The 65,105-nt window shown below is 56.3% G+C and overlaps 3 protein-coding genes across 4 annotated transcripts; all 3 read right to left on the reverse strand.

Annotated features, from left to right (window-relative positions):
• Nucleotides 1–2,547: 2,547 nt before the first annotated feature.
• On the reverse strand, nucleotides 2,548–6,481 carry OSM (oncostatin M). The gene is made up of 3 exons (NM_175713.5): nucleotides 6,448–6,481; nucleotides 4,721–4,854; nucleotides 2,548–4,146 (listed from the first exon to the last, which is right to left on the reverse strand). Exons 1-3 carry the CDS (start codon nucleotides 6,479–6,481, stop codon nucleotides 3,601–3,603), a joined length of 714 nt encoding a protein of 237 aa, NP_783644.4. The 3' UTR covers nucleotides 2,548–3,600.
• Nucleotides 6,482–21,090: 14,609 nt separating this feature from the next.
• On the reverse strand, nucleotides 21,091–25,617 carry CASTOR1 (cytosolic arginine sensor for mTORC1 subunit 1). Of its 2 annotated transcripts, none has more exons than XM_005218047.5 (9): nucleotides 25,369–25,617; nucleotides 24,729–24,799; nucleotides 23,329–23,516; nucleotides 23,089–23,221; nucleotides 22,688–22,814; nucleotides 22,131–22,244; nucleotides 21,883–21,965; nucleotides 21,684–21,778; nucleotides 21,091–21,595 (listed from the first exon to the last, which is right to left on the reverse strand). In XM_005218047.5, exons 1-9 carry the CDS (start codon nucleotides 25,479–25,481, stop codon nucleotides 21,527–21,529), a joined length of 993 nt encoding a protein of 330 aa, XP_005218104.1. In that variant the 5' UTR covers nucleotides 25,482–25,617; the 3' UTR covers nucleotides 21,091–21,526. The 2 variants fall into 2 exon arrangements, with proteins under 2 accessions (XP_005218104.1, NP_001074983.1); NM_001081514.1 differs by having other exon boundaries at nucleotides 21,092–21,595; nucleotides 22,688–22,811; nucleotides 25,369–25,608.
• A 2,291-nt stretch (nucleotides 25,618–27,908) lies between these two features.
• On the reverse strand, nucleotides 27,909–56,677 carry TBC1D10A (TBC1 domain family member 10A). The gene is made up of 9 exons (NM_001104974.1): nucleotides 56,406–56,677; nucleotides 38,582–38,681; nucleotides 34,477–34,584; nucleotides 31,079–31,185; nucleotides 30,367–30,481; nucleotides 30,218–30,283; nucleotides 29,465–29,654; nucleotides 29,188–29,342; nucleotides 27,909–28,743 (listed from the first exon to the last, which is right to left on the reverse strand). The coding sequence occupies exons 1-9, from the start codon at nucleotides 56,612–56,614 to the stop codon at nucleotides 28,273–28,275; spliced, it is 1,521 nt and encodes a 506-aa protein (NP_001098444.1). The 5' UTR covers nucleotides 56,615–56,677; the 3' UTR covers nucleotides 27,909–28,272.
• Nucleotides 56,678–65,105: the final 8,428 nt, after the last annotated feature.

Raw genomic sequence — 65,105 nt, forward strand, 5'->3', positions numbered from 1 at the left:
GCATCATGCAGGTGACACGTCCTCACTGACAGACCCCCGAGGCCCCCACCCCAGCATCTGGGGGCTGCCTGATCTGCTTCCTGCCGGGTGGGTGCCAGGCAGGGCGGAGAGCCACCACCCTGGGCTTGCCAGCTCCCTTGCCAGCTCTTCCTCGCCCAGAACCTCTTTGGCCCTCTCCACAGGCAGCTACAGAGCCGGATCCCCTTCCGCTCAGGGAAACTGTAGGTGCCTGGCTCTCCGGATCTGCCCACCTTCCACCCACAGCTTCCCAGCAGCCTGGTCCGAGGAAAGACCACCCCCAGCAGCACCACCACGCTTGAACAGGGCCACAAAGAGCGAGGCCAGCCGTCTGCCGTCGAGGGCACCTGGGGAGCACCAGTCTAGGCTGGGCTCCCCGCCCGGCTCCTCACTGGGCTCCTGCTGCGTGCTGGGACCGGGCAGAGAAGACAGAGGTGAACTCTGTCCTCGGAGGCTCTAGGCTAGCAGGGGAGGCGGACAGGCAGTGCAAATGCCACATGAGCTGAGGCCCCCGCCGCCCCGTTGGACACTTTTGAGAAAAGTTACCACGTTGCTGGACCCAGCCAAGGATGAGCTGACCAGAAGGAGCACAGCACTGCAGACAGAAGAGCACCGGCAGGGGCCTTGTGGGGCGAGGTCCACTGGGATCCAAAAGTGGCTGGTATGGCAGGAAGCCCAAGAGCAAGAGGGAGCCCCACTGGGGCTGGTGGGCAGGGGGAGGGGGGCAGGTAACGGAGAGCCTTTACTAAGTACTTTGTAAACAGCCTGGAATACAGAGGGTACGCCCTGGCTGCGAGTAAGAGACCTGGAGCTCTAGCCCCAGCCCTGCACTAACTTGTTCTGTGACCTTGAGCAAGAGGCTGTCCCCCTCTGGGCCCTTTTGATGAATCAGCAATACCCTCACTCACTGCACCAATTCTTGAATGCTCAGACCATTTTTTTGCCCTGGCCCTTTCCGCCACCTAGAGGCTCCACCCCTCCTGTGCGTCGTTCAGGCTGCAGAGTGGACGTCACCTCTTCCAGGTGCACCGCTGACCACTCGCGTCTCCAGACTCTCACTCTCTGTTTCATCACCGCTTTGTTTTTGCCAAGCTCAAGCTCGCACTGCAACCTCAGGTGCTCCTGTCCGTTCTTTTGCTTGTCTGCCGTCTGTCTGACCCCTCTTCTGGGAGCTCTGTGCCCCGGGGGACTTGTGAATTTGTCAGCAGAGTTACAGAGGTTGAAAGGTAATGGGAGGATGCTCCCGCCCTGATGTCCAATGGACCGGAATTCAAAATGTGCCCGCCCCCAGGAAATTGGCTCTGAGGACCTGGGCAGGTCACTCAAATTCTCTGAGCCTCAGTCTTCTCATCAGCGAAGTGGGTCATAGTGGGTGGAGTTCTCTTCCACCCCATGTTAAGTCTTGTTCCCACCAGAAATGGGGGTGGCCAGGGACTGATCTAGGTCAAGTTCATCTAATTCTGTGAGCCCTTCCTTTGTAGCTGCCGCTTCGCATGTCACTGATGTATAGATGACCTTCCGGGGGTGAGGCCCTGAGCATTGGGAGCAGCCAGGTGGAATCCCTACCGGACCTGGGGCCCTTCAGGAAACAGTTTCAAGGCACCTACCAGGTTGCAGGCCATATCTGAGACAAGATCTATTATTATCTTGTCTGTTTCACGAAACATACCAGGGGCTTCCCTGGTGGCTCAGATGATAAAGAAACTGCCTGCAATGCAGGAGACCTGGATTCTATCCCTGGGTCCGGAAGATCCTCTGGAGAAGGAAATGGCTACCCACTCCAGTATTCCTGCTTGGGAAATCCGATGGACAGAGGAGCCTGGCGGGCTACAGTTCATGGGGTCGCAAGAGCTGGACATGACTTAGTGACTCCCTGGTAGCTCAGTTGGTAAAGAATCCGCCTGCAATGCAGGAGACCCCGGGTTGATTCCTGGGTCAGGAAGATCCGCTGGAAAAGGGATAAGCTACCCACTCCAGCGTTGGGCTTCCCTTGTGGCTCAATTGGTAAAGAATCTGCCTACAACGCGGGAGACCTGGGTTTAAACCCTGGGTTGGGAAGATCCCCTGGAGAAGGGAAAGGCTACCCACTCCAGTATTCTGGCCTGGAGAATTCCATGGACTGTATAGTCCATGGGGGTTGCAAAGAGTCGGACACAAATGAGTGACTTTCACTTCACTTCGCTGTTTCACACAACACCCACAGGACACATACCCCCAGCCACTCACCCACGAAGACCGAGAGCAACCCACAGACTCCATCTTTCCCCTGTCCCCTCTGGTTCCCAAACCTCTGGTCCCCAGCTTCTCAAGGGAGACCCACTCTGAGAAAATGGGCACTTTGAGATGCCCCCTGAGTCAGAGCCCACAGCTGACAGGGGTGTGCGGCTTCCCTTCCCGGATAGAGCAAGGACCCCCAGCCCAGCCCTCCATTGGTGGACGCTTATGGCCTTGCCACCTAGGGACCCTCCCATCTCCAAGAGGCTTCCCCAACTACCCCCCGCAACCAATGCAACAGAGACACACAGGGGCTTTAGAAACCATGCAAATTTTAAATATATGTTTGCACAATATTAACATTAAATACACATCATAAATAAGCCTTATAAATAGAAAACAGATTTTTAAAAAACTGATTTTAAAAAAATCTATAAATTAGTCCTGTCCCTCCAAGGAATTGGCCCAGAAGCTTCTGGGACCCCCCCTCCAGGAGGGCGGTGATTTCAGCACGAAAAAATACCATGATGCACCATCAGGGGGCGCAGCCGGCTGCCGAGACCCAAGACCAGGCGCTTCCAGGCACTAGGTCTCCTCCAGAGAGCGGAGCCTGTGCCCAGGGGCCGTCTGCACCGTGTGTCCCTATGAATGGAGAGAATCTGATATCCACCCTGTGTCACAGAGTCCCAGCAACTGACAAGCAGAGAGGGCTGCACGTGGTCCCCAAGCCCTTCGAATCACAAAGAGAAAACTGAGGTCCTAAGAAGCAAGGTGGCCTTGATGAGGTCACACGGCGAGTTAGAGGCCAACCTTGGACCGACCCCCCACCCCCATCAGTGCTCCTTCCAGCGCCCTCTGCTCCATCACAGCTGCCTAAAGTGAGGCCTCCCAGGTATCCAGGGATCTGGCCCCAGACGCGATGAGGCATAGTCGGCCAACTCAGGCCCTGACCCCCACCGCCTTGGAGCCAGGCCACTAGGGTAAGGAGGAAGTATGGGGGCAAGAGCCATGCAAGTCATGAGAAGGACAGTCCGGCCGGTCTCCGGGGAGCAGAGCGGGGGTGGGGGGGGGGGCCAGTCTGGCCGTGAGTCAGCCTGTGTCATCCGACCCCTGAATCAATGGAAAGTTGGCCCTGTATGGACCTGGCCCGGCCACCCCCCGAGGGCCGAGGAACCCAGGGCTGGGAGCACTCCACAGCCTGACCATACCCCTGCAGCCCAGCCTTGGGGGAGCTAGAGGGGGCTGCCCGGCTCACACCCATTAAAGTGCGCTTCGGAGATGTGGGGAGCAGAGAGGAGATGGGTGGCAGCGGCCTGCCGTCCTGCATGCCACCTGCTGACCTTTCACCTGGCAGGGGCACCCCAAAGGCTACCGGGGCGGCTGGCCCCTGGGCGCGAGTCTCCTGATCTCCGGGAAGGGCCGTGTCCTGCGGGCCCCCCTCTTCAGGGCCCGGCAGGGGCTGTGTCTGCGGCTGCGGCCCTGTCTCTCCCCCCAGCCCCGGAGGACCTGCCCGGCTGTGCGCATGAAGCGGTGGTAGCCTCGCAGGAACCCACAGTTCCTGAGCTTGCGCTGGAAGGTACTGGAAGGCGGCGTGGGTGGCAGCGGGGTGGGCCCTGGGCCCGGCTGGGTGGGCTCAGCAGCCTTTGGGTCCGAGGAGCCACGCAGCAGCTGGGCCATGCAGTGGATGTTGTTCCCGAACCCGCGGACATTCATCTCCGCCTGTTGGTGGGCTGCTTCCGGGAGGTCCTGCTGCAGGGCACTCAGCATGCGAAGGATGAGGCCCAGTGTGGTGTTGAGGGTCTGCAGGAAGTCCTGCCTGCTGAGCCTCCACAGGGCATCCTCGCTGGGAAAGTCCCCCGGGCGCTCCCTGCAGTGTTCCTGCAGTACGGGACTGTGTAGGCCTTGGAGGTGGATCTGGGGAGAGCGAAAAGGACAGTACAGAGGTGAGCCCTGGAGCCCCAACCACACACACACACACCTGCTCAGCCTTGAGCTGCTGGGCCACATGCACCCCTCCCCCATCCAACCCTCCCATTGTTCAGATCAAGAAACTGAGGCCCAAGAAGGGAGAGGACTCCCAGGTCATTGCAGGCAGGGCTGGCGGGGGTGACCACACAAGTGGTGACGGTGGTGTGAGGTGTGTCATTGTGGAAGAGATGGGAGATGACCTGAGCTTAGGAGGGTGGACTGTTCCCTGCGACGACCCGGTGCCTAGAACAAGGCCCGTGGTAGATGTGCAATGAGCACGCTGGGCAAACAGACGAATGAGGTGATGGAGTCGGGGTTCACGCTCCAGGCCCACCCACTGTTTCCTTGACGTCTCAGGGTTAGACCCGCGACAGTCTCACTGTGGCCCTGGAATAACGTGGAGCCTCGGTTCCACCACCAGCCCCAGGCTGAGCAGGTCCTCTCTGGGGATCGCTCCAGCCCCAGCTCCACCCACAGTTCTCTGAGACTCAGGTGCCCCCCGGGGGGGCTGGGCACTCACATAGGGATCCAGGAGCGTGCTGGGGTCCTGCATGAGGTCCGCCTGGCGCTGGAGCTGCAGAAGAAGCTCGTGGTACTTGCCCGAGCACTTGCCCGTGGCCACTGTGCACAGGAGCAGAAGTCTGAGGACCAGACCTGGGGCAGAGGGAAGACGAGGGACCGGCTTCAGTCTCTGCCGGTGGGCACCCTGCAGAGGGGAGGGTGCTCACGCGGGCCTCAGAGGAGGGCACAGCCCACCCCTCATCCGCGTGGAGGCGGGGGCTGGGCTCTGCGCGTGCCCAGGGACACCCGCGGCGGCCAGCACCACCGTCCAGAGAGCCGCTGCACTGCACCTGACACTGGCTGCGGCTTGCCAAGCAAGCCTTTTGAGAAGACGTGGTGGGGCAGTGGAGTCCAGCCTGCCAACCTCGGGAGCTGACCTGCGGGGGCCCAGGTGGGGCCCACGAGACCTCTGGGCTAAGGATCCGCCATTGCTGCAGGCCCCAATACCCCCAACCCTACAGGGGGCCTCCAGAGGGGTTTGTAGCCCCGGCCCTGAGCTCCATCTGCAGAACCAGGAGGGGCTGCCTTTCCACCTGGAGAGGATGCATGAGATAAGCTCATCCACGCCCCCATCTGACCCACAGGAGAACCAAGGCGCCAAAGCAGAAGGACTTGTTCAGGTCACCCAAGGCCACCCTCTGCCCCCATCTCTCGGGCCTCCCTCCTCTCTCCGGAAACGGCCACTTCTTTCAGGCGCCCCCCGCCAGAGATGTGGTGAGCCAGAGCGCCCCGCGGTGGGCGGGCACCGTCACGGCTCCCCCCCTCCACCACCTCCCCCCACCCACCCACCGGCACCGCCAGCCACGTGGTCGGAAGGGCCTGTGGTGCAATGGCCCGGAAGGCAGTGACACCACTTTCCCTTCCTAGGAACCGTGGCCCCTTGGGGAAGACGCCGCAGCCGGGGCCCAGGGGGCTGGGCGCCAGGGGAACGCAGCCACAGGGCACCCCCTGCCGCCCCCCCAGGTACCTGCTGCTGGGCTCAGCCGGCGGGGGCTGGGGTGAGCCCCGAGCACGTGGGGCCAGGGAGCCTGTGTGGGCGTGTGTCTGGGTCTGCGCAAGGCCCAAGGGAACGGCCGCCACACACAGCCAGCCGTTGTGACCCATCGGCCGCAGGGGCCCCGGGCTGCGTGCAGGGCTTCCCAGATGGCTGAGACCAAGGGCACCGTATGACGTCACGCGGCTCTGTGTGCCTGTCACCCTGTGGGTGTGGCTATGGGTGCTGTGTGATTGTGTGGGTTCCCGGGCCCCCAGACCCGGCTGAGAGTGCCCATCCATCCTAGGGCCTGCGAATCCGGGCCAAAAAAAGGAGGCACCCCACCGCCTTTCCAGACATCACACCGCGATCCCGCTCAGCTTCCCCGGCCTCCTCCTCTGCCCCAGCACATCTCCCGCCTCACTCCTGCTTCCCTGGCTTCTTCCTGCAGTGGTGATCTCCTTCCCTCACTCCCTTGCTCCCAGAGTCCACGAGTCTGCATCACCTCCACCTGGAAGCCCTCCGGGGATACCCTTCTCCTGCTGTGAAGATGCTGTGTTCTCAGTAGATCCCTCTCTTTGCCTGCCCTCTGGCTCTCTCCCCTTCTCAGCATCCTTCTGCCCAGTTCCCAGAGGGCAAAGGGTGGCCCTGCTCCCCGCTGGTGCCCGTGAGCCCGGCAGGCAGTTGCCGGCGGGGAGGAAGGAAGTACTCACTGAGCAGTGTTCTCTGCATACGCTGTGCCCGCATGCTGGGTGACCGAGCTCCGGCCTGTGCCCGCTGGGGGTGACACCTCCCTGCCTGGAGCCCTGAGGGCTGGCAGCCACTTTATGCCCGTCGGGGTGATTGGCCAACACCTCGTGAGGTGGGTGGGGAGGGGGTGGGGGAGGGGAGGCCTTCTGGGAACATGACCCTAAAAAAAACCAAAGTTTCTGCAGGCGGCCAATGGGCGCCCAGTGCGGTGGCATGCCCGCGCCTCCTCCTGTTTTCTTCGAATTCATTCTTCGAGGTCAGCCCCCCACGCCCAAGGATGATGCAAACCACAGGCTCAGCCTTCCTGGGGTGAGCGGGGAAGCAAGGGGGTCTATGCTCGCTGCAGGGGGGCCGCGTCTGGGATAGATGGGAGGGTTTGCCAGCCGGGCCCCTGGAGGGCCCATATCCGGGTCCCTGGCTGGGGGCCATCGGGCTTCAGGCCACTGTGGTTTGGGGGTGAGGGGAGCGAGACATCTTCCTTCTCGGGTGCCCTTCCCGCCCTCCCGCGGGGCTGTTGGGACATCTGTGAGCGGAAACCACGGGGCTCTGGGCACAGAGCCAGACCCAGGCTGGCAGCCCCGAGATTGTGATTCTGGCCCCAAGACCTGCATCCTTTGGTGGGGCTCCCCGCCCTCTCCTCTCCCCGGCGAGGCACCCCTCATATAACCAGTGTTCCCCATCCCAGGCCCATCGAACCAGGCACTTGGGGCAAGGAAAAAGGGAGATCAGAGCTCAAGCCCACTGACATGCTGTGTGACCCAAGGCAAGTTGCTTCGCATCTCTGGGCCGTGGAGGCCCCCACCACCTATAAAATGAGGATTTGAAAAGTATCTCTCAGCTACCTCACTGGGCTGCTGCCATCATGGACATAAAAGGCAAAGGCCCTTGGAAGGAAAAAGGAGCGATGAAGCAGTCTGCTTCCAAGTATTGGCTGTCGGGGAGGCGGGGTAGGGGGGCGGAGGAGATGGGGAAGCTGTGAGCTCAGAGGGGAAGCTGGAGGGGGAGTCGCTGGTGACGGGTGGGGGCCAGGTTTCACTTTCTCTGAAAGATAGTGATCTTGAGTAGGTCCTCTGCTTCTCAAAGAAACGAGAGGAGAGGCCCCGGAGACAGCGCCTCCTGAGTCAACCTGCTGCTTCCCCACAGGATGAGAGAGCAGACGGAGGCTGCGCTGGCCCGAACGCCATGCCTGGCCACCTGAGCACCTCCAACAGACTGGCTGGGGGTCCTTGGCCTGCACCCTGAGGAGTGCCGTGGGGAGGAGGGTGTCAAAGGCTGAGGAGCGGGGTGGGGCCCCTAGCGGGGCCGTGGGACCAAAGAAGCCTGAGCTGCTTGGGCCCCGTGGAGCCCGGATCAGGAATGCCAAGGTGGCCGGGTGGAGGAAGGCCGGGCACCCACTCCAGCACCCATCAATACCCCCAAGGCCATTCCCACCAGCCCGCCCCCTGGAGACACGCCCATCTCGCTCATTTACGCAGTCATTACGTTTATTTGGCCCGCTCTTTTCCAAGTGCGGAGGAACTAGCAATGGGCAGCACCAGGGGCACCCCGCCACCCTAAGCCCCGGAGGCTTCTCCTCACCCGCCCCTGCCTACTCCCTGGTCCCCATCACATCCCCGCCACCCGCAAGGCCCAGTTCTGGAGTCTCCTCCTGAGAACGTCACTTCTGCTCGATTCCGCATCCCGGCGCCCACTCCCACAAGGCGGCTTCCTGGGCCCAGGCCAGGCCTGGATCCTTGTTCATTTCACATCTCTGATCTCATCTCGCTGCAGCCCTGGGAGGGATACCGGCCGGGCAGGCGTGCCTCAGCTCCCTTTTTTTAATAGTCGTTTGCTTTTAAAAAAAAAAAAGTACTTATTTGGCCGCGTTGGGTTTTAGTTGCAGAACGCGGGATGTTTTGTTGTGGTGAGTGGGTTTCGAGTGTGGTGCCTGAGCCTAGTAGCCCTGTGGCTTGTGGGATCTTAGTTCCCCAACCAGGGATCAAGCCTGCATCCCCTGCCTTGGAAGGTGTTTTCTTAACCATTGGACCACCAGGGAAGGTCCCTGGCTCCTGGTAATGAGAGAAAAACCGAAGCTTGGAGAAGCTCAGGGCTGGGCTCCAGGTGGGAGAGCCAGGTCTGGCCAGAGAGCCTCATGCCCCTCTCATGGGCTCCTTGCTGAGCAGCCTCCATGCTCAGGGGACAGCCCAGTGTTTTCACCCCTTGGTCCGGAAGCAGTAGGGTCTCCCTGGTTTGAAGAGGCCTCCAAGACCCAGAGAGGTTGCGATCGCTCCACCTGCGGTGTGCCTTTTATAAAACATCTGTATGTGAAGAAGGGTGCCTTCACATCTGAAAGAGCTGGCCCTGAGCACGGAGCTTTAAACACGCATATGAGTTTGCTGGAGCTGCCATAACCAGGTACCACAGACAGAAATGATCCAAAGGCGTTTTCTCACAGTCCCAGAGCTGAAAGTCCGAGCTCAAGGTGCTGGCTTCATCCTGAGGCCGCCCTCCTTGGCTTGCAGACGGCCTGCTTCTCACCATCTCCTCCCACAGCTGCCCTGCCGTGTCTGTCTGTGCCCAGATGTCTTCTCCTTTTATGAAAAATTATTTGGGGCCGTGTTGGGTCTTCATTGCCGCATGGGCTTTTCTCTAGTTGCGATCCACGGGCTTCTCTCACTGCGGTGGCTTCTCTTGTTGCAGAGGACCTAGGCTCGTGGGCTTCCGTAGCTGTGGCTTGCGGGCTTTTGAGCACAGGCTCAGTAGCTGTGGTGCACGGGCTTCGCTGCTCCCCGGCACGTGGGGTTCTCCTGGACCAGGGATCAAACTCACGTCCCCTGCACTGGCAGGTGGCTTCGTTACCACTGAGCCACACCAGGGAGGCCCCGATCTCCTCTTCTACGGCGCCTGTCACATTGCAGTGGGGCTCACCCAATGGCCCCACTTTACCCCGATTGCCGCTCTGCGGGCCCTGGCTCTGTGCACACTCACATTCTGAGGTGCTGGGGGTCGTGACCTCGGTGCATACACTTGAGGGACACAAGTCAATGGCTTCAAGTAGAGGGTGTGGCTGGGGGGCTGCAGGGAGCGGGGACACTGGGGAGAAGCCTGGAGCTGGGCGGGAGGAGGCCGAGGTGAGGCGGCCCCACAGCCCATCCAAGCGAAGTGTAAGGGGAAGGTGCGTCAGCGTTTCTGGTGAGGTCAGCGCCTGGTGACGTCTCTCCTGCCAGCAGGAAAGGCTTGCGACACGGCCCCCGCCAGTATAAATAGGCTCCACGACCACAGGGCCCGGGCTGTGCCCGCTTCCCGGGCCACGTCAGCCAGGTCCGCGTGATCCGGAGGGGAAGAGACGGCCCGCTTGGTTCCTCAGAACTGCTGTTTCCTCGCCTTTCCGATCCACCCTCCAGCTGGGGCGCTCCCCCCCCACGCCCCCCCCCCTACCTTTAGACCCAAGGACAGGATTTGGTGTGACCTGAGGGGCAGGTCAACGTGAACGCAGGACGTGCAGAGGCCTGGGAGCAGAGGCCTGCAGGCTATGGGCGGAGACCAACCCAGGTTCCGGTCTCCATCTGTTTGTGGGCCCAGAATTCTTGGCCCAGTCACACCCCCCTTTTCTGAACCTCAGTTTCCCCTCTTGCAACCACAGCGCCACAGTTTAACATCAGAGAAGACAAACAACCCCATTTTTTTAATTGAAACAAAATTTTTTTTGATGTGGGCCGTTTTTAAGTCTCTATTGAATTTGTTACAATATAGCTTCTGTTTTGTTTCCGTTTTTTGGCTGTGAGGCATGTGGGGTCTTTACCGCCCGACAGGGTTTGAACGCACACCCTCTGCACTGGAAGGCGAAGTCTTAACCACTGGACCATCAGGGAAGTGCCTACAACCCAATTTTTAAACGGGCAAGGGATTTAAAAAGACTTTTCTCCAAACCAGACACAAATGGCCAATAAGTACGTGAAAAGAAGTCAGTATCATTAGCCATGAGGAAAATGCATGTCCAAACTACACCGAGATGCCACTGCACCTCCACTAGGGCATCTGCAACCACACACAGACAATAACACGTGTAGGAGAAGACGTGGAGACATCGGAGCCCGTGTGCACTGCTGGTGGCAATGGAAGAGGGTACATTCAGCCACTTTAGGAAAAAGAATGTCTCTTCCTCGAATGGTGAACGTAGAAATCTCAGACAACCAGCAATGCCACTCCTGGGCATGTACGCAAGAGAACTGAAATCATATAATCACATAAAAACTTGCACACAGATATTCACAGAAGCATTCATTCACAATAGCCCAAATGTAGAAGTAACGCAATAGTCCATCAACAGAAAATGGATTTTAAAATGTGGTCTGTCCATACGATAGAATATTATCCAGCCAGAAAGAGAGATGAAGTACTAACGCGTGCTACAACATGGACGAACCTCAAAATCATTATGCTCCATGCAAGTCAGTCAGAAAAGGCCACGTATGATCCCTTTATATGAAATGTCCAGAAATGGTGAATCCATAGAGACAGAGAGTGGATTAGTGGTTGCCAGGGGCTGGGGGATCTGGGGACAGACAAGAAGTGATAGCTTATGGATAGGGTTTCTTAGGGGGGACGAAAATATTTTTTTAACTATCAAACAGATGATTTCACCCTCTTATAAATATACTTAAACCACTGGATTATGTTTTTTATTATATTTACTTTTTATTTATTTATTATTTTTGGCTGGGCTAGCTCTTCACGGCTGCATGCAGGCTTTTCTCCGGCTGTGGCCAGCAGGGGCTACTCTTCATTTGCGGAGAACAGGTTTCGCACTGTGGTGGCCTATCTTGTTGCAGAGCACGGGCTCTAAGGCACGCGGGCTCCAGCAGTTGGATATAAGTCCATGCATTATATACACTTTAAATGCACTTGATGGGGACTTCCCTAGTGGCACGGTGGATAGGAATCGGCCTGCCAACGAGGGGAACGCAGGTTTGGTCTCTGGCTCGGGGAGCATTCCACATGCCTCGGAGCAACTAAGCCCATGTGCCACAATTACGGAAGCCCTCATGCCGAGAGCCTGTGCTCCGCAACAAGAGAAGCCACCTTGATGAGAAGCCCACGCACTGCACGAAGAGTGCAGTTCCCGGCTCACAGGGACTGAAGACAGCTTGCACAAAGCAACGAAGACCCACGGCAGCCAAAGATAAATAAATAAAGTAAATTTAAATGCACTTGATGACATGTGAATTGCATCTCGATTGTGAAAGTGCAGGGCCAAATGCTGCCTACTAACTACATGGCCGGTGCCGTAATTCCGTGGACGGGGCGCGCCAATGCCCGGCCCACAGCGGGTGTCCAGTGAGCACTTACCCACCAGCCACTGGGGCAGACGACGGCACACATCTGTTTAGGTCACAGGGTGACTCTGAGGGCAGTTGGGAAACTCACGTTACATAAACGCCGGGTGAGCAAGGATCTTCCAGGGCCCCTGTGAGGTCAGCGAGGTCACCCTTGGCCTGGGGGTCATCTGACTCAAGACCTGCCAGGGTTCTCCTGGGACCTGGTGTGTCTGTGGGGACAGGACTGCATGCCCTCCCCTGCACCCCGTGGTTCCCCCAAATTGGGTGACTGACCCCCGTTTCCAAGAGCCTGAACACCTATTAAGGGAAGTGCAGAGAGAGAGAAGTGGGACTCGCTTCTCTGCACCAACCTCACATTAGCCGTCAGCCGTCAGCTCCCAGACCAGGCCCTGCCACGGGGAACACCCCCACCCAGGCCAAGGCCAAGGCTACTGGGGGCTGCTTCATCTACTCTGAGGTGCGACGAACAGGAGCCGAGCGTGCAGATGACCCCCACCCCCGGGCCACCCTCTTTGAGCCCAGGGTCTCCTCTGTGAGGTGCTGGGACAGGAGAGATGACCACAGAGGGTCCACAACCCTATAAAGCACCATGGGGTCCCGTGGAGGCTCCAAACACTGAGACGTCGCCGTAAATAAAAGCAGTCCTAAACATGCAGCCTCCCGCCAATGCAGGAGACATAAGAGACTTGGGTTCAATCCCTGGGTCGGGAAGATCCCCTGTAGGAGGCCATGGCAACCCACTCCAGCATTTTTGCCTGGGAAATCCCATGGACAGAGGAGCCTGGCAGGCTATAGTCCACGACCTGGCAAACACTCAGCAGGATCAAGGAGTCCAGCGAACGGAGCCCTGGCTTTTCTCATGATGACAACACACGAGACCTATTTTGAAACATCACATTCTTGCCAAAACTGTTTTGGTGCCCCAGGCACGTGCTGTGTGCCCAGTGGTGACAATCGGGCTCATTTCTGCAGCTCTTCTTGGGACCGGGACCAGGACTCCCTCATGGGTCAGCTCCCTGCATCCTCAAAACCCCCTAATGAGGCAGAGCCCATGGTCCCTGCCTTGCAGGTGGGGAAACTGAGGCCTGAGAGGTGGGAGCTTGCGGAAAGGTGCACAGAGGGGAGGAGGCAGAGATGCCACAGAAACAAACGCCAGCGGCTCCCAGAGTGCCCTCACAGGGTTGGCTGCCTGGGGAGGTTGGGGACGGAGGTGGGTATTTCCGCGGGTCTGCACAGACATCGCTGAAATTGTGAATTACACAGTGAAACCTGTGAAATTCCAGGTTTCATTGGCAGAAAGGCAGAACAGAAACGCTACAAATTCCGGGTCAAGAGAATTGCAAGGGCAAACAGGACCTCATGGAACAGTTTACAGAACGAAGGGTGTGGCTGGAAGTTGAATGGGAAGGTTGGGGTGTGGAGGAACTACCCTGGAGATCCAGGGGTTAAGAATCCCTCTTGCAGTGATGCTTGCAATGCAGGGGACCCAGGTTCGATCTCTGGTCATTGAGGAACTAAGATCCCACCTGCAGCAGGCAACTAAGCCCACAATGAAGATCTTGTGTGCTGCAACCAAGACCCAACACAGCCAAATAAAACATTTTTTTAGAAAAGGGCGGGGGACACCAAGCCACCCTCCGGAGGGGATTGTACAACACAGCCTGGTCTGATCCTCTTGCTCAAAACACTCCCTGGTTTCCTGTTGCCTCTTGGATAAGGCCAAAGTCATCGCCATGGCCCCCAGTCCCTGCCCACTTCCCCAGCCTCCCCCAACACCTCTCCAGCTTGCCCGCCGCTCTCTCTGACCTTCTTCAGCCCCCAGAGGAGTGAGCTCTTATCCCAGGGCCTTGGCACATGCTGTACCCACTACTGAACTGCCATCGGACACCGAGTTTCAGCTCTTCAAGTGGCCTTCCTCTACCCCAGGCTAGTTTACACCCCCGCCCCCGCCCCAGAGTACCACATACCCCTCTCTGTAGCATTCTTCAGAACCACAAACTTTTAAAACTGTGGGGTTGTGTCCCCAGCCAGACTGTAAATTCCAACAGGGTGTGAAATGGTGGTGGTGGTTCCCCATCGCCTGTCTCCAAAGCATAGCAGAGGCCTTGGAAGGTAGAGGTGAAAGTGAAAGTGTTACTCGCTCTGTCGTGTCCAACTCTGCAATGCCATGGACTGTGGCCCACCAGGCTCCTCTGTCCATGGGGATTCTCCAGGCAAGAGTACTGGAGTGGGGTGCCATTTCCTTCTCCAGGGGATCTTCCCAACCCAGGGATCGAACCCAGGTCTTCCTCATTGGCAGGTAGATTCTTCACCATCTAAGCCCCAGCGAAGCCCTGGAATGCAGTAGGCGCTCAATAAATCCTTGATGACTGGATGGATGCATGAGCATGCAGCTGCGGCTATGGGGCCCAGGCGTGTCCCCAGCCGCCATGCAGAGCCCCCTGCAGCCGGGCCTCTACAAGTGCAGGCCCGCTTCACCGCCGGGCGGGACGGGGCCTCTTTGAGCCTTTCTAGTGCCCTCATCCGAGGAACGTCAGAATCGCGTTGCTCCTGATACACCAAGGCGTGTGATCCCTCCTTTTCAGGAAGCCTCGATGGTTAAAGTGAAGGACGAAGCAGACAGAATAGGCTCCATCTCGAAAGCAGGACTCCAGCTTGGGCCCGACTGTGGACTTTGACCTATATGCCCAGTATCTATGGAAACGACATACCAACTGGAAAACCAGGCCCGCCCCCCCGCCCCCCCATGGAAGAACCCCAGGGCTCTACCTAGACTCTCCATCGCCTAAAAGAATACCCTCATTATCTGTGTAACCAAATAGAATCATAACTTTTATTATGCTTATTGGGGTATGACCACAGGCCTATTGATAATTGTCCACTGTTAACTACTAACGCACATGAATCGTGGGTTAACTTTGATCATATCTCTCTTTCACCTTGTCCAGACTAGTTTCAAAGAATTTGGGGAGGTGGGTTTGGGCACGTACACAGGGTATATAAGGTTTTCACAAAAACTGGTCGGGGTCCTTGGCTAAGAGCAGACTCTGCCTGGGCCCGCCGGTGTAATAAACCGCGCTCCACCATCTGCACTGTCCTTCTGATTGAGCTTGTTTCCCGGAACACGTGGCTATAACAAAAGACGCTGACTTTTTCTTTTATGATGATTTTTCAAAAGCAAATTCAACATCTATTCTTTCAGCTGCTGCAGATTTCAACACTTCCCTGCAAAAACAAACTGAAAAGGAAAAAGGCAAGGCATTTCTCCCACTTCCTTTCAAGAACGCATTTCAGGACAAATTCTACGTAAGCCTCATAGAAAGGCGCCAGCCTTCGTTGGAGGGGACAAGCCTACCGTCTCTCGTTCAACCTCTAGGTAATAAAGAACCTGCTGCATGTGTGGGACACCAGGCCAGGTGCAAGGGATAAATCGCCAAGAAAGACAAGGCTTACTCACAGGTGAGTGAAATTACCACGAAGCCTGGAGGGACCTGGAAGACTCATTTGCCAGGCTTCCCGTTTCTTGCCGCAGGAGTGAACGCTGACCCAGCCTGATCTTCATGGTACCCCAGGGTCTAGCAATGAACCTGCATTCTGTCTGCCCCCGCTCCCTGTCGGAGTCCTTCCCAGGACTGATGGCGAGACCCAGGAGACACACCTCCCTGGCGTAGCTGGAGTTTCTGAACCGGGATGTCACAGGTGAGAGTGGGGTCCTGCCGCGCGGGTGAGAATGTGGCTGGTGCAGCCAGAGAGGCCGAGGGATTTTCCTGAGCCCTGGTCCCTGCACGAAGTCAGGTTCCAGCTACACAGGATGTGCCAAGAGGCCAGTTCTGCTAGCTGAGCTGATTTCCCGGCACTTCCGGGGAGTCCTCAGTCCTCAGGGCGGAGGGCGTGGAGGGAGGAAGTGGGATGGCTGAGCCTGCTCTGGGTGCCAGCTGCAGCCCAAGGTCACCAGCTTTGCTTGACAACTCGAAGGAGATGGGGGAACAAGCTGGGGGCCCAGTGTCTACAAAGTGGTAAAGACTTGAGGCAGGATTCGCTTTGCAGAGGTGCCGATTGCGGGCCCTGGAGAAAATGCCCTGGGGTGGGCACTGGGAAGACTTGCTGTCTTCCTCCTCCTGTCCTTGGGGACGCGCTAAGGCATCTCTGAGCGTTCATTTTGATATGGAAACAGAAACACCCTCCAGGTCCGAGGGGAGAAAAGACTTGCTCTGTCCAAGGGCCGACTGGCTCGTGGCCATTCAGCTGGGTGACAGAATGTGTCCATTTGGGACCATCCACAGCCAAGCGCGTGAGGAAGAGGAGAGTAGTCACTGAACACAACTGCTGTGCACCCCACGGTCAAGAAGGAGGGGTTAAACAGGCCAAAGGCGGGGACAGCCCGAATGCCCATCAGCGAGCAATGGACGAGAAAAGCGCTTATGTCATACACACTGCCCGGTATGAAATAGGTAACTGGTGAGAGCTTGTTGCATAGCACAGGGGGCTCCACTCCGTGCTCTGTGGTGACGTAAACAGGAAAAAGTGTTAGTCACTCAGTCATGTCTGACTCTTTGCGACCCCATGGACTGTAGCCCGCCAGGCTCCTCTGTCCATGGGATTCTCCAGTCAAGGATACTGGAGTGGGTTGCGTTTGCTTCTCCAGGGGATCTTCCCAACCCAGAGACCGAACCCCGGTTCTCCTGCGTTGCAGGCAGACTCTTTACCGTTTGAGCCACAGGGGAAGGCCAGCCTTAATGGGAAAGAAGTCCAAAAGAGGGGGGATATAGGTATACATACAGCTGATTCACTTTGCCGTAAAGCAGAACCTAACTCAACATTGTAAAGAAACTATACTCCGGTAAAATCTTTAAAAAGTGGTTATGTCCAAAAAACGCAATTATGTCCAAAAAACATGATTCTGTCCAAAAAACGTGATTCTGTCCATGCATTGGAATATTATTCAGCCATTGAAAAGAATGGAGTGCTGACACAGGCGTTCACCTGGATGTGCCTCAAAAGCATCACACTGAGTGAAAAGGCTAGACGTCAGAAGTCACATATGAGATGAGTGCATTTGTGGGAAATGTCCAGAATAGGGAAATCCATAAAGACACTTCAGTGATTGCCAGGGGCTGCGGGAGGAGAATGGGAAGTGACAGCCGAGGGGTACGGGGTTCCCTCTTGGGGTGATGAAAGTGTTCTGGAATTAGATGAGGTGACGGTTGCTCAACACTGTGAACACGCTAAATGGCCGGGAGGTAGCTCTTCACTTTTAAATGGTCAACTTGATATTGTGTGAATTCCGCCTCAATTAGAAAAAAAAAAAATTAAGCAGAGTTAAAAAAAAAAACACCACTCCAGGAAAACAGAGAGTCTGGGAGGCAGGAAGTGGGCTCCAAAGAGGCAGGAGAGAGTCAGGGGGTCTCCACAGCCCCTCCTGTGCGAGTGCCGGAGCAGGGCCTGCACACCGGGCTCGCGTCTGTCAGCTTAGGAAAGGTGCGCATGGGAACCTCCGTGGTGGTCCAGCGGTTAACACTCCACACTTCCAGCGCAGGGGGCGCTGGTTCGATCCGCAATTGGGGAACTAAGATTCCACATGCCACGCAGTCAAAAAAAAGAGAAAGAAAGAAAAGGAACACCTAAATATACGAGGCCAGGGTATGCCAGGAGGAGACCCAGGCAGGGAGACCAGCGGCCGGCCCGGGGCAGCCACGCTGCCGAGGACAACCCTGGGCTGACTCGGGGCAGTGGGGCTGGGGCCCTGTAGAGAGCTCGGGCTGAGGGCCGCACACACTCGGGCCAGGAAGCAGAGCCAGGCTCCCTTGGGGCTGCAGGCAGAAGAGGAGGGAAGGAGATGTGGGCAGAGGGGGACGAGGGGGTCGAGGAGGCTGAGGGCGGAGGCAGGAGGTGGCCAGGCAGAGGGCAGGGCTGAGGAGGGCAGCACAGCCCACGGCTCCCAGGGGACTGCAGGGGGCTGGGCCTTCCGCCTCAGGGAGAGGCAGAGGGGCCCAGAGGGATGTGAGTCCATGGAAGGAGAGTGGACACGAGGGTACACAGGGGCAGATGTGTGCACGCACACATGGACACAGGAAAACGGTCCTAGCCACAGGTAAAAACAGACATGCAGAAACACGTGCCGCAAACGCTCACACACGCCCACAACTGAGCAGCTGCACACACCAGCCACGCATACACGGGACACGTGCCGAGACAGAGCCAGGCACACGGCTGAGGGTTACGAGTGGCTGGGTGCACCTACAGCCGCGGACACCCAGACCTCTGACGCGGGAGCGCAAGTACACAGACACACGGACACTCAGAAGCATGTGCAGACAGACAGACACACGGACACACTCTCTAGCCAAAACAGACTTGCTCGCTTGTTTTGCACAAACAAGGCCTGCACACCACAAGTGCACACACCATCACCCCCCGCCCCGCCGTGCAGCACCATCACCGACCCCTCCCCTTGGGGAAGGGAGCTCTGGGCATCCCCCTTTGAGACGCCCCTGGATTCAGGAACCCCAGCACCAGGGCCCGCCTGGGAAAGGGAGACACAAACCGCAGCCGTTGCCCAACACCCAGCCCGAGGTCAGGGAGGAGCCAGGGCCCGGCCGCGCGTGCCTGCCCACGCACTGGCGGCAGACGCCCAGCCAGCGACGCAGACAGCCGGGATTGCGACGGAGCTTGCAAAATCACCCGGGTCCCTCAGGGGTCAGCCACACTGTCCCTGCCCCCCGCCCCCCACCCCGCCGAGGACCTCCCCAGGCCCCATGGGCACTACTGACCTTCTTGTTAAATTCTGGTTCTGCCATGCCCAGCTGTGAGACCTTGGCTAAGTTGCTTCACTGCTCTGCGCTTCATTTCCCCGGTAAAGGGGACCAGTGGGAGCGCGTGCTGAACACGTGAATTAATGCAGCATGCCACGCCCCTCCCCCACGCGCAGCTGGGACCGCGGCCTGCCTGGGCCTCCGGCTGGCCTGCTGCAGACTGGGTGCCGTTCCTCCTGCCTCCTGCTTGGACCCGTCCCACCCAGTGGGACCAGTAGACCATGCTGGGGGAGTAGGTCTGTCCTCCCCTCTATGTAGGAAAAGAAACCCTCTTTGTGGCAGTTTTGCAAGCACAGGACTGCACGGCCCAGCCTGGCCGAGGCGTGGGTGAGGACCTTAAACCTTGAATTTCTGTTCAAATGCTTGGAGGAGGGCTGACGAGGTCACTTATATACAACCGTGGAGACCAGAAAGCGTGGAAATGTGCCTCGGGTTCTTCCCCCCTGAGGTGTGCTCATCTCCTGTCCCCACCACCCAGAGCCCCCCTCCAACCCCGGCCCAGGCTCACACCCCCCTCCCCCACAACCCCGGAGATGAGGGACGAGGGGCTGAGGGGCCACAGGTGGGGCCCGCCCTCCCCCCCGGGGCACAGGCTGATCTTTGAAGACAAGCGTCGGGCTCTGAGGTCTGGGGCCTCAACCTTGCTCTCAGGAGTGGCCACTCCGAGGCTCCGGGTGTGCCAGTGAGGGCCCCCAGCCTCAGTTATGAATTACCCAAGCCCAGGCCTGGGCTGACCAAACCGAGTTCCTTAGCCCTGGAACTCTCTGGGTCCTGGGAAGCTAAGAAGGTCAGTCCATGAGCCACCCCGCCGCCCACCACCGGCCTGAGACACCGGCCTGGACCCCTCCGTCTGACGGCACGCATAGCATCAGCTCTGCGAGAGGGCCAGAGTCACATTCCCGTCTCCTAGCTGCAGGCGCTACCCAAGCCCTGTGGGTCCCAGTCTCCCCATCTGTAACCTGCCGGAGCCAGCCCAGTGACCCCCAAGGACTCTTAATGCCCTGAGAGCTAACGACCCCCCTCCACACACACGCACGTGTGCAGGAGACACAGGCTGGCGTGCTGGCCTCAAGGCCTGGGCCTGAATCAGGCCGGCCCAGCGGGGCACCTGTGGCTCCTGCCTAGGCCAGTTCTGAGGACAGGCCCCAGAACTAACCGATGTGTTAAAATCCAGCTTGGAGGACCGGGAGAGGCCTGACCCACTTGGAAAGCTGGGGTGGCAGGAACACCCAAATAAGGCAATGACTCACAAACAGAGATAGAAAGACCCCCCCCCCAGAGCTGGACAGGTGACCAGGAACCCTCCAGATGCAGGTCAGGCAGCCCCGGGAATTCTGGTTCTAAAGCCCCCATCTCAGCCTGGGATATCCCTCCAGCCAAGGCCCAGGGTGGGCCCTCCAGGGAGAGAAGCAAGATTCCCCCCACCCCAAAGACAATCCACAGACAAATGCCCTCTCCCCAGGGCCCAAGGGGTATTGGATCCTGAGCGGGCTGCCTCCCGGGTCTCCAGGCACTGGGGAAACTGAGGCCAGGGGGAGGGGGGAAGGGCTGGCCTGGGCCCCCGACCGCCACTCACCGGGCTGGGCCGTGCTCCCTGCTCCTCTGATCTGCAGCCCCCAGGTTCCCAGGGGCAGGGCGGGCGCGCTGCCAGAGGCCTGGCCCCGCTCTGGCTTTTCTGGGGAGCCACCACGACCTCTGAGTACCCCGAAGTCACACCCTTCTTCCCTTTCTGTGTGCGGGCGGGTCTGGGCTGAGGGCACCCGATAACCTCCCCCGCGCATCTGTAGGGCCCCATCAGGTCACAGCGGAATCCCAGCCCACGGAACGGGGAGGTGGCCCCACAGCGACAGGAAACCCAGGCCCAGGTTTGTGGAGCTTCTGGGCACAGAGGCTCCTGGGGGCCTCCAGTCCCCCGTCTGGTCTGTGTGGCTGAGCCAAGCCCAAGCCCAGCATGGACTCTCAGCTGCCCACTCTGGCCGGCCCCTCCCAGCACTGCTCCAGGAAAGCCCTGGGGGCAAGGACTGAGTGATCACTCCCACCAGGGATGGCCAGGACTCAGGTGTGATCCAAGAGAAAGCCGACAGCAGGCCAGCCACAGCCAAGGTGGCGGTGGGGTCGGGGGGGATGCGGGACCCCCACCCCAGACAGGAGGGTCTGGGAACCTCTGCTCTGCTCCGAACCTCCTGGGTTGTTCAGACCCAGAAAGGAATGAAGAGAGAGGCTGAACCTCAGAGCTGGGCAGCCCCGGCAGGGAATCACATGGCCCTGGCTTGGGTCACTCCCCCTGCCGGCGCTCCAGTCACTTTGTCCTGAGATGGGGGCGCTGGCTCTCGAGGTGAGCACAGAGGGAGGCTGAGGTGAGCCCGGCCCAGAGCCGGCTGCACAGGATGGGGTGGGAGAGGAGGGTACAGTCCAGGACCTCAGGCGGCAGCCCCGTGGCTGAGGCTCGGACGACCCCAAGGACCACAGCCCGGTCTGCTCGGTATAAGCTCTTTATTAACAAGTTGATTTAAAAAGGAGAGAGAGAGAGGTGTAAAAATACTTTTCTTGGAGGCCCCAGGAAGGGAAGGCACGGTCAGAACTCCTTTGCTGGGTCAGGCAACCCAGCCGGGGGCGGCGTGGAGATGGGGGAGGCTCAGGCCTCAGGCAGGGAATGTGCAAACCCTGAGGCCCCGCAGGGAGGGTTGAGGGCTTCCTGGAAGAAGCCCAGAGCACCACGTCCCCTGCGTTGGGCAGACACGCGGCGGCCACGTTGAGAGCCGGTGTCTGCTTACAGCTTACATACACAGAGCGGAAGGAGGGGGCCCCCCGGCAGGAACGTCCCAGAGCTGGAGCACACAGCTTTGAGAAGTCTCTGGAAGCCAGAGGGCCAGGGGAGACCCCGGAGGCTGCTGTGGCCTGCCCCTGGAGCCTCAAGAGCCCAGGCCGTCCTGCCGGCGCTGGAGGACCTCGATGACGCTGCCGATGCCGTCCTCGGGCACCTGCGGGCCGGCGGGCACAGGGAGGCGTCAGGGTCGCCCTGCCCCCTCCCCCTGCCCCCAGGTCCCCCTCCCCAGCCAGGGGGCTCACCAAGGCATGGTCGAAGTTGAAGGTGCTGATGTAGTAGGCAGAGATGTCGGCTGCAGCCAGGGGGCCCGCGATCTGGGCCACGATCCCACACTCGTCTGAGGGTCGAGGAGGGGCTGTGTGGGTCACCGCAGTCTACCCCCCACCACCCCCCCAGGCCCCAGCCCTTCCGCAGCCCCCGACACAAGGCACGGCCCCTCACCGAAGCCCAGGGGCTGTCCGCCAATGCGCACCATCCTCCACAGCTCGCCCGAGGAGCTGGTCAGCAGCAGGTCACTGGGGAACCTAGGGCAGCAGGAGGGTGGTGGGCGGGGGTACCGCGATCCACCCTTGCCCGCTGTGAGCCCGGGAGGAGGTCAGCCTGCTGACCTCAGCGTTGGACGCTCTAGCTGCCCCCTCCCTGGGGCTGGCCGAGGGCCTGTGTGCCACCTGGGGTCAGGGGTCACTTACTTTTTCTGCGTCTCAGCATCCATGACAATGGAGATGTAGCCCTCGATGAGGGAGAAGGCAAAGAAGGCGATGGAGCTGGATCCTGGACCGCCAGAGGCTGCCTCCCTGGGGGGACTGGGGAGGATGGGAGGCTCAGGTGATCTGCCCGCTCCACCTCCCAGTCAGGCTCCACGCCTGCAAAGGGGCTGGCACAGGGGTCCCTGGGCAGACCCTCCTGGCCCCCTGTCCTCCCCTCTCATCTGAGGGCCCTGACCTGCTGGTATGGCTGGGGACGGGAGAGGATGATGAACCCTGAATGTGACAAAGAGGATTTTACCCCAGGTCCAGAGGGCCTGACCAGGGCATAGCTCAGGTGGCTCTGCCCACACCTGAGGAGGGGGCCCCAGCTGTGGCTTTGGGGCCTTGCCTGGACCTCAGTGCAGGGCACAGGGGTGTCACAGACAGCCAGGAACCCCAGCCATGGAACAGGACACAGAACTGCAGATCCCAGGGGTGGGAGGAAGGTGATGGGAAGGAGCCCAGGAACAAGGTGTGTAGACCGATGCCAATGGGCCCACCTATGCGAGTAGAAGAGGACATCGATGAGGGTGGTGGCGATGGCTGGCAGTGTCTCGGGGTCCAGCGTGAGGACGCAGAATCGGTTCTGTGGGCTCTGGATGGGGTGCACCGTGGGGCTGGGCCCTGCTGGGGAGGGACCAGATGGTGGTGGAGGTGAAAGGCCGACTGTGGACGGGGGCGCCCCCTGGTGGCCAGCCAGAGAGAGACGGCCTGGGCTGGGAGTAGGGTCAGGCAGCACCTGCAGGAAGCTGCCTGGGTTCTCCCGGCGCCCTCTGGTGAGGAGGCGGGGGTCCGTGTCAGCTGGTCTCCCCAAACCCACAGCCCCACCTGCACAAGGCAAGGGCCCCCGGTAGGAAGAGGAGCCCCCGCCGAGGCCCGGGTGTCAGAGAGCGACCCTCACCATGCTGGGCACGGGGAAAGCCGTTGCTGGAATCGTCCCTGGCAACAGGCACAGGCTCCCCGCCCACCTCTCGGTAAATGTCGAACTCCCGGGCCAGCGTGTGGATCACCACGGACAGGTCCTGCTCCCGCACCTGGGCCAGGAGAGGCACAACGCATGGGTCCCCAAGCACCCATGGGGCCCGCCCTGCCCCGCACCCCTCCTCCCCCCGCCCCAGCCCAGCACCTGCGGGAGACTCACAAGGATGAAGTCTGTCTGGTAGGTGGACAGCATCAGCACGGACACGTGGTGCTCGGCCAGCGGTGCGATCACTGACCGGGCGATCTTGGTGACCCCGGCGGCCTGCACGGCCGCGCCGCTGGGGGACGACACGTTCAGCACCAGCCACGTGGCCTCGGCCACTTGCAGGAACTCGGATGGGGGCAGCTCTGTGGGGCAGGGGGCACAGGCCCGGTCAGGGCCTACAGGGCAGACCCTGCCCTGTTTCCCTGTCTGAGCCTTACGGGGAGCTCTACCAAGATCGGGTCAGGTCTGGAGACTGGAGCTGTCTTCCTCCCCCAAGTTCTGGTCCTGAGACCTGCATGTCTGCAAGGACTGAGAGGTGCTTCAGGTGTTGGCCTGTCAGGGATTGAAACTTCCCAGTTAGGATCGGAGCTCCGAATTCAGACAGAGCTGGGTTCCAATCCCAGCCTCACCATCTACTTTCTGTTGACCTGGGGCAAATGATTTAACTTCTCTGAGCCTCAGTTTCCTCTTCTGTAAAATGGGATGCCAGTATGGGCCTCAAGACAAATGCTCCGTGGGCGAACAGAAGCCTTATATCACGTGGCACCACCAGGGGGAGCCAGCACACCAAGTTGGCTAGGGGATGCCTTTTACTCTGAGCAGATCCAAACTTTCCTGCTGCACAAATAGGGAAACTAAGGCCTAAAGCAGCGCTATGCCTGCCGATGAAGCCCCAGTGATCTGGCCTGAGACTCCAGGCCTGTCAGCATGGGCCAGGCTGGCAGGAGTAGGGAGGTAGATGTCAGCTCCAGGGATCAGGGACGGGCCAGGCTGGCGTCCAGTCCGGAGCAGGAGCCACGGCCAGGGTGGCTGCTAATTGCCCAAGCACAGCTAGGAGGCCCGCCAGGACCCTGCCCTGGGCTGGCTGCCTGCTCCTCCTGCATTCCTTCCCCAACCCTCTCAGACTCCTGGAGCCGCCAGACCAGTTGGGGAGGGGGTGACACACACCAGAGAAGAGAGGAGTCAGTGGGGGGAATAACGGCGGGGCTGGGGTGGGCTGGTGAAACAGCCGCAGGAACCCGATTCTTGCCCCAGAACTGTAACTGAGGCCCTGCCGGCCGGCCAGGGGCTGCTAACCGCCCTTCACACACAGCCCCGTTTATAAAGCCCTCGAGGGACCCTATTAGATCAGAGCCGTAACTATTCCATTTTACATAAGAGGAAACAGCTCAGAGAGGGGAAGTGACTTGCTTAAGGGCACACAGCCAGTGAGAAGTGGGAATGGATTCGAACCCAGATCCATCCGCCTTCGGCCCCCAGCTCTTGCGACCATGGATCTTAGCATTCGGTGAGAACCTCGCAAAGGGACGAGCGCAGTCTCCTCCCTTAGACCCCCTCCCCAGCCCAGCCCCCACCTTTGAAGCCCTCCTCGTCCACCATGAGCGTGTAATCCTCGGGGGTCTCCGTCAGGCTGAAGAACTTGCACCTGGTTGGGGGCGGGGGGCATCTTCAGCCTGGGTGGGGCGGAGGGAGCGGGTAGACCCCGGCCGGGCGCCTCCCTGCCCCCTCAAGCGTGTTTTCTCCCCAGGACAGTGGGGTGTGTGCCCCGTTTCCAGAACTATGAACTGCTTTCCGCCTCCCCGACCTCCACGCCAGGACACGAGGAGAGGCTCACCCGCGGCTGCAAACTCAGGCCGTCGAACCTTGAGCCCTCTAGACCAGCCCCTCTGACCCGACGGGAGGCAAGTGGAAAAAGTTCTACGCAGTCGCCAGGAAAGAATGCCCCCACCTGACACCACTAGGGTTAAGCATTGACCATCCCAGGCTGTTTGCGCCTTAACCGGCCCTGGGAGGGGGCCTCACGGGGCCGGATAGGCGGCGGTCCCGGGGAGGTTAGGCCCAGGCCGGATGGCGGCCGGGGCGGGGGAGGGAGGAGGCCAGGGAGGGCTCTCCCCGCCGGCTCCCGCTGGCCCCACGACGGCCCTAATCTCCCGACCCCGTCCCAGAGCGACAGTGCAGCCCACCCCCGTCTGTGCCGCGAACCCGGACGCGCACCGGCTTCGGCGGGGCAGGAAGAGCAGCTTGATGAGCGGGTGAGTGTAGAGCCAGAGGCCGGGGCGGGCGAGGCTCAGCACCCGCACCCGGTGCTCTAGGATGTGCAGCTCCATCGCGGCCCGCGCGGCCCCGACCCCGCAGCCCACAGGACCCAGGCGGTGCTGGGGGCGGGTCGCTGGGGGCGGTGCCGGGGGGCTTAAAGGGGCCGCTGCGCGGCCGAGCGCACGCCGCCAGCTACGCCAGCTCCCCGAAGGCCACGCCGCGCGGACCGGGCAGCCAATCCAGGGTGGCCACGCCTCCTTCTAGCGCCGGAGCCTCACTCTGCTCCGTCCGGCCCGCCCTACCCGCCCCTGCTGGCTCCGCCCCACCGGTTTGGGCTCGGCAATCACCCGCTGACCCCACCCGCGTCGAGTCCTCCTGCGGGGGTTGTGGTGGGGGTGCCCTGCCGCGCCTTGCCCCCTTTCAGGGCTCCGCGCTTTCTGTAGGACGCCCGCTGCGCTGGGGTCCCGAGCCGGCGGAGACTGGGAGTCGTATCTGTCCTTGGGCCTTAGAATTAATTTCGCTGAGCCTTGGAGGCGCGCCTGGGACAGAACACAGCCCCCAAACTCCTGGAACGTGCGAGGGGCGGGGTCCGCTGCCGCAGCCCAGGCAGCCGTGTGATTCTAGGCCCTGAGAGCGTCCTAGGGCCTTGCCCCTCCTTCCTCTCGTGGCTCAGAGCTGGCACGGCCACCAGAGCTGGCAGGGGTGGCGGGGACAAAAGTCCCCCAGCGAGGGCTGCCCGGTACTAGTATTGACACATACCCTCCCTGCTTCGTGAGCCCCGTGAGTGGACTGACAAGGTGAAGCTTGACTCAGTGGCCTCAACATCTTTTACTCTCACCCAGCTTCCAGAGCAGAAGGGAGGGCCCCAGCCATTCTCTGAGCAGCACGTGGTGGGGAGGGGGCTGAAGGCCACCAGGCTGAACACTTGTTTGGGCCAGAAATGCCCAAAGCCCAACCTTTGGGGGAACAGGGCCATGCATCTGGGGCTCACTGGGTCCTCAGGTTCTCCGCCGAGACATAAGGCTGCAGTTGTGAGCAGGACTGACGGGGCCTGAGCACACCTAAACATGCTTCATGCCCGAGGAGGCCCCCAGCACTGGCAGGCGCCCCAGATCCGAGGCTGGTGAGTGCCAACTTGGGCTCGTTTCCACATCAGGGCTGGGCTCTGCTCAGGCGTCCTCAGGCCTGCAAAGACCCCGGCGCGCACAGGCACGAGCACACGGAGGCTGGCCCTGCAGCAGGACAGAACGTGTTCCAGGGGCCCTTGCCGGCCCAGGCGTCCTCAGGCCCCACTGCCAAGGCTCTGAATCAAACAGGTTAGAGCAGGACTCGGGTCTGATGGACCCAGCAGGTCTGAGCAGGCCTCCTGCCCGCTCGGCAGGCTTTACGGTAGGCGGATGGAAGAGGGGCAGCACCTGCCCTCCCTAGACTCTCTGGCTCAGTGGGTCCCCATGGAACACCGCAGCCACTGATCCTGGCCAGTCCCTTGGAGGGCCAGGGAGGGGAGTGTCCTCTGAGGCCGAGCCCTCAATTCAGGGGCAGGTGGCATAGGAAGCCACAGGGGGGAGTGGCAAGAGGTGAGAAGTAGGTGGTTTGCCCTGAAAAGTTCATGTGACCCTTGATCTCCTCAGCCTCAGTATCCCTGGTTCTACCAGAACAGGGCGTCCCAGGCCAAGGCCGCAGCCCTGCGATGCCTAAACGCTCCCAGGGAGGCTCTGCTCCTCCCTCCCTCTCCCCCCGCACCCCCACCCGGCCCGCCCAGCCTGGTGGCCTGCCAGGAACAGCCACTATTGTTTGACTGGAAAAGCTGCTTCCTCAGCAGAAGGGGGGCCTCTCCCAGGGACACCCTGTTCTCACCCTTGCTGGTCACCACACTGCCTGCCTGGGTCCTCAATGCGGAGTCAGGTCACCCTAGTCAGGACAGGTAGCGAGGGGCTCTGGGTCCCAATCTGGATCAGCTTCACCTCTCCCAGTCAGCTCCTCTGCTTCCTCCTCTGTAAAACGGGGATAGGGATGAGGCCCACCCAGTCGTCAATCAGCCAGCCCAGCCTGGCATGTGCTCAGCTCGGTAAGTGGCCAGCAGGCACCTCGTATCACAGATTCAGGCTTCGCCCCGCACCCCTCTAACTTGGATGGAGGCCTGCGCTAAGCATGGGAGGGTAGTTCTTCACAACCACCCACCCTTGGCACCAGCACCCGGCCCAGAACGAGTACCTTACTGGGGTCCAAAGTGGCATCCAGGCCAGCCCCTGGAGGAGGAGGACTCCGGAAGGACTTACGGAGCCCCTCACCTCTGTGACGGACAGGGATCAAGGCCTGGGGAGCAGGCCCTGCTCTGCCTTAGCCCTGGTGACCCTCACCCTTGGCAGGCCGTGGCCATGGGCCGGGGGGATGAAGTAGGGGAAATTGGGGCCGGGATGGGGGCCTCTGTAGGGTGTGGAGGAGATGCTGAGCCCTAGAGGTGGGACCCCCTTCCCAGTCCCAAGGTACACACCAGCTCTCTACACAAGCCTGTTTATTTCTGTACAAAACCATGTTTCTATTTTACACAAAGAACCTCCCCACCCCCCACCCCCACCACATCCGTGCCCTGGCCCTGGGGAGCATCCCCCCAGGAGGGGCTGGGTGAGGCCCCACCCATTGGCCCGCACTTCTACCCGCCCCAGCTGGGCCGGCCCGAGCTCCACTCTGGAGAAAATAAATAAGGAGACTCAGGCAGAATCTGTGCTGGGCCAGCCAGACTCTCTGCCGCCCGGGGCCAGGCAGCGGGCCCTCGGAGGGTGCGCGGGCCCTGGAGTGTCAGTCAGTCAATGAACCGTGTGGTGTGTGGAGACCCCAGCCCAGGGGCCTGAGCTGCCAGGGTTACAAGTAGGTGTCCTCACTCTCCTGGGACGTCAGGCTCTCCCGGGAGCGGTGGTGGGCTGAGTCCCGAGGGGCCGAGCCCTGGGGGTCCTGGGGGGCTGGGTCCTGCACGGGCATATCCTGTGGGGGTGATGCATCTCCTGCGGCAGCCGCTGCCTTGGCTTGACTCGCGGCAGGCGGCTGGTCCCGCTGCCCACTCTCCCTCGCCGGCTCCCGCGGCTCCTTCTGGACCTGCTTGGATGCCTTGGACTTGCCTTTGGAGCCAGAGAGGGGGGCGTCCAGGGGCAGGCGGATGGATGGTGAGGGCTGCAGGCTGGGCCGTGGGCCCGGCTCTGCCTCCAGGATGGCCTTGGCGCCGTGCAGCCTGGGTGGGGACGGGCACTGCAGCTCCCCCCGCGTCTCCTGCCAGCGCCGCAGCTGGATGAGGTGCTCGCGCTCGATCTGGCGCTCCGTTACTGGCAGCTCCACCACCTGTGGGGCGGTGAAGGCGGGGGGCGTCAGGAAGAGCTGTCCCCTTCTGCCTCCCAGCCTGGGCCATGCGGGCTGACCACAGGACGGTGGTCACAGACCCCAGAGTGACTGCCAGGTGAGCCAGGCCCTCGAGGCCCACCGCCTCGGAGGAGAAAGCCACGAGTCCTCCTGCCTACCTGTGTATTGCCTCACTCCAGCCCCCCAGAGACAAAGATCCACAAGAGAGAAAAACGGGAAAATAAAGCCAAGGCTTGATGGGTGGGGGCCGCACCTACTCTCATTCCTTCTAGGGGGATCTGGGCCTCTCTGTGCCCCTCTCCTTGTTCAGACAGAAGGACAAGTTCTGTCCACACCGTCTTGGGCTGCTGAGCACAAGGCCGCAGGCCCCCACCAGGCCCTCAGTCTCCCCCTCCCTCCGGGGGTGAGGGGCAGGGGTGGCTGTACCTCCTGGACCAGGAACGCCTCCTGCATGACCTTGGGGTTGAGGCTCCGCAGCCGCTCGATGGTCTCGTACTGGCCTTGGCAGCCTCGGACCTTCTCGGGGGAGCCCAGCGCCTGCTTCAGCAGCACCAAGCCCACCCGGAAGATGATCTTGACTCCTGCAGGGGGCAGGCAGTGAATGTGGGCGGTGGGGGCTGCTCTGGGGAGTTTCTCTGCAAACAGAGGCCCCCCCGTGAACTGGACTGGTGGCAGGGGTGCTGCCCCGAGCCCAGCCCAGTACCTTCACAGAAGAACATGTCCCAGACACGCAGCACGGAGCTCCAGGGCAAGGTGCGCGAGAAGGCGCACATGAACCACTCGGTCATGTAGAGCAGCGGGTCGATCTTCTGCTGGCTGAGGTGCTTGTGGGCCACGGGAGACACCTTCTGCAGCAGCGAGAAGAGGATCTCCCCGTCCAGCTGGATGGCCTCCTGGGGGGACAGGGAAGCCACCGGGCCGTGACCGAGGGCCCGCAGCAGCCACCCCTGGCTCCTCAGGCGGCTCACGCTGCAGGGTGCCAAGCTCCTGCTGGGTGCTGGGTTGCAATGATAAGCACACCAGACACAGCTAGTCCCCCTCACTGAGCGTGTCCTGCAGAGAGGCAGACAGACACAAACCACAGAAGCATCGGGCTGAGGGAGCAGAGGGAGGGAGGGGGCTAAGTGCCCTCTAAGGGCATGGCAGGAACAAGACCCTGGGGGGCATGTGCCAGAGGCCCTGCCTGTCAGGTCAGGGAAAGCTCATGGGCTGAAAGCTGAGAGGAAAGAAGAGTTATCAGAGGAAGGAAGGGGCGGAGGATTAAGCCTACTGGAAGGCCAAGGCAGGAGTGTGGTGCCCTGGAGGAACAGCCATAGGGAGGCAGAGGTGGAGGGAGGGTGGAAGTGGGAGGCCGGGAGGGACTTCCAGGGGCACAGGGAGTTAAGGTCTGGAGAGGCCACAAAGGTGGCAGGTCTGGGGCGGGTCTCAGGCCAGGGCCAGGCTGGCAAGCACTCACCAGCTTCTCACTGTAGTAGCCGGGCAGGTACTTCTCACAGATCTGCACCAGGCACCAAAAGGCTTGCTGTGGGCAAGAGAGATGTGAGGCCTGGCTGCTGGGTGTTCCCCGGCCGCCTGTCTGCCCGCCCGCCCGTGGCCTAGGGGTACCTCGGCGGGCATGTGCATGAGCAGCACGGCGGCGATGGGTGCCTGGGCCTGGCAGTAGCCCTCCTCGGGTCGGTACAGTGTGTAGGCCTTCAGCACCCGGAACAGGTCCTGCTGGCTGCGGAGAGGTGAGCAGGGAAGGGCTGACGGGTGGACTCGGCCACCCACAGGCCTCACCTGTGCCCCACTGGGCCAGACCTGACTCAGAGGCTGCACTTCCCTGCAGACTGGGGTCACCAGGGGTCAGTCCCCCTCTGCAGCCCCTGCACCCTCCTTTGACAGGTGAGGGCAGAGGCTCAAAAAGAAAGCGGGGAGCAGGGCCGGGGCAGGGGGCGTGGCCCCTGGCTTAGCAGCTGTGGCCCCTCGGCCAGGCCAGCCCCGTCCCAGGTCTGTCTCAGTCCCGGCCTGGCCGCCACGTCTCTCCTTTCCTGCATACCTTGTACCCACCCAGCTCTCTCCAGCCTTCTTTCTCCCCACTCGATTTGTGCATCTTCCTGTTTCCAGAGGAAGGCCAGGCCAGGCAAGCCTAACTCTCTGGGAAGTACAGGATGAAGTGCCCCAGACCTAAGAGGACCCATCTTTGGTTTGAACCAAATAGGGAACTAACAGTGCAGTCAGGACCCTCCAGCTTCCGGGACCCCCAACGTGCCGCCAGATTCATTTTACCTCCTCTCTCTGAGGGAAAGGGACAGCCCACAAGGGCCAGCCTGCTCACCCGTGGCCCCCCCGGGACACAAACATCTCGTGGAAAGGGAACTGCCGGTGCAGGTCACGCTCAATCACATCCAGCCACTTGGGGTCCCCAGGGGACATGTCCAGCTCCTGGAAGCAAGGTCAAGAGCATCTCTTAGGAGTTAGGATGGCTGGGAGGATATCACCGTCCCAGGTTGTGGAGGAGGCCCCATCACCAGGGACAATGTTCACCTGATCCCATCCTGACTGGGCCTCCCCGAGGACAAGTCAGGAAGCTTGGGCGGAGCACAAACAAGGGGAGCAGAGTCCTGGAAACCCTGAGGGGCTACCTAGGCTCCAGGAGGAAGACCCACGTGGGTAAGAGTGCCTGACATAGCTGTAGCTTGAGATAACGTCCAGGTACTTCATTCAGGACTCAAACACCTTGTTACCCCCTGAAGATGGAAGGCAACTTGGAAGCAACAACTCCCACCTGGGAGCACCACTTGAGATGGCACACGTGGGCCTTGCCGACTGTTCTCCTCAGCCCCCCAGAGACAGGTCTGTCGTTACACTGTTCACAGGTGAGGGACTGAGGGTCAAAGAAAAGCCACTTGCCTGATGCCTTGTGGCTAGAAAAATGATGCAGCTGGGTCTGGAAGCCAGGCTGACTCAGAGCTGTCAACCCCAACTCCTGTGCTACCCACCTCCCTGTACAAGAGGTGCCACCCATTCAGGAAGCGTGTGTGTGTGTGTGTTCTGCTACCCTGAGCAACGTCATGACATCTGTCACACCATTAGCCTCAGAGCCATCTCTGGGTGCTGGGGTTTCAGCAAATTTTTACTCTTTTCTTTGAACTTTCGTGAACATTTTTGCATGAGTTCCATTTATGAAAACAAAGCTACTACACAAAGAAAGATCCTGTCTCAATTACTTGAAATGTCCTCTTATCTTACTTGCTTGTTGGTTACAGGGGTATATATTATTTGTCCAAACTCTCTGAACTGTGTGCTTAAGATCTGTGCACTTTACTTTATGTAAGTTCATAACCTCAGCTTTCAAAAAAGAAAGAAACAACTCAGTGGAAAGGATGCCTGGAGGGCTGAGCAGGGAAGCAGACAGAGCCCTTGTTGTCTACGTGTTGGGCAGTGCAAGGAGGGCCCCAGGAGGAAGGCTGGGTCCACAGCAAACACATCAGTGGGTGTAGGCCCAGGCCCCTGCCTGGCAGGTGACTTCATACAAGTCCCTTTCCCTCTGTGCCTCCTCAGTGGGGGTGTCCCAGGATTGAAATAAGGACCCTAGGGTGTCAGGTAACTTGATACAAGAGGGTAAACACTGAGACAAAGGAGTGTTGGAGGCTGGAGGGTGAAGGGAGGGGCTCAGGGTCTGGACAGTGGGCCCTGGGGCAGGTGCACACGAGACCTGTGCCTGCGCATCCCCCCTCGGCGGGGCCGCTAGTGCCCCAGGCACCTGCAGGTCAGGATGCGGTCCTGATCCGAGACACTGTCTTGAGTACAGTGCAGGTCTGCTTTTGTTAGGAGGGAAAGGAGGGTCCCACAAGTTCTCCTGAAGGTTCCCCTGAGGTGTGGACCTGGGAACCCAAGGTTCCTAGAACACGCTCATTGGGTTCCTCAGCAGCTCACGGCACTCAGCGTCACCACCCCTCAGAAAGGGAAAGGTGCAGCCGAAGGGCCTGCAGGGAGAAAGGGTGCCGAGAGTCCAAGGCAGATAGGGGCCGCTGAGGGTGATGCAGTTACCGCAGCCCCCATGGAGCCTGCAGGTGCTGGCGTTGTCAAGAAGGGAAATCAGAGAAGAAAACCAGGGAAGAAAAAGACTGGAAGGTCCTGTCCTGCCTGAGGAAGGAGGAAGAAGTGGCCAGCGCAGAGGAGGAGGAGCTGCCGGGGTGTGGAGCCTGCGCTGATGGCGGAGGCTGGGGTCAACGCGGGCCTGCGGGGGCAGGATTGCTGCACCACAGCCCCTCGCGGAGCCCCTGCCTGTGGTCTCTTGCCCCAGCAGCCGGAGGCAGCTTCTCTCCCTGTCCACTTCCTCCACCCCACAGGCAGGCAGAGTCCCTCCTGCTGTGCTCACAAACCACTGTCCTGGCCTCCAGGATAGCTTCGGGGCCCTGCCACTAAGGTTCAAAACATCATGAAGGGCTTTCTGGGCCAATCTACGTCCTCCCGCAAGCAACTTCAGACCCCACAGAGGCAGCCAACCCCTCTCAGGACGCACCACTCCCCAGACACACACAGCACAGAGAGCTCTGCACTCCGCTGCTCCTCAGAGGCATCACGTCTGCTAACTGGAACCAGGAGGCTGACCGGGCCCCCGAGCTCCCTCGGCTCTCAGGCTGTGCTCTGGTGGCTGAAGGTAACCTAGGGCCTTGGTGACGTTCCCACCCCACCCCTGAGCCTCCCACTCTGCCAGAAGGCAGCCCCCTGACATGGAAGTGATGTAGCCACAGGGAGGAAGACTCTGGAGCCAAGAGGCTGCCTGAGTGGGCATGATGTCGGTGCTCTGTGGGACAGCCTGACCCCTGATTCAGGCCTGCCCTCAGCCAGACACTCCAGCAACCCCCGTCCCCTGGGCCACTCTCCTCACCTCCCGGTCTACAGCAGCAGCTCCAGGAATAGGTTTGGCGGGAGAGGGCTGTTCACTGAAGCATGAATTTTGTCAACAGGGAGCTGCTGACTGACAGCTCTCTCACTGCCTAGCATCAGTCCCAAGAGCCTGAGAGATGCCCTGAGGCCTGAGGCCAAGTCTGGCAGGTGAGCTGGGGCAGCCCCGGGAAAGCCAACTGACTCGCCGAGTTCCCTAGAGAAGCAGGCTGGAGGAGCAGCCCGGGCCAGGGGGGCCCCAAGAAGCCTCATGAATAGAGGGGTGTGCTCCACCTTGGCAATCTGAGGTGGGGAGCAGTGGGAGGGGAAGGCATGGCTGTCAGAGGGTATCCTGTCTGACCCCTGACTGGCTTCTAAACTCTAAGGACACTGGTTTGGCTCTGCCACCCCCGGAACAGACAAGCCCATAAGCAACACGGGTGAACCAAGTTTAGCTGGCTTGGATGAGGCAAGAGAAAGAGTAGAGAACGGGAAGTCAAAAGGTGTTAGGGTCCTGTGACCCTGCTGGGCAGCCCCCGAAGGCCCAGAGCTCAGGCCCCAGGTGGTCAGGGAAGGGCTCTGAATGTCCCTCCCAATAACCAAGAGCTGAGAGGTAGTCCACCAAGTCCAAGAGAGCAAATCTGGGCGGCTGCCAATCTGTCCACCCCACTGAGGCCTGCTCAGGGCTGGTGCCTCAGATGAGTGGAGCCCCGAGTCACAGACTGACCAGGCCTGGCAGTCGGCTCTGGAGGCGAGAGGTCCCCTGAGCACAGAGGATCACTGCCCCCTCGGAAGATGTCCAGAGACGAGGAAGGGAGGGCAGGGGAAGGAAAGGCAACTCACGTCGAACTTTCCAGGGTTCTGCTGCAGCTTCACCTTGCCTCCTGACAGGTACTGCCAAGCACGGCCCCGCAGAGAAGGTGGGATGCCCTTCTGGCACCGCAGCCGGATCTGGAAGTCAAAGGGAGGCCATGCCTGTGCATCCAGCCAGGCTGCCCGCTGCCCCCTCCCTATCCCCCAAGAGGCTGGTGCTCGTCAGGCCTTCAGTGAGCACGGGGGCAAGAGCGGAACGGGGGGAAAGCGGACTCCACCTCTGTTGCTCCAACACTGCACCGGGTCTGCTGCAGCAGGTGACGGCAGCAGCCCTGTGTTCCCTGGCCCAGTGACAACACAAGGATTCTTCAAGTCCACACAGGGTTATGAATCCCCATCTCAATTTTCTGAATCCAAATGGAACCAGACAAGTTAGAGGAGCCCCTGGGATGTCATCAGGAAGGGATCTGCACGATGTGGAACATGGCTCAGCCACAGGGAAAGCAGCTCACAAGATGACCTGGAATGTGCCCAGAGACGTGTCCTGGGTGCTTTCATGGGAGTGTTTAAGCAGCTGTGTGGCAAGATACATCCAGCCTAGAGAGGAAAGATCTCAGCAGAATTCAGGAAGAAGACAGGAGGTGATCAGAACAGGCCCCCCTTTGTTTGGTCAAGAATCCCCTCTCTTCTGCTCTCCCTGACCCCGAGCTCTCACGATTTCCAGACCAGGGTGGAGGCAACTGGTCTGGGTGTGAGTCCTGATCCCAGGCTAAAGTGACCCCGGCCTTCCCCATCACGGCCTGGGAGAGGGGAGGGAGGAAGTGTCTGGGGATCTCACGACCCAGAGCTAGTGCTCAATGCGTACGCTTGTTCTCTTCAACAGAAAAAAGGCTTCCACTGCCAAACCCAGCTTGAGAAAGCATCATGTTTTACAGATGGAGAAACTGAGGCACAGAGTGGGGACAATATTAAGGTCATTCCATCAGGGACCACGCCAACTTCCAGCCACACCACACAGCCTGGAGAACCGAGCCCTGGGTGCTCACTTCTCAGGCCTCTCCAAGTCACATGGGGAGATGAGCTTCCTCTGGGCTTGAGGGCAGAGTGAGGCTCGAAGGCAGGTGCCCTGATCATGCTCCTTGACCTCAAGGCCAAGGGTCAAAGAGATTGAGGGCAAAGGCAGAGGCACCATTCCTCTGGAAAGAGGGTGGGGAACTCTCAGGTGACACTGCCCTCGGCCCCTGCACCGAGCAGTCTGGCCTGGGGTGGAGATGGGAGCTCAGGGCAGTGGGAAGTGGACGGTGCCTGGATGATGAGTTTGAATCCAGCGCTGACCTCAGCCCATCACCTCTCATCAACTGTAAGATCAAAATGGTAACAACTAGGATTCTATCAGAAGTAGTGCAGAGGGCACATGCCTAGCACGGGGCCTGACACAGTCGGTATTAATAAATGATGGCTTCCTCTCTGCCCCTCCAATCCCGGGAGGACACCTGACTCAGAGGCCCTGGGCCCCGGGCTCACTCCTAAGTCCCCTCATCTGGAAACCCCCTGAGAGAGTCCCCTGGGAGGCTCTCTGAGGAGGGAGCACAGGAGGCCCGGCTTTCTAATGACCAGCATAAACAAGAGAAAACTTTCCAAGGGTCAGAGGGAGTCAAGAACCAGGAAGGAGACAGGCAGGCAGGCTGAGGGCAGTGGGGGAAGAGCAGAGTGGCTGGTCAGAGGAGCCAAGTTGCGCTTCTGGGACTGCCTGCAAAGCGGGGAGAGGAAGGGAGCAGAAGGGACCGACCTGACTCCATGGACACTTTCCCGCTGCTGTGGGACTGGGGTCTCCTGAAGGAAGCCACGTGGTCTGGCCGGGCTTTGGCAAAGGGGTGCACATGACCTGGAACCACAGGCCCTTCAGGCTCCCCAGGGCCAAGCTCAGCTGAGCTTGCCCCCACATATCATTGCAGCCCCATCACCCTCGGTCTGCTCAGGACCGTGGAGAGTCCAGGAATACCTTCAGTCCACTAAGCTCTCAGAGAGGCCCGGCCTCACCCAGGCCCAAGGTGGGGGAGGTGGGGATGGAGAGCTGGGAATACAACCAGCTTCCTCGGTGGCTCAGTGGTAAAGAATCTGCCTGCAATACAGGAGATTTGGGTTTGATCCCTAGGTCAGGAAGATCTCCTGGAGGAGGAAATGGCAACCACTCCAGTATTCTTGCCTGGGAAATCCCATGGACAGAGGAGCCTGGCGGGCTACAGTCCATGGGGTCGCAGAGTTGGACACGACTGAGCAACTAACCTTCCCCCTCTGGCCTCTGGCATCCTCCTCAGCTCGGGTGCTGGAGATGTTAACCTCTTAGGGAGAGGCAGAGGTGGGGATGAGCACGGGTAAAGCCAGAGGGATGCTCAGCCAACGGAAAGCACAGGAATCGCCATTATCTGAGGTAAGGCCTTGGGAAAGGAGAGTTCTGATGACAACTGAGAGAAGCCACACCTAGCCTGCTGAGCTCAAGGAGGGCAGAGCCTGACAGGGGAAGACAGCATTCCAGCCAGCACCCTGTCTCTCTGCAGGGCCTGGCGGGTCCCGGGAACTCAGGATCCGTGCAGGGGGTGGGGGTCTGGATCCACTTCTGGGTGCAGGTGTCGTCCTTCCTGTGCCACCACCTCTGACCCAGCTGGCACGGCAAGGCAGTGAGAGCTCCGGAGCCAGAGTGCCAGCAGATAAGCCGTGTGCTAGGGTTCCTGCGAGGGTGGAGTGCAGCCTCCTCTGGTGGCCCCGGCTGGGCGGGTAGCCCTGGTCTCTAACCGCAGTGCCAGGGAAGCAAAGGGGAAGAAGAAGTGATGCTGGAACCCCTCTGGAATCCCCATCTGCGAGGAGGTGGGGGTGAGAATGCCATAGCCATCTTCCTGCCAGCCTCAAGTCACCTCCGCAGATGGTGAGAGGAGCTGAAGCTCAGGGTAAAGGCCTGAGGGCTGAGGAAGCAGGCAAACAGACCCCAGAGTCAGGCAGGAAGCAGCTGGGCAACAACTGCCTTAAAAAAGTATTTTTTTAAGTGAAATTTTTTCTAATAAGCAAAAAATGAAAGCCCCAAAGTCCACATAGAACAGTAAGAAAGAGCCCCGGTCTGGGTGCCTCTCTCCTCCCACAGGCACAGGGCTTTACAGGAGGAGCCTTGCAACAGGACGCTCATTCCCACTTGGGCAGGGAAACTGAGGCTGGGGGAGTGAAGTGATTGCCCAAAGTCACTCTGCTAGCCATGGGCTTGGAGAGTTGGAGCTGTATGGCTGAACCCAAGCCCAAATGTGACCTTTGGCCCTGGTTTCTGCTCAGCCCTGCCGTGGCTGTGCCAGCTTGGCCCAGACCAGCATGTCAGCTGACGATGCAGGCGAGGGGGCCACTGTGCGCTGGCGACTTGTGCAGAGAGACCCCAGCAGTGGGACTGCAGACGGGCTCCACTCAGCCAGGGAGTGAGCAGACCCTGCTAAGGTGAACAAGAGTATCAACATACATGTGGTGGACAAGGATGTGCCTACAGTGTGGCAGAGCTGGCACCTAAATACAGCCCACCAGAAAAGAAACACTGGTATTTTCATTTTTATGAGACCATTAAACTGTGAAGTCACTTTTCCTTCTTTTTGCTTTGGCTAGGGGACAAGAGGGAACTCATCGAATTAATCTAGAGGGTAAAGAAGGCCCCTTATTGTGGTGGCGAAGCGTGCAGGCACTAGTTAGACTCCTGGGTTCAAACTTTGACTCTGCCATCAGTCATAAGTGGGGATACCACCACCACCAACCTCACTGGGGTGCTGTAAGGATGACCCAGCTAAGTGCCCAGCACGCTGCGTCAACATACATTAGCCACTATTAGTATATCAAGTCCGCCCCTAGGTGGTAAGCAGTGGTAAAGACTTGCCCCAGGAGCGCTGCAGGAAAGCTGCCTGAAGGGCCTTCAGCTGAGCGCGGCTCTGCAGTGTGACTCAAGAATCTGCGTCAGTCTGAAGTCATCTGGGAGGACCAGCTTCTATCCCCATTTCCAAGCCGGTGGGGGGACACTGGGTGGCTGGAGACCCTCCTGCTCCTCCAAGTGATGCAGCCCCTGCCTCCCCCACTGCGACTCCCAGCCCCAGGCTAAGGCCAGGCCCCTCACCTTTTTGTGCTTCTTGGCCATCCACTTGTCCCAGTTGTTGAGCATGTCCAGCCACTTGGACTCCCTCTGCCTCAGCACCTCCAGGGGGACTTCCTCCAGCCTGTGGAGCAGAGGGCAGGGCCCGTCAGAGGTGCCGAGAGAAGCAAAGGCCCTGGCTGAGGCCCCAGGTACCAGCCTGGTCAGTCCCCGTCCCTCCCCCTGCCGTCCCCTACGGGGCTAACTCAAGAACCCTCTAACACAGACGCGAGGGACACAACGTCCTCCCTAGAAGGCACAGGCTGAAGAGACACTAGGTTCAAGCACTCACTCCCCTACGTGTCAAGGGACCAGGGGCCCCAGTGCCTGCACCTGTGCACCAAAGCACAGCACTCCCACCCTGGATCTGTGTCGATAAACAAGCCTCTTCAGAGAACCAGCATGCACGGTACAGAGCTGGACGGAAAACCAGTCAAACAAGTACAGGGACACCATGCTCACCTCTGCATTCTAACAAAGCTGTTACTCATGGTTTCCCCAATTACGCCCTGGCCCTGTTCCCCTCTCAGCCTTTGCTCATGCCAGTCCCTTTGCGGAAACACACTCCAAGTTGTCTCTGCCTATCCAAATTCAATTACACTTCAAAGCCCCCTCAGACACCACTCGAATTTGCACATCCACTCATGCAACCACTGTCACAGCTATCCAGGCGGAGCTCTAGGGCCAGGGCGTCTGGGTAAACTGTGGGGTACAGTCGTGTGACTAGAACAAGTCCCAGCCCTCATGGCACTGACATTCTACAGGCTCTGAACGCCCACGAGAGCTGGTGGGGAAACACCTCAGCTTGGAGACCTACCCTGGGCAGCACCGAAGCAGCTGCGGCAGACTGGGCGAGACCCCTGGCTTAGAGGGTGCTTTGAGTGAGTGAGCTCCTTCCGAGGAGGGAGTCCCTGGAAGTTCCTGAGTTCACATACCCACGGGGCAAAGAGAAGAAGACTAGCATCTGAAGGCTACGTCCCCTACACGTGCTTCCTTGTATTCAGCCTACAGAGCAATACTGGTAAGAAAACAGTGAGAATAACGTGTATGTGTCCTTCTCTACACACACATACACACTCTCAGAATTATTTTTAAAGTAGTAGATTATGGATCTTTTAAATTTCTTTCTTGTGCCTCTCCCCCTTTTTTTCCAATTAAAAAATACTGGCATTATTGAGAGGTAAGATACCCAGGAAGGGTATATTGCTTAGAGTCAAACAGCAAATCAGTGGAAAAACCCAGACTCAAATCCAAGTCAGATCATAGCCAAGGGCTTGCACTCAGCACTGCCTGACCTCCCAGAACGCAGCGTGGGGTGGAGGCTCTCAGGAACAGGACACAGCGGGGCCAGGGTTTGGCCCAGGCCTTGAGTCTCTGATTCTCTTTCTACAGGAAGGAAATGCACTGCTAGAACTTTTACTGGTTGGACGAGCAGTGGGAGGGGCCCTGGCAGAGCAGGGCTCCCAGACACAAAAGGGCAGGTCCTCTTCTTCGTTTTTTTATCTGGAGAACTGCACAGACCTGAGAGCAGCCCTGGTGCTGATCAGCCGAGGAGAGACAACAGCCCCTCCACACAGGCCACCCGCCCACCTCTCACTACCTGGAGGCAGAAGTGGGGCACAAGGACCGGCTCCTTCCTATCCCTCCCCTCAGGAGAAAAGCAGAGACCACACCTTTAGATCAGGTAATCTACAAAGAAATGTGTGCACATCTCCAGGCAGCCCCCAAACACCCAGGTCCAGCATCATAGGCCAGGTCGCCTCCCATCACTACAAAGCACTCCCTCACACAAGTCAGGGGATGAGCCTTCTAGTTATCTAAACTAAAGGAGGTAGCCACATGGAGTCAACAGCAAGTTCTGGCAGCTATGAATGTGGATAATATCTGATCCAATCGCCCCACTGAGCAGAAGAGACAATGGAGGCTCATAAGAGGGCAAGGCTTTTGCCTGAGATTACCAGTTTCCAGACAATTCCCATCTGATTAAATACATACCCATCTGACACCCTGACCCTCTAGTCTGTCTCTGTTGATAAGATCTGACAGCAGGGCCACAGAGATACCCAGTCTCCCAACTACAAATACACAGGGGAACACGTTCAAGCTCAGTGTTCTTTTAAATGATGTCAGATAACAGCTTTTGCAGTTTCAAAGACCCAGCATCAAACCTCAAACCGGAATTTCAAATGGGTGCAAAACAAACTACCATATTTCCTGGATTCTAAGGCACTACTGATTTTAAACTGCACCATTGATTTGGTAAGATCGTCTCAGAAACAAACAAAAAATCCACTACTACTTTAAATGTACATGTTCATTGAAAGATCTATTTTTATTTTCAAAACCTCAAATTGGGAAATTTTGGAGGAAAGATGGTCATTTGAGTGGCCTCTCCTCCAACAGCAGAGGAGTTTAACCACCTGCTGGACCCGGCACTCAGCACTTCACCTTCTAACTACAGGTGAACTTCTCTTCACACACAGAATGTGCTCCTGAATGGCTGCACACTACCCATTTTCTGAAAAATCAAAAGGTTCACATCCAGTCTGGTGGGTCAGGATCTCAAAAGGCATCTGATCAGAGTGCTGTCTGATATAGAAATTCCTTCTGCAATAGCCCCTTGCCCTCTCTGAGCCTGTTTGCTATACAGCTGGATGGCCTGCCCTGTGAACTGACCCTCAAAAGATGCCCAGAAAGGAGCTGTGACGTAGACTGGGGTCTGGGCATCTCTACAGATGACACGACGGTGTGGAGGCCCTGAGGTGGCTTCCTCCTAATAATGGGGGGGGGGGGGTGGGGGGGAGTGTGAGCCAGTTTCCAATGACAGGGAGGCTAACCAAATAGCCAACTTAAGGGACCAAACGGCCCATGGGGATGCTTCCAGCCTGAGAGTTTCACTCACCCTTGCAGAAAACTCCTCTGTCCTTAAGGTGGCCTGAAGGAGTCTCCGCAACCAAAAGAGTCTAATGAGGACAGTCTCTAGTGGAACTCCTCAGGGCTGGGCCTTCATCATCTCCAGGTGAAGTCACCCTCATTGCTGAAGCCATACTGTTAAGTTTTCTGGTACCTTCTGTCTACTGCAACACCCCCTTCTAAGGCTGCACAATTCTCAGCCAGATCAGCCTCATATTAGACAAATGTAATTATCCCTCATCACTCACCCACCCCTACCTGGAATGCCTTTTCTTCTCCCCTCTCTAAGTCACAGCAACACTTTTGGGGCCCAACATAATAAAAATGACAACTTCAACAATAACAGCAGCAACAGTAGTTACCATTTTTAAATCATTTACTACTTACCAATATCTTTCAAAATATCTATATATTACTTAAAATACTAATATATATATACACATGTATCATTTTCATGTATCTTTCATAATAATCCAACCATAACATTCTCTCCATTTTCCAGAAGTCGAATCCAAGACTTAGTAAAGTTAAGCGCCTTGCTCAAGGCCACGTTGTTGCCGTTTAGTCTCAGTTGTGTCTGACTCTTTCGTGACCCCACGACTGTAGCCTGCCAAATCCTCAAGCCTGGGATTTCCCAGGCAAGAACACTGGAGTGGGTTGCCATTTCCTTCTTCAGGGGATCTTCCTGACCCAGGGATTGCAGGCAGGTTCTTTACCTCTGAGCCACCAGGGAAGCCCCCAAGGCCATGCAGCTGCATTCAAACCTAGGCTTGCCTCACTCCGCAGTGCATGCTCTGAACCCCAAAGTCAAGCCCTTAGCCTCCACACAGCTGCTGTGCCTGCCCAGATCTCGTTAGCTGTCTTCCAACCTGAAGACCTTCATCTCGACTACTTACAACACCATTTCTCCAAGCTTTTAAACTGAAACTCACAGTATGAAATACATTTTGTACTGAGACTATACACACACACACATAACCAAAATACATTTTATGAAAAAATTTACTCCTACATGTACTAAAGCACCTGATATTTTCAGTTCAATTTTTGTATTATTCTATCCTACTTCCTACTTCTTTTTTATTTTTATGCTGGTCACAATCTCCTAATCAATTTCAGCACTAAATCACCAATGAATCAAGACGTGATGTGAAATGAGCAGTTCATTACAACTTGGTCATGCTGCTCAGCCCTGTCACTCCCTAACCGGACTGGGTCTTGAGCTATGTAACGCCCACTGTGTACCTCACGGATACCGACAGACGCCTGCCTGGTTATCTCCATGACATCATTACTTTCACCTATTGCCTTCAGGGCTACAAGCCACTGCTGCCTACAGCAATTGTATCTGTGCCCCTAGTAGCCCAGTGAGAGCCTCACAGATTAATTACTGTTTCCATTGGACCCATGAGAAACCTGACCCAATCAGAGAGATTGTATGACTTGGGCAAAGTCACAAAGCTATTAAGTGGAAAACCAGAGCTTCTCTTTGCCACAGTGACTCCTGTGCTGCTTCTCCCTCCCCTGGGAAGACTGGGAGGAAATCAGGCCGCTCTCCAGATGCCACCGTGGGGCTCTATCTCTGGCCCTCAACCCCCTAGAGACAGTCTAAGCCTTCCTCCAGTGCTCTGACTGTCCCAGACCCTGCCCAAACCTAGCAAAGCTCAGCAAGGCCAATACGCTGGATGGGCAAAGCTCACAAGCACACCCTTGACCACCCCCTCCTGGGGAAGGAGCCACAGAGGAGACAGAAACATGCAGCTAGAGGGTGACTGAGCCCAGATTCTGCTGGGCTCTCAGCTAAGCTAAGCTTAGCCGTGCCGTGCCATGCCGTGGCCCAAGGCAGCAGTGACAGCCCACTGACACCAGCCTCCCCACCTTCTCCCCAAACCCAGAAGCTGAAGACTTCCAAGAGATGAGACGGACAAGACCAGCTCCCAAGGCTACCTGAGACCCAGGCTCTCTCCGCCTTGTCCTTCCAGCCATGCACTTTCCACCCAAGAGCGCCTCAGCCCCTCTGGCTGGCAGACTCAGCCAGGTGTGGCGCCTGTGCCCATGACCCCTTTATTCAAAGGTGTCAGATAAAACCTGGTCCCAGGGAACCAATGTAACCCCCCTCTGCTAAGCCTCCCTCTCCAAACCAGCCCAAACAAAAAGAAACACAGCCCAAGCATAAGGCCCAAGGTTGAGACCCCGGGATGAATTCTCCTCATCTCAACCGTCAGGAAGGCCATGTGGACTATGGGAGACAGTAAAAAGAGTAGGGACCTTGAAGCCAACCGACTGAGGTTCCATTCCAGCTCCTCCACCTGGGAGATAGACCGTGAAGTCTCCACTTCATCTTCAAGTGGGACCACACACATAAGGTCTAAATGAAGAATACACGTGTGTAAGGACCCAGCCTGGCAGGTGGCCAGCTAATGGCAGCTCTGAGGGGACCAGCATCTGCAGCTTGCCTAGCACTTTCCCATCCCTCTTCTCATCTGACTGGTCTGCACACACGCAGCAGGGCAGGACTATCCCCATTTTACCCACGAAGCAACTGAGACCCCAAGAGATTAAGCCGTTTACTCAATGATACACGGACTGTGACTGTCAGCTTCTGATCCAGCTCTGCCACTCTGAGCTTCCAGTTCACCACCTGTAACATGCGGGCAAGGCCACCCCTTTGGAGGGCAGCAGGAAAGACCACATGAGACAGGAGGAACTGACACACTTCCAGCACCCATTCTGCACCATTCCCGCCAAGCACTACATAGGCACACAATTCCCCAAGGAAGCAGCTTTTATTATCTCTACTTAACAGACACGAAAACTAAAGTTTAGCACAGCTGAGTAATCTGTCCAAGGTTACACAGCCTGGAAGCAGAGATGCCAACTGAGCACTAAGCCATCCAATAAATATAAGGTGATCCCCATGTAACAGGGCCTCAGTATCTGTTACATTCCCTTCCTCTTCCTTTACCACCCAGTAGACAACCACTGCTCTCTGTGCCGAGACGGCAAGAGTGAGCAAGATGCAAGTGTGGAAAATTGGGAAATGGATGTGCAATCACAGATCCAGGGACAACAAGGGTGGGGGAACTCCCCTCTCCCACCCAGAGCTGGAAAAAGGAGTGAGGCTAAACAAAAAGGCTGACCTACTTTGCACGCTGAGTAACAACCTCTGGAGTTCATTAATCTAAGCGGTGGTAATGACTAAAAGTATAAATAGCCTTTATGCCAGCTCCATAATCACCCATGATAGGAAACGAGAAGGCAGGAGAGGGTGGGCTGGTGATCTACAAATGGCCGACGATCAGGGCTGGAAGGCCTGTGAGGTTCTGGAGTGAGTCCCCAGGCAGCTAGAGAGGCCTAGGGACCAAAGGGTACGTGATCTGCCTGAGGTGGAGCTGTGAGTCAGTGCGGGGAAGCAGGATGGTCTGCAGCAGCCTGGTGCTCCCTCCTGAGGCCTGGCAGCCCCCGCTTGGAGGCAGGGCAGTGTTCGGGCTCCCTGTCTAGGTGAAAGAGTCCCGCTTGCTTCAATCTTCCCCGACGCCCCGTGCAAGCTAGGTCTGGGCCTGCCTCCCTTTCCCACAAGGAATTCCCTGGCTTTGCTCCTTGCAGCCCCGGGTCAGCGCACAATGGTAAACAGGTTCTCTCCACCCTTCTCTGGCCTCGGTGCCCTGGGCCTCTGCCCAACTCTCCACTCGGCACAGCCCCACCCCCTTGACGTCAGAGGCAAGAAAGGTTCCTTTAAGCACCAGCCTTGCTGGTTCCAAAAAGCAAGGAATCCCCCCCGCCCCCGACTCCCACTCAGCTAGGGAAAGGCACAGACCAGAGCAAAAACCCCCAGGGCAGCTCTCTCTGACCAGTGCAGAGAGGTATGGAGACTATTGGGGTCTTCCCTGGTGGCTCAGCGGTAAAGAATCCACCTGCCAGTGCAGGAGATGCGGGTTTCATCCCCAGGTCAGGAAGCTCTCCTGGAGAAGGAAGCGGCAACCCACTCCAGTATTCCTGCTTGGGAAATCCCATGGACAGAGGAGCCTGGTGGGCTACAGTCCATGGGGTCGCAAAGAGTCAGACACAACTGAGCAATGAAACAACAACAAAAATGGAGACTATTCTCAACTGGAGACATGCCTTCTCCAAGCCCCCACCCCTACCGGGCAGAGTATTACTTGAAACTCCCCACTGGCAACTGGGTCCTCAGGTCACAATCTCACTGTGGGCACCATGACTCATGTACAGCCCCTTACCCATCCTTACAAAACTGCTGAATTTGATTGATAGATCTTATCAATTTAGTCTTGACTCACAGTTTATCTCTGCCAAGACTCCTGCAAGGATCCCTACTGCCCATCTTGTTCAATAGAACTTCAGGCCCTGGCTCCCAGGCCTTCCTAGTCCCTCTGCACATCCCCCAGCCCTATTTCTAGACATCCCTCTCTCTAAGCTGCCCACCCTCACCCCTACCCTGACTCTAATTCAGTCCCACTTGTTTCCTGAGGCCTCATTCAGAACAGCCTCTCATCTCTACAAAGTCCTTCCTAGCCACTGAAGGAACAGAACACAATCAGCGCCTCATTACATTCCATGCACATCTCTCCAGAGCCTGCATTCCAGGCCCTGACTCTACAAAGTTGAATAAAACGTAGGTCCTGCCCTTGGGGTCAATCTGGCAGAGGAGACAGATTGGGGAGTAAATAACTAGCTCATACAGAGGTGCTATCACAGAAGCGAGGAGGGCGGAAGGCGCTACGAGACTGCAAGAAGGCCCCAGGGTGGGGGTGCAGGTGTTCAGGGAAAACCTTAAAGGGAGCTGACTTGTTGGGATGATCCTTGAAGGGTGACAGGAAGTAGCCAGGGTGAGAAAGGGGAAACAGCACATCAGGCAGAAGACCCAGGATGAGAAAGCACACATTAATGGAAAAGAGCCTGGTGTGTTTGGGGAATGTGAGCAGTCCAGTGGAGCGAGTCTGGCTTCTCTGCCTGACTGTCCGGTCCGCTCGCTGAGGCAGCATTCCACGAGGTGTGCTCTTGGGGGCAGGGACTCTGCCAACCACTCTCCCCAGTGTGTCCCGACCCTAGAACAGAGCCTGGGGGCCTGTGTTAGTCGCTCAGTCATGTCCGGCTCTTTGCGACCCCAAGCCCTATAGCCCACCAGGCTCCTCTGTCCATGGGATTCTCCAGGCAAGAGTACTGGAGTGGGTTGCCGTTCCCTTCTCCAGGCCTGGTTGGTGCCTAGCTGGTGCTCAATAAACGTATGTTGACAGGTTCAGTGGCTCTGTGACCTTGGGCGCTCTAAGTTTCAGCTTTCTCCCCAGTGAGATGGGAATAGTATCCTCTGCCTTGAAATCAGAGGGAAAAGCAGGAGCACGGAGAGCTTGATGAAGGGCACTCCCTCCCCAGCCTGAGTCCAGCGATGGATCTTCCTTGAAGCCCAGCACAGGGCTGAGCCCAGATGTGTTTGATGATGGCCTTTTGCAATGTTTTAATTCTATATTCAATTAACGTAATTGAATGTCTGTTATAACCCTTACCAGGCAATTGCTATGGACCAGACATGGTGCTCAGCACTTAGATTATTTCATTTAATCCTGACAACAAGCATATGAAATAGGTCCTCTAATTATTACCTCCACCCCGCCCTTGGGCAGATGTAGAAACTCAGGTTTTTCAGCAAGCCAGTAACTATGCACCATCCAAGGGGAGCAGAGGACACCTGGGAGGTGTACCCAGGCCCTTCTGCTCTGTCACTCAGCTCTGGCACTGACTGAGTGATGCCATACGCTGTGTGATGCTTGGCAAGTCACTTCACCACTCTGGGATCTGGGAACTACCTCTGTTAAATGGAGATTATGATGATAATAACTATATCTCACGGAGTTAAATACGGTGGTCTTGGTGAAAGCCTGGTCCACCATGCTGGCGCTTCTGCGAAGTGGCATGATCAAGTGACTGTGCTAGGGGGATGGAGGGGGTCACTCAGAGGCAGGACAGGGAGCCCAGGGTGAAAGTCCACGAGGAACACAGGAGGGTGGTGGCAATTATGAAGCAAACTCCGATTTCTTCCCCAAGTCACTATCTCTACCCAAGAGGGCAGAGGCCCCAGGCAGCCCTATGACTGCATGCTTTGAATTGAATCTTTCAGGAGACCCACCTCTGTTCTCACTTCCGCTTTATCTTCATGCCAAAGAGAAGATGAGGCCCTCGCATCAGGGCCCTCAGAGTCAGGGTCACCTGCAGCCCTGTTCCAGATGACTCAATGAGGAACTAACTGGGGGATTCCCAACCTGCCCTGGCAGGTCAGAAAGCTCCAGACCACAAGCTGAGTGGGACTGGCTCCCGTCTCGCCCCCAGGGTCCAAGGGTATATACGCAGAGCACAAGGTGGGGTGTGATCTTCAAACCCAGGGTGCCTGTTCTCTCACCATGAGGCCAAAGGCCTGAAGTAACACTTAGAGGATAATCACACTCAAATTGTGAGAGCCACCGTGCACCACAGAACCCTCACTTGGTGGGAGACACTGCTGGGCACTTTACCAACATCATCTCCTTATACTCACAACCATAGCACACATGGGGCCAGTTCCCACTCCCAACGCCACCATCTGGCCCATTTACAGACTCAGAGAGGTCAATGGCTAGAAAGTGACGGAGCCAGGGCTTGAAGCCAGTCTGCTGGTGTCCTGAACCCAGGATCTCCCAAATTTAGGTTCTCCTTTTTTGAAATCAAGACAGAGAGGGAAGCATCCTCCAAATGTGGCTGGCTAAGAAGGACCGCTTCTGGACACACAGAATCCAGGGCCCAGAGGGCAGAGAGGAGGAACAAGAGTTCTCCATTCTATGTTCCTGGGCTCCCTTAGCATCCAGCTGCTCCTGCCTCATCTTGCATGAGGTGCTGTGTGTGGAGGGCCTGGGATAGGAAGTGTGCCATCCATTGTAACAACTCAACAACAAAAACAGGACTTCCCTGGTGGCCCAGTGGCTGGAACTCCGTGCTCCCAATACAGGGGGCCCAGGTCTGATCCCTACTCAGGGAACTAGATCCAGCACGCCACAATTAAGACTCAGCACAGTCAAATAAATTTTTTTTTTTTAAGAAAGAAAGAAAAAAGCCAACAAAAACAACGAGAAACTCGCTAGGAGAAGTATAGACATTTGGAGCTGGACTGAAAGTCCTAAGGCTAGGACAGGAAGAAGGAGGAGCGGCCACACAGAGGCAACCAGCTTTGGTAAGATGGAAAAAATTGGAAAGGCAGAACCCTGGCTTCCAGGCACAGTTTCCTTGCTTGTTCAGCTTAGGTTTCCCTGTCTGTAAACAGGGCAAAATAAAACTTACCCTCCTGAGTTCCCACTGCTCCTGTTAGGATCACTGCAAGGCAATGAGAAAGAAAGCACTGCACAGACCAAAGAGCCAGACAGACCAACGCATTCTTTGAGTTGACCGCACTCCCAAAGACATGAGGGCCATTGGTCTGACAGACAAAGAGAGGTCCTCTCATAAGAAAAACAGAGCATGCTGCAGGCTTTGGCCTCTGTGGGCTGTGCCCTGACGACCCCTTGCACTTATGAGGTACCTGACATAAGTGAGAAAGAAAGTGAAGTCGCTTAGTCATGTCCGATTCTTTGCGACCCCATGTACTATAGCCTAGTAGGCTCCTCCATCCATGGGATCTTCCAGGCAAGAGTACTGGAGTCGGTTGCCATTTCCTTCTCCAGGGGGTCTTCCCAACGCAGGGGGAATAAACTTCCCAAAGCCCTTTTCGTATACTCCAAGGGCAGTCTCAGTATGTTAGAAGCAGAAGAGCTCTTCAACTTCATTCATTAAGGCTGCCTTAGTTTATATGTAAGGGAAACTGAGGCTTAGAAAGATTCAGCAAATTTCTCAAGGTCACAGGGTTAGTTAGGGGCCCAGTGAAGCCCAGGACTTGGGTTTCCTGATCCCTGGTCAGCAGTGTTTGTTTACACATGCTCCTAATCCAGTCATCTTATTTGATCCTCATCATCAGACCACACCTGTGTCTCCTGCCCACTGTGCTCCAGGTCCTGGGAAGGCAGGACCAAGTCTGCACCCCCAGAGCCTAGCACACAGCTGCACACGCAGCACGTGCTAGGTGAAAGCAAGGAGCATTAGCCCTACGGCCAATGAGAGGACATGCTTACTCATAGACCACCAGGGTCAGTGGCGGAGCCAGCCCTGGCACCTTAGTCCCTGGGTTCAGAACCCTTTCCCATACTAGCATAAATCCACATGTCCTGCCAGAATCATCTCTGAGAAGTGCATGGTGGTGCCCATAAGGGCTGAGGGGTTCATGTTCTCATAGGCACTGGACTTGCTTCCACTTCCCAGCTGAGGCACCAGCTCCAGGAACATAATAAAGACTGGAAGTGAGAGGAAGTCAGCCCTCCACTGCCAGGCTGCCTCCTCTTGATCAGCTTTTATTGTTGTTTAGTTGCCAAGTTGTGTTGGACTCTTTGCGACCCCATGGACTACAGCCTAAGAAGCTCCTCTGTCCACGGGGTTTCCCAGGCAAGAATACTGCAGTGGGTTGTCATTTCCTTCTCCAGGGGATCTTTCCGACACAGGGATCAAACTAGCATCTCCTGCACTGGTAGGTGGATTCTTTACCACTGAACCAGGTGAGAAACCCCTAATGAGCTTATGCTGTGCCTGAAAGCCTTATAAACATCCCCCCCACCCCCGCTCCACCCCCCCCCCCCACAGCTACACACTGCCCTAAGGGAGGTTTTCCATGCCCTCAGGACTTCCTCCTCTCTGCACAGAGAGGTGGCTAGCTCTCCCGATAGCCTTCCTTTCCATCCAATACGTCTAGCAGGAGAGACCACAAAGCTCAGCTCCACTCACCCACCCCCTCCCAACCAGGCCAGCTAATCTGCTCTCTTACTGAAGAGATACAAAGAACCCCTTGATGGGCCCTGAGCGTGCCAGCCATGCCAGGCACCTTGGGGAGCCCAGGGCTGTGACAAAGCAGTCACCAGCAGCCCACTGTCTGCTTCAAAGGAAGGTCGCAGATGGCCTTCCTTCCCTGTGGTCAGAGGCCCTGGGATGGCGAGGGCCACTTCAGTTTGGCCAAAGTATTAGTATTAGTCGCTCAGTCGTGTCTGACTTTTTGCGACCCCATGGACTGTAGCCCGCCAGGCTCCTCTGTCCATGGGATTCTCTAGGCAAAAATACTGGAGTGGGTTGCCATTTCCTCCTCCAGGAGACCTTCCCAACTGTACATAAAGGAGACTTCAGCCTGGCCAAAGCCTTCGCCAAGTCCCTGCAGGTCCACACAGCTGATCAGGTACCATGCCCTACTCGCTGACTCTTCATCCTCTCGGCTCCATAACCTTCCAGACCTCTCCGCAGCCCTTCTGGGCTGTCCCAAACTCTCCCAACTGCTTTCACTGCCTGTGGTCCAGCTCCTATTCATACCATCTTCCATGCCCGCACCAGACTGACCTTAATGAAACACAGGAGGCCTCAGTGTGACACTCAAGGCCAGTCACTTCTGCCAAATCCACTTCCCTCCCCTCCCCATGCTTCACCTCATCCTCCCACCTCCCATTCTTCCTGTCACCTCCTGGCACACATTTCTCAAACAGCTGGCTTTTCTTCACACACTTCCCCTCCCATACCATGGATTGCCCTTCCTTGCTCCTTCCAAAGCCTGAATCAAGTGCCACTTCTTCTTTCTGAGCTCCTATGGGTGGAGCTGGCTGCTTCTTCCTATATATGTCCATATTAACCACAGGCTTCCTGCCCAGGGTGTGGGGCCTCAGGGATGGTGAGCACCTGGCACCCTACCTGCTACACCTTAGCAAGGCTTAGTCACTGGATTCAGTATCAAGAAAAAAGGTTCTAGTCCTAGTTCTGCCATTTACCAGCTGGCAAACCTTGAACGCTTTCTTCTCAGAACTTCAGTGTACTCATCTACAAAATGGGATAACCACGCTTATCCGGGGAAAGTGAGGGTTCATCATGGGTTAGTGTTCACTCCTGCTCACAGGGGATGGATCTCACTGATGCTCAACCAGAGATGCAAAGTAGAAAATGAAAAGACAGGACCACCAGGTACTCCAATCTCTATGAGGAGGCAGAACATTCACTGAGCAGCTACAGTGCTGTCAGGCTCTTTGCAAGCATTAGTTCTTTTAACCCCCACAACAATCCTTCAAAGTCAGTGTTATCATAAGCGTTTCACAGTGAAAAACTGAGGCTCAGAAGAGTGAAGCAATATGTCAAAGGTCACATGGACATCTGGGCTCAAAGGGTTAGGTGTGAGGCTGAACAGAGCACCTTCTTTCCCCTCCCTCAGTGTAAACAGACTGGGGGGCTGGACCAGAGCCAGGCCTCACTGGCCCCCCGAAGGTCCTGTTTCAAACCTAGATGCTGGGAATACAAAATATCAAGCAGGTCCCACTGTTTTCTCTCTTTCCCACAGCTTAGAGTTTCCTAGCAGGCGGCACACAGGCACCTTCCCAGGGCAGCAGCTGGTGATCTGGCCCCCTCCTTCGCCAAGTCAAGTCTTGTCTGAGGCCCTAGAACACCCACAGGGCTACCAAGCTGGATTTTCCTTTGAAGCTGGGGCAAGAGGAGGAGGAGAGAAAATGAAGGACGTGTGGCCCTGAGTCATAGACCAGGGCCCCACATGTGCAGTAGTCTCTTTCCAGATGGGCCACCCAGGGACCACTCCACGCCCAGCTCTAGGCTCTCCTGGGAACTGTAACAGCTCAAGAAAAGAGGATGTCCTGAACTTACAAACTGGAGAAGGTGGTGGGAAAGCAGGGAGGCAGGACCTGGCCTGTTAGGAGGGCCCTGGCCCAACAATAACTGGCAGAGACCAAACTACAGGGATGTCAACTGAGCCAGTTATATGATCTCCAAAGTCACAGTCGACTAGGAATAGTGGAGGGCTCAGGGGACAGGGGAATTGCTCTTCCAGATGTTTCTCCCTGCGCCCAGTTCAGATCCATTTCTCCCCTAACAGGAAGCCAACAACCACGGGATCCCAGACAGCACAGCTCCTCACCTCATCTAGCTTGCAGCACTGCACACAGTGAAGCTGGGTGGGAAACTCCAGCTTCAAGAGGCCAGTCTTGGCAATCACATAGGAAAAGGAGGGGGAGGCCAGGGACCCACCCCTCTCAGGCCATCTTCCTCAGGCCAGAGACCTGGTATCCACTGAAATCCTTCTTTCCTTTCTTGACCAACTCCAAAAGGGACCCCTTCCCCACAAACAGGTCTGCTCCTCCTGTCCCCAGAGTCCTCTGGCCACCCGTCCCTGCTGAAGATCCTTCTTTCTTCTCCTCTGGTCCATCTTGGACTTCAACAACCAGCTCAGCTGCCAGCCACACCGAAGGGGCCAATGCTATCAGCACTTGGTCTGCGCTCACACCACCACAAGGCCCTTCACTGGCGGGCTGCTTTCTTGCCTCTCCCCATCACTGGCTACTGCTCCACGGCAGGCAGGGACCATCTCAGGCCCCACAAAGGTTCCCTGCAGAGTAGACTCAAAAGACAGACAAGGTGAAGTAAAGAGGGCCTAGGGCTGGGAATCAGGAGTTCTGGGTTTACTTCCTGGCTTTGCTCCCAACTGACTGAACAGGTGAGATTAATCATTTATTTCAGGCCTCAGTTTACCTATCCATAGGATGAAGGCCATCTCTAAGGTGGCTTTCAGCTTCCTGACTTGAAATGTGTGTCAGAAAATGTTAACTGATCATTTACTTCTCTGCAGGCCTGAGAACAAAGTGAATAAGCCTGGTCCCAGGGAATTCCCTGGTGGTCCACTGGTTAGGACTCTGCTTTCACTGCCAAACTGCCAAGGGTCTGTGTTCAATCTCTGGTCAATCCCAACTCAAGATCCCACAAGCTGCAGCCAAATAAAAAAGGCCTGGTCCTAGTTCTGATGCTCATCAGTCTAATGAGTGTAACAAAGTGGTAATGACAACACAGTCTTATCCTTGCTGGACCATCTCTGTGGACCTCTCACACTGCTTAGGGAGTCAAAGTACTGAGCTAAGCCAGGGAAGGTAAGGGCACACAGGTTCCTGTTAGGGACCTTCTGTTCTACCTGTCCAGGACTTGGTTTACTGCTGGGGCCACCACACCATATTACCGGGTGGGAAAGGCAATGGAAACGGTCCTGACTTGGGAGTCAGAACCTCTGATTTCAAGACCTGGCTCTGCCACTGGTGTACTGTGTGAGCTTAAGCAAGTTCCTCTCTTCTCTGTGACTTGAGTTTCCTCATCGTATAAGAAGTTAGGGTTACACTGGTCAAATTCTTAAGATCCCTTCTATAGGAGAGATATAAGTCTATGATTTCATGATCTACTCACAACAGGCACCAAGCAGTCACCTGAGGAGGAAGCTTCTGATCTACTTTCCTCCCCTACCCCATTAGCCCCTGGCAATTGCCAAAACTGTCTTAAGACAACCTTTGGCCCAAGATGGCTGAAACAGACCTTTAATCTGGAGCCAGAGTCCTGGCCATCTCCACTGCAGCCATCAGGGCTAATGTTTCACTTCTCTGGGCTAGCACATGGACTCCTAGCCCTCAACCACGAGACTGGGTTCAGGGCGGTCACTCTGAAACTTCCCATAACTTCCTCTCTTATGGCCTTGGGCAGGAACTTACTTTTGGCTATTTTTTTTGAACCACAATATTGACTCTACAGGGTACATCCAAGTTTTCAGACACCAGAGATTTTAGGGTGGCCAACAGGGTCAAGAAAGTGAGGCAGGGAGAGAGGAAGAGACCTGGAATCCCACCTCAGCCCCAGCCCTATAGACACCAATGATGCAGAGGGCGTCTGCAAAGCCCGGGTTTGTGGTTGGAGGGTGGGAAAGACAGATGTCTGGCTGTTTGGTTGGGGACTACAGCCAAAGGGAGGTGCTCCCACTGGGGCCTCTCTCTGTTCACAAATACCAGAGGTATGCCCTCATTTTCTCCTCAATTTTCAGACCCTTAGAAGGCAAAGAAAGGAAACTAACATTTTCCTAGGCCACTACTTGCACCAGGCACTGTGCTAGGCACTTTTGAATACTTAATCTCTACAGTAATCCTGGGAATAGGTGTTACTGTTGCCCTTTACAGTGAGTAAACAGGCTCAGAGATTCAAGCTCTTGCCCAAGGTCACACAGCCAGCAAGTGTGATTTCTTCCTAAATCTGGCCTTTTCCCACTATTTCACACTGCTTTGTACCCTGAGATCTAGTTAACTTCCTGATAAGCATGTAGTAGGAATTTTTATCTCCCAGAATTCACCAGCAAATCTGAACTCTTTCCTTCCAAGCACCCACAAATGCAACTGGTAACTCCTTTCCCACTTTTGACCTCATCCCTCCCAGGACCCTAATCTCTGGTGTTTGCTCTTCAATTCAAAAATATACCCTAAGTCCTCTTTGGGTTCTCACAAGCTACTCCCTGGGGAACTGTGACAAAGCTTCAAGTCAGAGTGAAGGATCAGAATAAGGGGTGTTCTCTGAGTTCTGGACTGGACTAGGCTTGGCTTGCTCTGAGCAAGTGGGAAGAGGCTGGAGGAGAGAGATCCAGTGGGTAAAAGAGAACTCTCCTTAGGGGAGGGGCCTGCATTTCTCTCCAACTTTCCAAAGGAGAAGGAGGTCTGGTGAATACGAGGCTTTGGGACCGTGGAAAATCCCAGAAGTGAACTTTATGGGGTTGCTTGTGTAGGGTGGGTATCTTAAAGATGGTCAAGCCTCTTCCATAAGTCATAAGAGAGGCTGAAGAAGCCTTAGACGATCACAGCTGGTCAGAGAAGGGGAGGAAGGACCCTCTGGAATAGGGTCATGGCTGAGTCCTGTAGGCTCTCCCAGGTGATTGTGTGGTGCTCTCTATTGAAGGGGAGGCACATCTCAAGGGAGGCTTGTCAGTTCCGGGCAGAACACTGGTCTCAAGTGACAGGACAGCTGGGATGTGAGTGGGCTCTGGAGTCCATCTTTCCTAAAGGGATCACCAACCCATACATATGATCCCTGTGAGGACTGGACTCAGGGAGTACTCTGGGGGCAGAATATGGCTGCTCAGCTCACCAGGCTTGGAGGGAAGGTGCTGCTCCACTGACTCACACTGCTCTGCCTGCCAGCTGGGGGCTCCTGGGTGTGGGAGATCTAGGTGTGCAATGAGCGGGGCCCCTGCTGTCTCCTTGCCTGCACTCTGGTCTGCGTTTGAAGAGGAAGCGTCGACAGTCTGTCCTGGAGGTGAGGTACCGTCCCCCTGCGGGTACTGGGAAGGGGCAGTGCCTGCCCACCTGTTGCTGGTGACAGGGAGAAACTTGCCTCTGAGGGGGAGGCGGGCATTCTCTGTCCCTTCCATGAGGGGAAGTGACTCTCTATCCCAAGGTGGGAGGGAGGTGACCAATGTCAGTCTATCTAGAGGTCCCTGTGCCTTGAGATGAGGGTCAGTCTGTGCCTGAGCGCGGTGGGGGCAGGGCAGCCCGTCCCTCTGAAGTCGGCCTAAGGTGTCCCCTTGATGTGGCGGTGGCGGCTGCTGAGACAAGGACGTCAGTGGGTCTGGTAGGGGGCGGGATACGGAGAATACCGCGCTGTTGGGGAAGGGGAGACCACCTATGAGCCTGTCAGGAGCTGGCCGAACCAACCAGCCCTAAGGCGAGGGTGGCAGCGCTGGGGTTGGGAAAGGTAGCAGTCGATCTGTGTGCTCCGGTGAGGAGAGCACTCTAGGCCCTTCCTAGGGGCGGGTCAGTCCGCCGGGGGTGGGGGTGGGGGGGAAGGTGCGGGTGGGGCAAAGGAGATAAGGGATTGTTGTTCCTGGTTGGAAGGGAGACGTGTCTGTCCTTCCTGAGAGCGGCTCTGTCGGCGTCGAGGCACCGCCGCGGGTCCTGCCCCGGCCCCTGGTCCCCTGGCTCCGAGCCCCAGTGATACTCACGGGCTCTCGGCGCCCTGCGAGCCCACGATGAAGCCGAACTTGTCGATGCGGCGCTCGGCGAAGCCGTTGGTCTCTGAGTCGGAGCCCAGAGAGCTCAGCTCGTCGGCGGCTGCGGCGTCGGGGCCCGGGGCCAAGCTCTCCCGGGTCCCCGACAGGCTCCCCTGAGCTGCGGGCGCGCGCGGCCCGTTCTCTTCGAAGCTCTTCGCCATCCTGGCCGCGCCCGCCGCCTCAGCTTCAGCGGCCACCTCAGCCGCCTCAGCCTCCCGACCTCCGCCGACGCCGCCGACGCCCCGCCCACGCGCCGCGCCCATTGGTCGCCGCAAAGCCGGGGGCGGGGCCCTAGGACTTCCCGGGCGCTTCCTCCCCGCAACGCCCAATGGGTGCCGCGGACCCCAGGGCCCGCCCACCTCCCCCAGGCTGGCGCCAACAGGCCCGACGTGAGGGGGCGGGGCAGCCGTCACCCGAAGCCCTCCCCTCCGAACTGCCAATCACCGAGGGCTCACCTGAAAGAGCTTTAGGGCTTTTCCGGATTAGCCCCTGCCTGGCGGATACCTGCAGCACCGCGAAGGCAGAGACCGAGGGCGCCCTCTGGGAGTACTCGCCCTCTCCTCGCGAGACCTTAAGGACGTGGGTGAGGATTGTTTTCCCATTCATTTATGAGTAGCTCTGAGGAGACTCGGGATGGGTTCGGGGACTCGCCCTGGGACATGGCAGCTTGAAGAGGTAGGCTGAGACAGAAATTCAGCAGCCCTTTCCTTCCCCTGCTCACTGCTTCTGGGGCCTATTCAGTTCAGGTCAGTCGCTCAGTCGTGTCCGACTCTTTGCGACCCCATGAATCGCAGCACGCCAGGCCTCCCTGTCCATCACCAACTCCCGGAGTTCACTCAGACTCATGTCCATCGAGTCAGTGATGCCATCCAGCCATCTCATCCTCTGTCGTCCCCTTCTCCTCCTGCCCCCAATCCCTCCCAGCATCAGTCTTTTCCAATGAGTCAACTCTTCGCGTGAGGTGGCCAAAGTACTGGAGTTTCAGCTTTATTGCTGCTGCTGCTGCTAAGTCGCTTCAGTCGTGTCAGACTCTGTGCGACCCCATAGACTGCAGCCCACCAGGCTCCCCCATCCCTGGGATTCTCCAGGCAAGAACACTGGAGTGGGTTGCCATTTCCTTCTCCAATGCGTGAAAGTGAAAAGTGAAAGTGAAGTCACTCAGTCGTGTCTGATTCAGCTTTATTAGGGAGACCTAATTAATAAGAACGACTTCCCTGGTGGCTCAGACGGTAAAGCGTCTGCCTACAATGCGGGAGACCCGGGTTCGACCCCTGGGTCAGGAAGATCTGGAGAAGGAAATGGCAACCCACTCCAGTATTCTTGCCTGGAAAATTCCACGGACGGAGGAGCCTGGTAGGCTACAGTCCATGGGGTAGCAAAGTGTCGGATACGACTGAGCAACTTCAATGTCAATGTCAATAAGAATAATGATCAAGGACTGTTGAGCCACTCACTGCCCTGAATGACTTCTACCTACTTTCTCTTAGTTTTCCAAGAGCCTTATTGAGATATATAATTGGGTTTAAAGTATATAATTGTGTTTTAAGTATATTTGTATTGTTGTGCAGCCATCACTGTAACCTAATTTTAGAACGTTTTCATCACTCCAAAAAGAAATTCATTCCTATCCTTACCAGTCACTCCCCATCCTTCCTCCCCCAGTCCCTGGCAACAACTAATCTGTCTCCATAGTTCTGCTTTTCCTGGACATTTCATATAAATGGCATCATACAGTGTGTGGCCTTGTGTCTGGCTTCTTTCACCTCAGATGTTTTCAAGGTTCATCCGTTTTCATGTCTCTTGGGTAGATAGCTAGGAGTGGGAATTGCTGGGTCTTTAACCTTTTGAGGAACTGGCAAACTGTTTTCCAAACTGGTCACACCATCACACCGTCTCTTGCAATCTTTCAGCAAGGAGGTAGATAACTATTTTTAGGTTTCACTGGTGGCTCAGTGGTAAAGAATCTGCCTGCTAATGCAGGAGACTCAAGTTCAATCCCTGGGTCTTGAAAATTCCCTGGAGAAATAAATGGCAACCCACTCCAGTATTCTTGCCTGGGAAATTCCATGGACGGGCTACAGTCCATGGGGTCACAAGAGAGTCCAGCATGACTTAGCGACTAAACACCAGAGACTACTTAGTCCCATTTTACAATTAAAGAAACTGAGGTGCAGGGAAGTGCTGTCAGCTGCCTGAAGTCTCAGGGCTAGCTTGTGGCAGAGCCAGGATTTGAATCTAGCTCTTACCAACAGCATTCTTGGCAACAGATACTCTTGCCTGGAGAATCCCACGGACAGAGGAGCCTGGCGGGCCGGAGTCCGTGGGGTCACAAAGAGTCGGACACGACTGAGCGACTAACACTACTACCACTACTACTTACCAACAGCTTCTACTGGGAAGCACAGGCTAACAGTATTTATATAGACTTAGCTCCTGGCAGCCAACTTCTTACCCCAGGGTTTATCAACTCATAGAATCTAATGGTAACTCCTCACCTCAGTCCAGTACTTTATGGCTCATAAGTCACAACCATATTGTCATGACACTTGCCTGCAGACCTATTGGGAGACAGGCTTAGAGAGGAGAAGGGACCAGAAGACCCAAGCCTGAGTTGCAGAACCTGGGATAGGCTGCTAAGGGGCCCAAAGCAGCCCCAAGAAGGAAGGTCTTAAGCCGTGACTTCACCAGCCATTCCTTAATGCCATGTGGCTCAGACATTCTTGAAGACTTCACTGTGCAGTCTTGACATTCCATAGGCTTCTGGTTTTCCATAAACAGGGCAATAACAGATACAAGGGTGAGCACATGCTATTTTGGTCTTAAACTCTGTCTGGGAGGATGTGTTCCACCTCTCTAGCAGCTCCAGAGTGGTGGGCTCTTAGTCCTTGCTCCCAGGAAGGGCAGAGTATACCTGGCCAGAGGAGGAGGGCCTATCCCAAGGGAGGGAGAAAGAGTCACATGCCTGGATCAAATGTCCAGGTCTGGCAAAGTATCCACAGCCCTTTGACTGCAGTTCTGGTTCTACACTCATATCCCAAACATGCTCAGCTCTATGAGGCGCCTGTACAGTTCACTTCAGGGGCATTTGGGGTGGGGGTGGGGGTGGGCAGATTAGAAGCATCCAGTGTCCTTCCTTAGGAGACTGGATAGATGTTGATCTCAAGTTAAGGCCTTGAGGCTCCAGCTTTTACTTTTCTTACATAAGACCATCCAGGGGAGCTCCCTGGTGTTCCAGTGGTTATGATGGCACTTTCACTGCCGAGGGCACGGGTTCCATCCCTGGACAGGGAACTGGGATCCCGCAAGCCACAAGGGGATGGCAAAAGAAAAAAAAGGACCACCCTTGATGTGAATCTCTGCTGTCACTGTGTGACCTTGAGCAAATTACTTCTGTCTGAGCCCATGTCCTTACCTGTAAAATGAAAATAAATGAAAAAATGTCTCCTTGTTGTCCCTGAGACTTTTACTGTGATCTGTGTGGTAAGCATCTGGCACGTGGAAATACCCAGTCAATGGGAGCCAGGAGTGGTGGCATCTGTAGTTTGCCAAACATTTGCAAATTCATTATTGTCTTGAGTATCTCCCACCACAGTCTGAGGCTGCAGCAGGGGAGTTTTCCTAGTTTTTGGCTTGGGAGACTTCACTTCATGGCTGTGCCCCTCAGTAACTGGATGTTCTCATGCAAAATTGCTTAGCTTGGGACTTGGCTGGTGGTCCAATGGTTAAGACTGAACTTCCATTGCAGGGGGCGGGTGAGTTCGATCCCTGGTCAGGGAACTAAGATCCCACATGCCCTGCATTGTGGCCAAAATTAAAAAAAAAAAAAATTTGCTTAGCTTCTCAGATCCTGTTTCCTCTTCTAAAAAATAAGAATGTCAGTCATTACTTGGTGAAGAATTGGTGGACCATCTCTGAAGCCTTCAGCATACAGTGGATAATAAATAAATGTTACAGTTCTTTACTTCCGACTCGAGCTCTTTAACTTATCTGATGTTACTCTAGTAACTCTGGGGGAGGGCTGGGCAGAAGTGGAGGCAGAAGGAAATGAGGAAGGCTCTCTGCAGTGCTCTGGAAGAACAGTGTGCAGCAAGCACAAAGGCCCTGAAAGGGAAGCAGGTTCAGAAGACAGTGTAGCTGAGTGAGTAGGAAAGCAGAAGTGAATGAATGGATGGTTCAGAAGAATGCCCTGCACAATCACGTGGTTCACTGGAACACAAAATACAGGCCTTTGGCAACACTGTGAAACACCCTGGTAGACCGGCTGCAGTATTCTTTAAAGGATAAGAGGTGCATGGCCAGACCTACAGGAATGTGTTGAAAACCTGCGAGTCTTATCTTACTGGCATCATAAGTAGGAGTGTATGAGGCCCTGACACAGGCCTCTGGCCAGCACCCTGACCTGGATCCTAGAATATGCTCAGGAAATGCCAGTGTTCGCCAGGAACAAACAGATGTCCAGATATCATAGTCTTTATCTATAATGACAGCAGAGCTGACGTTCATAAAGTAGATAGCTGGTGCCCAGGAGCCTATGAAGAGCAAACAAACTATAAAGCTTCTTTATCCCTTTGGTTCAGTTCAGTTGCTCAGTCGTGCCGACTCTTTGCGACCCATGGACTGCAGCACGCCAGGTTTCCCTGTCCATCACCAACTCCGGGAGCTTACTCAAACTTATGTCCATAGAGTTGGTGATGCCATCCAATGATTTCATCCTCTGTTGTCCCCTTCTCCTGCCTTTGATCTTTCCCAGCATCAGCGTCTTTTCCAATGAGTCAGTTCTTTCCATCAGTTGGTCAAAGTATTGGGAGTTTCAGCTCCAGAATCAGTCCTTCCAATGAATATTCAGGACTGATTTCCTTTAGGATGGACTGGTTGGATCTCCTTGCAGTCCAAGGGACTCTCAAGTCTTCTCCAACACCACAGTTCAAAAGCATCAGTTCTTCAGAGCTCAGCTTTCTTTATAGTCCAACTTTCACATCCATACATGACCACTGGAAAAACCATAGCTTTTTAGTTAATAAAGTCTCTCACTGTTTCCATTGTTTCCCCATCTATTTGCCATAAAGTGATGGGACTGGATGCCATGATCTTAGTTTTCTGAATGTTGAGTTTTAAGCCAACTTTTCCTCTCTCCTCTTTCCCTTTCATCAAGAGGCTCTTTATCCCTACACTGAGGATAACAGTTAAGACTGTTTTGGCAGACAACACAAATGGGGTTAGCACAAAAGTGCAGTTAGAAGGTCCCACAGCTTAAAAACATTCACTTTTTTGTATATAAGCTTCAGGAGCAGTTTGATTCAAAGGTTGTCACCAAGGATGTCAGCCTTGTTACCCCCTTTTCTCTTTGTCCTCCTTCCTCTGGTCACTTCATCCTCAAGCTAGAATTCATGGTAGCAGCTCCAGGCTCACATGCTTCCTCCATCTATCCATCCAGTGGATGACTCTTCTGGTAGCTTCTGTTCAATGATGGGAAAGGAGTACGACAAGGCTGTATATTGTCACCCTGCTTATTTAACTTATATGCAGAGTACATCATGCAAAATGCCGGGCTGGACGAAGCACAAGCTGGAATCAAGGTTGCCAGGAGAAATAATCAATAACCTCAGATACACAGATGACACCACCCTTATGGCAGAAAGCAAAGAGGAACTAAAGAGCCTCTTAATGAAAGTGAAAGAGGTCCCAACATTTCATGGCAAATAGATGGGGAAACAATGGAAATAGTGAGACTGTATTTTCTTGGACTCCAAAACCACTGTAGATGGTGACTGCAGCCACAAAATTAAGACACTTACGCCCTCGAAGAAAAGCTATGACCAACTTAGACAGCATATTAAAAAGCAGAGACATTACTTTGCCAATAAAGGTCCATCTAGTCAAAGATATGGTTTTTCCAGTAGTCATGTATGGATGTGAGGGTTGGACCATAAAGAAGGCTGAGCAATGAAGAACTGATGCTTTTGCACTGTGGTGCTGGAGAAGACTCTTGAGATTCCCTTGGACTGCAAGATCAAACCAGTCAACCCTAAAGGAAATCAGTCCTGAATATTCATTGGAAGGACTGATGCTGAAGCAGAAGCTCCAATACTTTGGCCACCTGATGTGAAGAACTGAGTCCTTAGAAAAGACTCTGATGCTGGGAAAGATTGAAGGCAGGAGAAGGGGACGACAGAGGATGAGATGGTTGGATGGCATCACTGACTCAATGGATGAGTTTGAGCAAGCTCCAGGAGTTGGTGATGGATAGAGAAGCCTGGCGTGCTGCAGTCCACAGGGTTGCAGAGTCGGACACGACTGAGCAACTGAATTGACTGACGTTCAGTGGTGAGGAGGCTGTTTTCCTTCACTCTGTACTAGGACACAGGTCTATCTCTAATTTAATCATCACCACGGCTCAGAGATACGGAGCACCAACTTGTTTAGTTGACCTCAGCCTAAGACAAGGCAGATGTCACCACCCTTATGGCAGAAAGCAAAGAGGAACTAAAGAGCCTCTTAATGAAAGTCAAAGAGGAGAACGAAATAGCTAGCTTAAAACTCAACATTCAAAAAACTAAGACCATGGCATCCGGTCCCAACACTTCATGGCAAATAGATGGGCAAACAATGGAAATAGTGATTTCGGAGTCCAAGAAAATAAAGTCTATTTCCATTGTTTCCCCTTTGCATTATAGGAATAAATGAAATATTACCTATAAGGATGGCTGTAATTACAGTGTACCGCATATTTCAAGTACTCTGATACAATTTTTGTATACATTCTCTTAATATATAATTTTAGAACGTGAAATGGTTTTAATCATTAGTGGCCTCCAATGGGCTACATGGTTTTCATTTCAAGCAGCTGGTGGAACTGAAATTCCTTAGTGTCTACTACTTGAAGAACCCTCTTCGTCCAAGTCTTCAAAATCAGTGAGCCTGAAAGCACTGCGCCAGGCCGTTTTCCCAGAAATCTCACAGCAGGAGCATTTCTCCCCATTTCACAGTCTGGCAAGGTGTGAGGATGCTGTGGTCACCAGGAATACAAGAGCAGCTTTAGCCTTCCAGAGCCCTTGCTGGCCTCGGGGTATCCATCTTATCTAGAAAATTGGCCAGATAATCCCCAGAGGAATGCAAGTGAGGTCAGAAAAGCTGTGCAAGGAAGGGGCTGCCTACACGCTGTAGGCTCTAAACAAGAAGTGCAGAGAGCTGGGCTGCACGCCGGGCCTGCAGCCACTGGCAACCACAGGGCCGCCTGGTCAATGGGCCTTCTGCAACTGAGTGAGCCAGAACAGATGTTCATTCAGGAGCTCCGGGAAGCTGAGTTCAGGCCCTGGACGGCGGCTCAAAGGACCCATTCACTGACATTCCGCCAGCAGCATTCCCAACATCTAGGCACAGCCTCAGTCACGGAAGGCCTGTGAGATCTGCCCATCTGTGGAGGACAGGCTGGTCCCAGAGCCATACCGGGAAGAGAAGAGAGCTTGGAGTGTGGGACTCCCCCAGCTCTACTAACCCCCTTCCCCCTGGAACAAGACCCAGGGGCTGTCCAGGGGGATTTCTGGTGTTGGTCACGGAGAAGCAACCAACAGCTGGCTTACTTCTGGCACCCAAACCTTGGAACTTCAGGAAGCCAAATTTCAGTCCTGGCCCCTGGGGGAAATTTCTAGTTACCAGGCGGGAAGCAAATGTCAGAGTGAGGAATAACATCCCACTAACCAAGTTGCAAACGTGAGCAGTTTGTAATGGAGCCACATAACTGGCAGTTGAAGGGCCACTTGAGCCCAAGGTCTAGAGCTGGAAACTGAGTTTGGCGAGGCAGTGGAGGGAATGGTGACTAGAACACTGTGACTTCGGGGATGGCCTCACCCCTCTGGGCCCGGGAAATGACTTCTCAGGATGAAATGGAAGCAATGAAAGAAAAGGCACTGGGAACTCTCAGGGGGGAAACACACAAGATCTTCAGAATGAAATCAACATTAGGTTGAAAACCAGGAAATGGTTATCAACAGGCTCTCAACTTCCTCCCTGTGAACACCCACGCACAGCAGCACCTACCTCCCTGTGACAGCACAACTCTGAAAATAACCGCCTGAGCCTGGCCCCCACGAGGGGGCGAGGACTGTGGCAAGTGTTTTGCACACATTCTCTTTTTATCTTCTCACTGTGCGACTGTGGGCATGTGATTCAGCCTCTGTGCCCAGTTCACTCACATGTTAAACAGGAACGCCCACATCAGGATCACATGACTCAGGGAGTTCCCTGGTGGCCTAGTGGTTAGGGTTCTGGGCTCTCACTGCCTTGGCCCTGGTTCAATCCCTGGCCAGGAGCCAGGGTCCTGCAAGCCGCACAGCACTTACCTCATTAAAATTGATCAAGTGCTTGAAACAGTAAATAGTTGGATAATTTTATAAAGTTTAACAAAAACAGTTTATGGCCTTGGAACAATGAAGTAGTTTTAAAATAAATACATTTTTGAAAAAAAAAAAAAAAACACCTCATCATACACTTGTGCTCACTCCGCATAAGCCACCTGCTCAAGGTCACTTATCAGGTGATGAGTGAGCCCTGGCCTGGCAAACTGCCACCCTCTGGTCTCATCTGCGTGCTGCCCACTGACCCAGGAACTGCAGCCCAGCGCTCTGTGTTCTTCTGGGGTCCTGGCATGTTGAA

Source organism: Bos taurus, chromosome 17 (assembly GCF_002263795.3).
Source record: "Bos taurus isolate L1 Dominette 01449 registration number 42190680 breed Hereford chromosome 17, ARS-UCD2.0, whole genome shotgun sequence".
Classification (NCBI taxonomy): domain Eukaryota; kingdom Metazoa; phylum Chordata; class Mammalia; order Artiodactyla; family Bovidae; genus Bos; species Bos taurus.

Coding starts and splice junctions, on each gene's coding strand:
- OSM (NM_175713.5), bottom strand. CDS start 6,481: ATGCGGGCACAGCGTATGCAGAGAACACTGCTCA. Junction 4,855..6,447: donor TATGCAGAGAACACTGCTCA/GTGAGTACTTCC, acceptor CCTCTGCCCCAG/GTCTGGTCCTCAGACTTCTG. Junction 4,147..4,720: donor GCACGCTCCTGGATCCCTAT/GTGAGTGCCCAG, acceptor CGCTCTCCCCAG/ATCCACCTCCAAGGCCTACA.
- CASTOR1 (XM_005218047.5), bottom strand. CDS start 25,481: ATGGAGCTGCACATCCTAGAGCACCGGGTGCGGGTGCTGAGCCTCGCC. Junction 24,800..25,368: donor TTCCTGCCCCGCCGAAGCCG/GTGCGCGTCCGG, acceptor GCCCCCAACCAG/GTGCAAGTTCTTCAGCCTGA. Junction 21,966..22,130: donor GATGCTGAGACGCAGAAAAA/GTAAGTGACCCC, acceptor CTGCTGCCCTAG/GTTCCCCAGTGACCTGCTGC.
- TBC1D10A (NM_001104974.1), bottom strand. CDS start 56,614: ATGGCGAAGAGCTTCGAAGAGAACGGGCCGCGCGCGCCCGCAGCTCAG. Junction 30,482..31,078: donor GTGTCCCGGGGGGGCCACGG/GTGAGCAGGCTG, acceptor ACCTCTCCGCAG/CCAGCAGGACCTGTTCCGGG. Junction 30,284..30,366: donor TCATGCACATGCCCGCCGAG/GTACCCCTAGGC, acceptor TCTTGCCCACAG/CAAGCCTTTTGGTGCCTGGT.